We start from the raw sequence: 67,166 nt of genomic DNA on the forward strand, positions 1-67,166 counted from the left end.
TTACATTTCAAAGGCTATCACTGTTTTGCCTTCTTTTCTGTGTCTTTAATAAAAAGTTCAAAGGATTTTTAATGGTGTGTTTGCAATGGGTCTAAGCAGGCCGAGGCCTTTCTATAACTGAGCCCTGGATTTGTTTAACATTCTTTAATGTTGGACAGCGACTGGGTCAGTGTTTCTCAAATGTGGCCACCGTGGCCTCATGTGGCCACAGCCTCCTGGGCTGTGATTGAGGGAGAGAAAAGACTGCAGGGGAAAGCAGTGGCTACTCCCCCTCTCTAGTGCTCCTGGATATACCACCTTGATGTTGGTTTCTCAGGCCGCCAGCAGGGGTTGGGCCCTGCCCCCTCTGGAGACACCTGGGGCACAACACTAGAGGAGCAGCTTGTGAGTTCCCTGCCTTCCCAGGGGCAGTGGGACTCAGGCTTTGGGCTTCAGTCCTGGGGTGGCAGGGCACCAGGGTGCCAGGCTTTGGCTATGGAGCAGCAGGCTCTGACTGTGGGACTTCAGGCTCTAGCCCTGGGCTCTGGCTGCAGGCCCCAGATTCTGGCTGTGTGGCTTCAGGGTCTAGCTCCCCGTTGCCTCCCTGGCTCCTACTACCTCCCCTGACCCTCTATCCAGGGCTTAATTTTTCCCAAAACTTGCCAGGGCTGAGTAAGTCTGCTGTGAAAAGTATCACTTTTCACAGCAGATTTACTAGCTACCAATAAACAAATTACAATGCTTTGAACATGTGTAGGTGCATATTTATTTGTTTTCCCCAAAGTTAATTAAGTATTTTACAAAAAAATTGTCAGAGTGGCCACCAGAAAGAGTTGGTAGCTGCACTCTGAGGTCACCAAATAATTGGTTCTGAGAACCCCTGGGCTGAATTATGTTGACATCCTCCATCTAAATGAATATACGAGACACAGCTTTTCACAGGTTAGCACTTATTGTACTAGTGTGAATAAATAATGTCTCCTGGCATTGTCTCTAGAAGTGCTAGCATTAGGCCAGAGTTAATTTTTGTACTAAAGGTTTCTGACAGCATTTAAAAAATAGTGTTTGGTGGTACAGAGATGCCTTCAAATGAGTATTTGACATGGTATGGCATGAAGAGGCTGTTTGGAAGCCATTATGATTTCTCATATAAATCCATATATAGAAGCTGTTCTGAAATTAAGATGCATATTAAACAAATAAGAGTATTATACAGCATATGTACAAGCAGATCATTTTCCTACATTAATAACCTGGACCATATGATTTTAAAACCTACAAAATATTAATCGTTATGGATTAATATCTTGTAAATTTCTGTTTAAAAGCTTATTTTAGTTTTAGAAGCATGGAAGAACATTCAAAAGTTAGGTAAAGTCTTAAAATAGCATTTATTTTGAAAACTTAGAGCTGCTTTGAGCGGAATTCTTTATCTTAACAACCTGAAATTTTGTGGGTGAGTGGTATGGCGCCAAACCCAGAATTTTGCAGTTGGATCCAATCTCTATAATGAGGCAAACCAAAATTCTAGATCTAAACATTTCCAAGCTTTGTTATGTTAAAAATTCATATGTGGTATGTGCTCATCTTTGTTAGAAATGGATATTTGATTTTCCTAAGAGAAACAACCAGCAAGACCCTAAAGAACCCCTTAAATCAAAAAGGGAAACATTATGTTTATATCTAGTGCAAATTTGTTTGTGCACAAAAATTCCCCCCCAGTCTGTTTCTCTTTCAGAGACTAGCCTACTTATAAACAGTGCCAATTCCAGTGATGGTGGGCCTCTAAGGGTCTATCTTTGCTACAGAGTTAACCTGGGTTATCAAAACCTGGGTCTGAGCAGCTACACTACAAAACTCTCCCCAAGTTATTGGGTCTCCACTGATGCTGCACCCATCTGTGTGTCACTAGAACTTCTGGAGTCACATGCCATGGGTCTTTGTGCTGAGCTACCCCCTAGTTCTTCCCTCGTGAAATGTGGGAGAATTTATCTGCTCTTCTGGGCATATGGGGGAATTGTGGAATGAGGTTAGCACTTCAGTGAGCCTGTGTCCCCGTTGCAAAGTGGGAGTGGTATACCAGCCTAAGTGAAAGCAGAACCTGGGTTCTAACCGCCCCCACTAGACCATGCTGAAAGCACCCTTAACTCAGGTGACAGTTTTTGTGTGTGGATGGGAGATGGATTAGTGGCAACACCCAAGTAAGAGCTTGTGTTAACTCTCCAGCCAACACATACCCTAAATCTGAGTTCCCCTTCTTTGTCAGACTGTCAGCACAATAGTTAATTCCCTTTTCTCTATTACCTTCTTGTAGAATTAGACGTAAGAAAGTTCTCACTCTTCAAGAGGGTAACAATCAGTATTTTCTCAAACAGAACAGACACATTCAGTCCAGATGCGATAAAAGGAAAGCTGTTGTATTTATTTTTAAGTATACCAGTATAACATATGGGAAACTTTAAACATTAAGCACTTTACTCAGAGTCATCTAGAAGTTTGGAAAAAGCTCTACAAAGCAACATACTTTGCCTTTTCCAGCATTAAGTCTGTCTGACATCCTCTGTAGAAAATGTTTCTTGAGTTTATTTGGAGCTTCCTTGTACTTGCAAATTCCCCCACCCTGCCTTCTTTGCTGGTCACTGCTATAATCAATAATACTTAACACAAAGTGTTTAGTATGTAATGTAAGTAGTCTTCATAATACCCCTGTGAGGTAGACAAATGCCCATGTCTTGAATGCAGGAACCCAATGCCACAGATGTTAGTTTTAGGAAAGATGCTAAATGAAGACATTTACTAATATCTGCCCTGGAAAGGCCTCCTTTACTGAGTATTTAGGAGCACCTGGGAGTTATCTGCCGTAGGCAATATTTACAGTATGCAGACAGCCCCCCTACGTATTAGTTTGGGTAAGGTGATTAAGGCCACACTGATTCAGTAATTATGTATAACTTAATTCCCAGGGAATTCAGGATCTTTCCCTCCTGATAGCTGTGGCCATGTCTGATTATACCAGCTGAGTGCAGGAACTAAGAATGGTGCTGCACTGGGTCCTCACTGAGCTCAGAATGTCCACATTACACTTTAAAAAAATGTTTTCAATGAGATTTAGGCTTTGTGGAGTCTACATAACTGTTGGAAATGTGACCTAGCCCTCCTAAGTCACTTGGGCACTTTGAAAATTTTACCTTCCATGTAGTACATGGTCACTGGAGAATATAGAGTTGTTACCTCACAGTGAAATAAACAGAAGGTCCCAACAGTTTCAGGGGGAATAAATAAGATTTATTTGAGTTCTTCTCTATTATCATATGACAGTGTGCTGAGGAAGCTGTAGCTTTAGCTAATGACCTTAGTGTACTAACAGTCATGTTTATATAGAAATCTGTTTCAGAAATAAAAGGTTATAAATGCTATCATTGTTTCACATATAGTAGTGTGACTATGAAAAGAATCATTTTTTTGGGAGTAGTACAACTTTGCCTGTTAGCAATGCTATTTTAAAGAACATAGTTTATAAGAAAGCTGACCCACATATAATTTTGCATTTAATAACCATATGCCACATGTACTTGAGTAGTTTATAACAGAAAAGCATTTGTGGACATATTCTATTCTATATAGTTTCTTATACCACATTCATCACCGTAGTATCTGAGCACCTTCCAGGAGTGCATTAAGTAATATCACTATATAGCTGTTGTGACAGGATCCCCCGGGTAAAACCTGGGACTGGGGACCCACTGTGTCCCTTTTCTCACTATCCTGGGTTGTCTCTCACACTGCCTTACTGGTGGGAAGCAACAAACCCTTCCACGTGCTGTTTCCACTCAGTTCAACTGCATGTGGCGCCCCACACGCAACTAGATTGCTGGAATGCTTCCAGAACGACTCATGAATCACACAGAGAAAGGCACCAGCCAAATTCCCCCCAGCTCCCAGCCTTGTACTCTAGGAATATACCATCTTGAATTGTTCAAGACCCTTTCTTGAGCAATTCAAGTTTATTAATTGGTTCACCACTTAATCAATGGAAAATGGATATACACCAGCCTTTGTAACCGAAGCAGATTTACCAATCACTTCAGTCATACTCACTGGTAAAGATAAACATTAAAATAAGTTCATTGATTACAAAAATATAGATTTTAAGTGATTGACTTTTTGCCTGTGTTAGTTATCAAAAGAAAATAAAACATAAGCACACAGGCTAAACACTCAACTCCATTAGACTGGGCAACATCTAGATTAAGCAGTTCTCACCCCAGTGGATATTGCAGTTCATAATACACAGCTTTCACCCTTGAAACTTGGGTGAGTCTCCTCTGTTGGAGTCTTCAGTCTTCTGAGCATTCTTGTTGCTTGCAGTGGTGGGGAGGGGGAAGGAAAAATCAGGACGGAAGGCAACTTTACAGGGTAATAAAAAGATTTAAAACACAGAGGATTCCCCTCTGGGCTCAGCTTCATAGTACAAAAACAAGAATAAAACTGCCTCTGTAGCATAGAAAAATTCACGAGCCAAAACAAAAGATAACCTAATGCATTTTCTTGCCCTCCTTACAATTTCTGTGGCTTTAGATGGATTATTCCAGGTATATTTTCAGGAGCTATTGTGCCTGCTTTGTTTCTCCCTCTGTCCAGAGAGGGAACAAAAAAAGAGAGCGCACAAATAAAATCTCCCCCCTCCAAGATTTGAAAGTATCTTCTTTCCTCATTGGTCCTTCGGGTCAGATGCCAAATAGGTTATTTGAACTGCTTAACACCTTACAGGTAAGGCAATTTAGTACAGCTGCCAAGGATGGATTTTATGCCACCCTTCTCTATATTTATGATACCCCAAAACTATAATTAGATTTCAGTCCCCTGGGGCATTCCAGTCTATCTTGCCACCCAGTGATAGATGGTTGCTATACACCAAAGATCACCAGATATTCAGGATACTCCCAGCCCCAAAGGACCAGTCACTTACCCTAGGTCAACCTGTATGTTAGATAGCACACCAAAGACAATGTTTGTAGTCAATTCTATAGTAAGGATTTATTAACTAAGAAAAGTTATTACAAGGTTAATGAGTTACAGCCTATGATTTTAAAAGGTGACCGAACTGTAGTAATCTGTCAGTTCTGAATGTCTTTTAGGGCCAATCCAGGCAGACCCTGGGGATCTCGTCTTCTGTTTTGTGTGAGCCCAAACAGCAAAAGAAATGAAAAATTTTCTTGTTGACTATTTTTTATTTCCTTCTTTCAGAATGCATGCTGATGGGATGAGCCCTTTTGCGCTAGGCTCTTCATGGCTGCAAGGGGGCAATTAAAAAAATATTGTATTGTGATGTCCCACAATGGGCCAATTAGTTTTGGTAGGCCTTCTTGATAGGCAGATCCTTCTGACAGGGTACACAGTTTCAGAGCAATTTTTTCCAGTTACAAAGCAAAAATTAAATATTACCTTATAGCAGCTGATAAAGAAATTCTAAGTGAGATTAATGAATGCAGCAATTTACAAGCATTTCATAAAGTCTAAACACTACACTCATTGTTATAAGTCCAGTACCCATCTTACAACTACTAACATGCAGGTGAAGCATTTAATTCCAGCAATGAATTTGTCAGTGGTCAGCTGAGGCCTAATGGTCTGCCAGTATCAATCATACATACCAATACGGTTATGTTAATAATAAATAATGCTGTTTGTGATGGGACATACAGGGCTCATACTGGCAGGGAGGGGGTTAATGAGAGCCTGTGGACTCAATTGGCCCTGCCCTGCCACACCTGTAGCAGATGTCAGATGTGGAGACGGGAGTTAAAAGGAAGAGGCCCAGTTCAGTTTGGGGCTCACCAGACAGCAGATCAGAGCTCTGGTTCTTCCTTGGTGAAGGAAGCCTGTTGTCAGCCAGTGGTGAGAGACAGCTTGCTGCCTGGATGAACTACATGAAGACAAGTCCTAAGTAGGTGCATGGGGTCCTACTGAAGACTTCTCTTAGATGACCCTAATTTTGACTTCATAGTAATTCTTATTTTTGGACTTTAATACCTGGAAAGGGTGTAACTCATGTATAGCTTAGCCAAGGGTCAATGAACATACCTGTAAGCATAAGCTCCATTAAAGATAAAAGGAGTGTGTGAATATGCCCCAGAGGTGAGTATTTTGGGTGGCGTGGCAGACAGAACACAAATAAATTAAGAACAGACAAGAAAGACTGGGTGAGAGACACCCAAAAGGAGCAGATGAAAGCACAGTGACTGACCCCGGAAGAAACCTAGAGAGGTTTATGGATCGGAGTGCAGGCTTGAAAGAAAGGGTGTTCTTGATGCCAGGGGTGGCTCTAGGTATTTTGCTGCCCCAAGCATGGCAGGCAGGCTGCCTTTGACAGCTTGCCTAAGGGAGGTCCCCGGTCCCGTGGATTCGGCGGCATGCCTGTGGGAGGTCCACCCAAGTCGCAGGACCAGTGGACCCTCCACATGCATGCCGCCGAAGGCAACCTGCCTGCCGCCCTCGCAGCGACCAGCAGAGCACCCCCCATGGCTTGCTGCCCCAGGCACGTGTTTGGCATGCTGGTGCTGGGAGCTAAAGAAGCTGTTTCCTGCTATTTGAGTACTTCTGCATTCAGAGATATAGGACTGTGCATTCTTTGTAAATAAGCAAAACTGCATCAAAGAAATACCTGGCTGACACCTATTTCTACTGCCAACTGGAACGTTCACTGGGCCTCAACCCTTGACAAAACTTTGGTCAAAAGGGGCATAAGAGGCAACTTGATCATGGTCTACAAGCACAGGGAGAAGATACTAAAAGGCCTTTTAATCTAGCAGGCAAATACAGAATAAGATTTATTGACTGAAAACTGAAACTGGAAAAATTCAAACTGGAAATAAAATACACTTTTAAAACAATTATAGTAATTTAACAGTTTGCCAAGCAATTTGAGATATTCCTCATCACTTGGAATCTTTCAATGAAGATTGGATGTCTTCCTGAAAGACATGTTCTAGTTCAGCTAGAAGTTATTAAAGTCACTGCAGGAGGAAAGTAGAAACATAGGAACAGCCATACTGGGTCAGAGCCATCTAGTCCAGTTTTTTGTCTCCAAATGACTCACACCAGCTGCATAAAAGGAAGGTGCAAGAAACTCCACAGGAAGCAGATATGGAGTAATCTGAGCCCCATAAAAGTCTCATCCTAATCCCTAATAAATAGAGCAGGAGTGGGCAAACTATGGCCTGTGGGCCAGATCTGGCCTATTAGGGCTTTGAATCCGGCCCGTAGGATTGCCACCTCCGTGGTGTTGAGGGCCCTGCGCCACTCTCAGAAGTGGCTGGCACCATGTCCCTGCGGCCCCTGGAGACGGAAGGGAGGGCAGAGGGTTCCATGCACTGCCCCTGCCTGCAGACACTGCCCCCCACAGCTCTCATTGGCCACAGTTCCCAGTTCCTGGCCAATGGGAGTTTTGGGGGAGGTATCCACAGGCAAGGGCAGCACACAGAGCCCTCTGCCCCTCTTCCCCAGGGGCCAACAGGACATGGTGCCGGCTTCCAGGTGTGGTGCAGGGCCAGGACAGGCAGGCAGGAAGTTTGCCCTGGCCCCGCTGCATGCCGCTGCCACCCTGGAGTTGCTCCAGGTAAATGGTGCCAGGCTGAAGGCCACACCCCAACACCCTCCTGTGCCCCCTCCCCAAGCCCTCTGACACACCCTGCCTGCTCGCCAACCCCCTGCCACACCCCACACCCCAACCCCCTGCCCTGAGCCCCCTGCTGCACCCCACAACCCTCCTGAACCCCAATTCCCTGCCCTGAGCCCCATCCCACACCCCTCGTGCACCTCAATCCCCTTCCCTGAGCCCCCTTGTACACCCTGCACCCCTCCTCTGCCCCAATCCCTTGCCCGGAGCCCCTTCCTGCATACTGCACCCCCACACACACCCTGCATCCCAACCCCCTGCCTCAGCCCTACATTCATAGCCCTGCATGCAGTTTCCCCACCCAGATGTGGCCCTCAGGCCAAAAGGTTTGCCCACCCCTGAGTTAGGATCAACCACTGCTCTTCTCTCCTTCCCCCTCAAAGTTTAGATGCTTATTGTGATCACATTTTAAAAACGAAAATTATTGCATGGAGGAGGAGTGTGTTTGGAATGTCTTTATCAGTGGGGCATGAGGTAAAAACACTCCTCCCTCCCTCAACGCTACCAGCCATGTTCTTTCTTCTCTCCTCCCTTGCCATTCCTTCCTAAACTTCAAAATGAAAAATCAGAACACTTTACAATACAGGGTGTGTTGGTTGAGAGGAATAGTAATTTCCACTCAGTGGCCCTCTACTGTGTTTTCCTAACCCAGGGGTGGCAAACTTTTTGGGCCAAGGGCCATATCTGGGTTAGGAGACTGTATGCAAGTCCAGGGCAGGGGGTTGGGGTGCGGGAGGGAGTGCGGAGTGCAGGAAGGGGCTCAGGGAAAGGGATTGGGGCAGAGGAGGGGTGCATGAGGCAGCTCAGGGAAGGGGGTTGGGGTGCAGGAGAGGTGCAGAGTGCAGGAGGAGGCTCAGGGCAGGGGTGTGGACTATGGGAGGGGGCCCAGGGCAGGAGGTTGGGGTGCAGGAGGGGTGCAAGGTATACAAGGGGGCTCAGGGCAGGGAGTTGGGGTGCAGGAGGGGTGTGAGGTGCAGGCAGGGGACTTAGGGAAGGGAGTTGGGGATGGGGTGCAGGAGGGGTTTGGGCTCCAGCCCAGTGCCGCTTACTTAAAGTGGTTCTGGGATGGCAGCAGTGCGCACCAGGGCCAGGGCAGGCTCCCTGCATGCCTGCCCTGTCCCCAGCCCCATGCCACTCCAAGAAGCACTGTGGCCCCTCAGGGAGTGGGGGGCAGAGGGCTCCGTGTGCGCTGCCCTTGCCACGCCTCCAGGTACCTCCCCCGCAGCTTCCATTGGCCGCAGTTCTCCATTCCCGGCAAATGGAAGCTGCAGGGGGCAGGGTCTGGAGACAAGGGCAATGCCTAGAGCCCTCTTCCCCTCTGCCCAGGGGCCACAGGGATGTGGAGCCGGCTGCTTCTGAGAGTGGCACGGGCAGGGGCAGCTCCAGGCACCAGCACTCCAAGTGCGTGCCTGGGGTGGCAAGCCGCAGGGGGCACTCTGCCGGTCACCACTAGGGTGGCAGGCAGGGTGCCTTCGGCGGCACGCCTGCAGGAGGTCCGCCAAAGCCGCGGGACCAGCGGACCCTCCGTGCTTGGGGCGGCAAAATGTCTAGAGTCACCCCTGGGCACGGGGCCCCACGGCGCCATGGGGGGCAATCCTGTGGGCCGGATCCAAAGCCCTGAGGGGCCGGATCCGGCCCGCAGGTGTAGTTTGTCCACTCCTGTCCTAACTGGACCTTGTAAGCATTGCTCATCATAGCTTTGTGATGTATTTTGCAGAATTATGAGTTGTCTCTTTCAAATATAATCTATTTAGTGCCAAAACCAGAGAAAATAAAACTTGATCTCATCTTCAAACCACCTTTAGGGCAGGACACTATGAATACAGCATAAACAAACCACTCTGCTCTTATGTACTATTGTATTACAATAATGCATGATGGGAGGAAAGCAGGTTGATTTGCCCTAGTAAGTTATTTGACATTTAAGGCTTAATTATTAGACCTATACAAAACAAATCTTTGCTTTCATGAAGCTTAGGACTGTTCTCCTCCTTAGCCTCATATAGTTTCTCAACTTCATTGTAGTCATTGCCATGGGAATGGATTAATTTTGTCATTACCCTATCTCACTTTCCTTCTTTGATCAGGGGGAAAAAAAAAAAAAAGTAAATTATGTGCCAGTTCTCAAGACAGCCGGGCATCAGGATTTTAATTCTTGATATATTGTGAACTGGAAGCAGTTAATTAAGACCTACATATTAGAGAAGAGTTTGTGGTTTTTTGGTCAAGACGTTGTTCTGGGATGTTAAACTGTGAGGGGGAAAAAAAGTCTTTTCCTTTTTTTAACTGCTTAAAGAAAAGTGGTTTCCTGAATTAAAGTCTTGACCATATTTACATTTCTAGGATGTGATCCACATGGTATATTTGAAATGTTGCTGTATGCATCCTGACAGCATCACAAGCTCTTGAGGACAATTTAAGTTGCTGTCATGGGTGGGTGTTAATAAACTCCAGGCCACGAAGGCTGAGACTTCCTTCCTGCTATAAAATGTTTTATTATTTATATTGCAGTAGAGCAGACCTGCACAACTTGTAAAGCGGCGATGGCCACATTACTCCAAAGAAAACAGCTGAGGGCCAAAACCTCCCCGGCCCCATGGAAACACCCTGCCCCAGCACCGCCCAGCCCTGCAGAAACAAACCTTCCTTCCCCAGTGCCGCCCCACCAAAACAGCTGTGCGCCAAAAAAAAAAGGTTGGGGGTGGGGAGATGATGGTTGATTTTAAATCAGCCAGGGGCTCCCAGCTGAAGAGGTGGCTGGGAACCCTCAGGGGCAAATTAAAGGGCCCGGGGCTTCCGCGGCTGGGACAGGGATTTAAAGGGCCCAGAGTTCCTGCCACTGACGGGAGCCCGAGCCCTTTAAATCCCAGCCCATCTGCTGGAGCCGCAGCCGGGATTCAAAGGGCTCTGGGCTGCCCGCAGGGGCGGGGAGCCCTGAGCCCTTTAAATCTCAGCTGCAGCCGGGAATCAAAGGGCTCTGGGGTGCCTGCAGATTCCCTTTGATTCCTGGCTGCGGCTGAGATTTAAAGGGCTCAGGGCTCCCCACAGCTGCGGGCAGCTCAGAGCCCTTTGAATCCCTGCTGTGGCTGAGATTTAAAGGGCTCTGGGCTTCCTGCGACTGCAGGCAGCTCAGAGCCTTTTGAATCCTGGCCGTGGCTGAGATTTAAAGGGCTCAGGGCTCCCTGCTGCTGCGGGCAGCCCAGAGCCCTCTGAATCCCAGCCGCGACTGGCATTCAAAGGGCTCTGAGCTGCCCGTAGAGCGCCATGTGCATGGGATTTAGAATCCCCCTGTGGGCCACACAGTGAGCCTCCACGGGCCACATGCAGCCCGCGGCCTGTATGTTGTGCAGGCCTGCAGTAGAGCCTCACACAACTTAGTCATGGACCAAGGCCTCATTGTGCTAAGCACTGTACAAAAATAGAACATAAAGATGGTCCCTGACCCAGGAACTTACAATCAATAAGTGGATGCAGATAGGCAGAAAGGGGGAGCCCCAGGAAACACTCAGAAAAGGTACTTTTGAAAGTCATTCAGGAGCCATTTTCATGCTTTGTGTGGGTGTTCATACTGTCTTTCTCTAAATGAACTGAGTCTAAATCTGCCTTGCAACCCCAGTGACTTCACTTTCATGGGTGTAACTGAAGGGAGAATTTGCCCTTCAGAATTCAAGTAACCTAAAGTATGCTAATTACAGCAGAATCTGGCCACCTTGCAGACAGACAAAAAAAGCAAAAAAAAAAACCACCCAAAACAAACACACACCATATATCAAACCCCCAAATGATTTAAGTGTTGAAATGTCCTGAGGTGCAGGCAGCTTATGTATCAGTTTGACCCTGTTGGCATTAGACTGATGTCCATGGATGCCTAGCTCCATCCCTAGATATGTCATTTTTTGTTGGTGCATCTGGGCCTTGGCAGGGTTAATGATGAACCCAGTCTCCTGCACCTTCTTTAATACATCAATCAGGACTTTCAAGTTCTCTCTGGTTACTGTGAGTAGTAAAATATCATCCACATAATTTATGATCATTTCTGTTGTTGAAGTGCTCCCACATTCTAGACATGCACTTGTGGCACAACAATGGCATGTTGTGGTACCCCTGGGGTACCCAACTGAACATGAGCTGATGGTTGTTGTAGGTGAATGTGAATTTGTACCAGGCGCTAGAGTGTAGAGGATTTGAAAGGAAAACACTCAACAGCTCAAGAATGGTAAACCATTTTGCACCTGCAGCAATGGCCACCATGATCTCCTGGAACTTTGCCCCTACTGGAGTTAACTTTGATGTAACATGGTTCAGTTCTTGGTCGTCAGCTGTTAGTCTCCAGGTGGTCTTACCTGCCTTCAATACAGGCCAGATAGGCAAGTTACAGGTACTTACTGTTTCAACCGGCACTTCTTGTTCCAGGAGGGAGTTGATGGTATCCCGGATCCCCTCCTCGGCTTCCGAGAATACTGATTCTGTTTCTGTGATTTGGGGTCGGGACCTCAACCATCACCTCCACTTTAATTTTCCCATATTGGAGCTTATTATTGGCAAAAGTACTTGGGTACTGGCTGGTTATCTGTACAACTGCTTCCTCCCATCTAGGTGTTTCCATTCTCTCCAAGGCCTTCAGGGCTGCAACTCTAAGCAAAACATGTACAGCAAAGCCACCTTCTTTACCTTCAGATTTGGTCAGCATTCGGTTAGGTAAGTGGACCACTGAGTCCAATTTCTTTAATATGTCCATTCCGATGATGCCATGTCCATCTAATGCTTGCATCCCAAATGTGGCTTCTGTAATCAGTGTGCCTATTATGCATGAAATAGGCTTCAGAAAGGGGACTGCACTCTCCTTTCCATTCTTCCCCTCCAGTATTCTAACCCCTTGCACAGGAAGTCTTTTAATCTCTGGAGCTGCTTTAGTACATATTAATGACATAGTGACACCTGTGTCCAGTAACATCACTTGTTTAAATTTCTCCAAACTCTCCCTGTTATATCCTTGGGGGCAGCCGGTTTAGGAAGAAATCAATCACTTGAGGCCAGACAGCAGACAGCTAACAAAGCTACCATTTATTTACAGACACGGAGCTCACCTAACCGGCCAGAGCTGGCTAGGCTTTCCCCTAATAATCTAACTCAGTTGCTGTAGGGGACCGCGGAAGACTGTGTTACAGAGGCCTAGCTAGGGTTGTTCTGCTTTCTCGGCAGCCAGTCACTGTAGGACACGACACGCCAGTATAATCCGCTTCTAGCTGGTAAGGACTGCTTTGCATGGCCTTAAGCCAAGGGGCGGACACAGCCTGTGGAAAGCCCCTGGCCGTAGGCCAAGGGGTGGACACCGCCTGTGGAAAGCCCCTATTTGTTTATGTATAAGCTGTTTCTGCATTTTGGTATATATAGCTGCAGAGCTTCGGTCTCACCTTTGGACTCCATACCAGGCCGAGCTGCAGTGCGCTGGTTTCCCCACCTCCGTGACAGCAACGCCAGGAGTCCCCATTGTGGGTGTGTCACTTTACCTTCATTAAAGCCAAATAACTCACAGTGTGTGTGGGCCTCGTTCTTGCAGAGCACCCTGGGTAGGCCCGTAACCTCCCACGAACCATACAGTTGCCATAGGAACAAAAACCATGACAACCAAATACACAACATATTCTTCCCCCCCAATAACATCCCCTAAATAAAACACACACTAGACTAGAGAAGGAGGGTAGACTGCCTCCATTCCCGGCTAAACCCTGGGGATTATTTTGCCCCATAACCGTGGGTTCGCCCTAGCTAAAGATCCAGCCGATGAGGAGGCCTTCTGTCTCTAGATGGATTACGGCGAACTCCTGGTGTTGTTGCACCCGAAAGTACCATGGGCTCAGGGTCCGCAGCACGAACAGGTGAAGAGGTGGTATCAGCTCGTGCTGGGCAAAGAGGTATCTCAGCCGTCGGCAGTAATGGAGGAGAACAGTCAGAAACAGGTGATTCGTGATTCGGTGTCTCATCAGAAGAGGTGAAGTCAGACCACTCAACTGCAGATGTGTCCTGAGGACTGGCATGACCTGGCAACAGCTGATCTACATGTCACTGCCAGGTAAGATTCTCTGCAGTCTGGACTGTTAGGAAACAGGTCCTGTTTGAGTGATGATCGTGGCAGGGACCCATTTAGCCTGGAAGTATAATTCCGAGCAAAACTGGCTGTCCCGGGCTAAAGGTTCGGTCTTTTGCTCTGGGTGCCCGTCTGATGACTTGATATTGCTGCTGATGTTGCACAATTTGTCGGGGTTCAGAAGGTTTCAGCAGATCAAAGCAAGTGCGCAGCTGTCGTCCCATCATTAGAAAGGCCGGGGATGCCTGGGTCGTAGCATGAGGTGTGTTTCTGTAGGAAAGTAAGAAGGTATCCAGACGCTTTTGAATGGAGTGTTGTCCCCTTGCTGATTTCAAAGCGTGTTTCATTGTCTGCACAAATCTTTCAGCTAATCCATTGGTGGATGGATGATGATATGGTGCTGACGTGATGTGGTGTATCCCATTTGCCTTCATAAAATTTTGAAACTCCTGAGAGAGAACTGAACTGCGGTCCGTTGTCGCTCACAAGTTGTTCTGGCAGACCGAAACGACTAAAGAGTCCCGTAGTTTTTGGATAGTACTCTCTGCAGTAGTGGACTGCATTATAGAGACTTCTGGCCATTTAGAATGGGCATCTACTGCCACCAAGAACATGCTTCCTTCAAGGGGGCCAGCGAAGTCAATGTGAATATACGTTGCCACGGGTTTTCAGGCCAGTCCCATGGGTGTAGGGGTGCCCACTGGGGTGCATTCCTCACACCCTGACATGACATACAAGCTTTTGCCTTCTCTTCAATAGCACTGTCCAATCCAGGCCACCAAAAATAGCTTCGTGCAATTTCCTTCATGCGCACTATTCCACAGTGACCGGAATGTAGCTGTTCTAACATCTGTGATCTCAGTGGTGGTGGAATAATGACACGTCTCCCCACAACAAAACAACCAGATTGGACCGATAACTCCGTCCTCCTGGACATGTAGGTAACAAGGTCGGGTGAGACCGGAGAGGTTTGTCGAGATTTTCCATGCATCACCAGGTCCATAACTTGGGACAATACTGGGTCAACGCGAGTTGCCTTCTTTATCTGAGTAGCAGTGATGGGTGTATTCTCTACCTGTTCAAAGTAGAAGATTTCCTTTTGGGCACTATCTTGATGTTTGACCGGCAAAGGCAACCTTGAGAGGCCATCTGCATTGCCGTGCAGAGTGGATTTCCGATATTTGATTTCATATGTGTGTGCTGAAAGTAACAATGCCCAACGTTGCATACGACTAGCAGCTAATGGGGGAATGCCTGTGTAGGGTCCAAAAATTGACGTCAGAGGTCGATGGTCTGTGAGAAGAGTAAACTTTGCCCAAACAGGTACTGATGAAACTTCCGAATTTCAAAAACAATTCCTAACGCCTCACGTTCAATTTGGGCGTAGTTAGTGTCTGCTTTGCTTAGAGTGACTGAAGCAAAAGCAATAGGTCTCTCTTCTCCTGAAGGCATAATGTGTGACATGACTGCTCCCACTCCATAAGGGGAGGCATCGCAGGCCAATTGTAGGGGTAAGAATGGATCAAAGTGTGTTAGAACTTCAGAATTTAGCAATGCATCCTTAGCTTTGTTAAATGCAACATCACAGGCTTCAGTCCACTTCCAGACCTCGTTCTGCTCCAGGAGCTCGTGAAGTGGTTTTAGCAGTGTGGCTAGCTGTGAGATGAACTTTCCATAATAGTTCAGTTGTCCTAGAAATGAGCGCAGCTGGCTTACATTTCGAGGTGGTGGAGCCTCCACAATAGCCTTAACTTTTGCAGGGGCCTTATGAAGACCCGCAACATCAATGATGTGTCTCAGATATTCAACAGAGGGCTGGAAGAATTCACTCTTGTCTTTGCGAACTTGTAGGTCATACCTCTTCCAGTCTTTGTAGGATAGCCTCTAAATTCTTTAAGTGATCCTCTTCATTCCTTCCAGTGACCAGGATATCATCCAGATAGCACTGACAAGCCACAAAAGATCTGGCCCATAGCCCTCTGGAACAGGGCAGGAGCAGATATTATTCCGAAGGGTAGGCGACAATATCGATAAAGCCCCTTATGAGTCACGATAGTCAACAGATCTTGGGACTTTTCATTGACATGCATCTGTAAATATGCTTGACTCAGATCAATCTTACTGAACTTTTGTCCCCCCGTCAGGCCTGCGAAGAAGTCATAGATGCAGGGAAGCGGGTATTGCTCTGCACACAACACTGGGTTGACAGTGACTTTAAAATCACCGCAAATCCGGAGAGAGCCATCTTTCTTCACTATTGGATCAATAGGAGTGGCCCATAGGCTATGGGTAACTGGTATTAGGACTCCATTGGTGACCGGGCGCTCCAGGTCTGCTTCAACTTTTGGTCTGATGGCATATGGCACAGTTTGGGCTTTCAGATATTTTGGTGGACTGTCAGGTTTAATGTTCAATGTCACAGTGATTCCCTTCATAATTCCCAGATCCTCTCCAAAAACAGCAGCATGTTTCCTTAGTATAGGGGTTAGACTGGTTTCTTCTTTAGTTATCTGATGCACTTCTGCCCAGTTCAGCTGAATCTTCTCAAGCCAAGCCTACCCATTAAGGCTGGGTAGTTACCTCTCACCACAAACAGTGGCAATTTAGCAGCCTGTCCATTGAGCTCCACCTTAACATCAATAGTGCCCAACATGGGCACAGTTTCTCCCGTATACGTCTTCAGAACAGTTTTTGTTGCCTTAAGCGGAAGATGCTGTAGCTTTTCTTTATACACAGTCTCGGAGACCAGCGAGACGGCTGCACCGGTGTCCAGTTCCATGCGTATAGGTTTGCCATCCAACAACGGGGTTACCCAGTATTCATGTGAGCCCACTGCCAAAGACAAAACATGCAGTGGCACTTCCGCTTGCGATGAGGTGTCACCTTGATCATCCTGGGTCTGTTCTAGGTTATGCAGCGTTGCTCTTTTTGTCGGCCAGACCACAGGTCTCTTTTTCTTTTGTTTACAGGCACACTCAATGTGTCCCTTTTTGCCATAGTGTCGACACACCAGGTCCTTACACCAGCATTCTGATGCCTGGTGGCCCAGCTTACCACAGCGGTAACATTCCTGACTCTGCACAGTTTTGTGGTTAGGTTCTTGTGACACTTTTTGCTCCCAAGGGGATGCACCGATGTATTGCGCCTCCCTTGTAGCCAGTTCCATGGAGACAGCAATATCAACAGCCTTCTGTAATGTAAGCCGAGCCTCTGTCAGTAGGCGCTTCCATATAGCTTCACTGTACAGGCCACACATTAACCTGTCACGCAGGGCATCATTTAACATCTCTTTAAATTCACAGTGTTCTGCTAGCTTTTTTAAAATTGCTACAAATTGTATAACTGTTTCATCTTCTTTTTGGTCTCTTTTGTGGAACCGATATCTTTCAGCAATTACCAGTGGTTTTGGGGAAAAATGGGATCCCAGGATTTCCACAACGTCACTGTAAGATTTAGTCTCAGGCTTAACAGGGTGTAGTAAGCTGCGTAGCAGGGAGTAGGTTTTAGCCCCTACAACACTTAAGAATATTGGCACCTTCTTCTCTTCTGTAATGTCATTTGCAATAACAAAAAGCTCAAAACGCTCAGTATACACATGCCACTGCACTATATTCTCATCAAAAGGTTCCAGTGGCCTGGTCAGAGTAGCCATGATTTTTAGTTTCACTTTCACAGTCAGTGCAAACAAGCTGTTTGTTTGTTTATTTGTTCTTTACCTTGACTTCTACTTCCTTCTGTTGCTGGGGCAGCACTGGGATCCCATCCTCGTCACCACTTGTTATATCCTTGGGGGCAGCCGGTTTAGGAAGAAATCACTTGAGGCTAGAGAGCAGACAGCTAACAAAGCTACCATTTATTTACACACACAGAGCTCACCTAACCGGCCGAAGCTGGCTGGGCTATCCCCTAATAATCTAACTCAGTTGCCATAGGAACAAAAGCCATGACAACCAAATACACAACATTCCCCTTAGGATGGTTTCAGTTGCTGGCCTCCCCCGTACATCGTTCTCAAAGGGTGCCACAAAGGAGGGAGATGGGAGAGCTTGGCATCCTCAGAACAGGCTCTCTCGTTGCTCTTGCAGCTCTGTCTGTCTCGATGAAGCTGCAGCTGAAGAACTGTCATGTCCACCTTCATATCTAGCCAGCATTCTAATCAGTTCCTCTGTAGGAAGATGATCAGCCTGATCTCTTTTCTTGTATTTGAGCAGTCATTTCCGTAATACTGATCTAAATCCCCTCAGTTCAGCTGCAGTACCATTGTACTCCCAATTCCTTGCTGGCGGGAAAGGCTCCTTTCAGCTGCTGCTGCTTGATTTTTTTGCTTGCAGAGCAGCTTCCTTTTCCCTTCAGCTCACTGGCTTCACACTGTTTGCATACTTCGCAGTAGCAATTTTTTTTCTTGTTCCAGCGGCTTGGAAAAACCTCACACTGCAGCTCAAACGCATCTCGGATCCTGTCCTCCAGCTCTCGAAGTGTGACAGTTTTAGGTCTGACTGACCGCAAGGTGATTTTCAAAGTGCGTGATAGTCCTTGCACAAAAGTTTCTTTAAATTCCTGTGTCCTGCAGGTTGCCATCCCATGGATGGTCAGGGACTCGGGGACATACAGTATAATAGTCTCTTTCTAGCTAAGAACCTGTCAGGCCTTTCTCCTGACCTCTGTCTTTTGGAATAGAATTTTCCCCAAATATTTTCAAGTGGGAAGTAAATCTTAAATATTGCACCATATACCTCTGTCATCTCTCCCATATTGGCTACTCACGCAGCAGACCCCCAAAGTCTTCCCATTCATAGACTCTTAGAAGAGCCAGCATCTCCCTTACTAATCGCAGCCTGCTGCTGATGTTGGCTAGCCAATCCAAGGCCGTCTCTTTATTGAGGGGTGCCAGATTTTTCCTTATTGCCCTGGCCTGGTCAGGCCCACATGGCCTGGTCTTGTACCGTGTCTCTGTCGGCCTATTAGGGCTGAAGTTCACCACGGTTGTGGTGATTGGTGCCACTGGGATGTGTTGCTGTATCCTCTCCTTCCTTACATCGGACCCCACTAACTCTTGAGGAACAGAACGTTGAGTCTGTAGCATTGTGTCTTCTCACAGATTCAAACCATCATCTAATTCTTCTCCTTCAGAATCAGAAACTTTAGACTCATACATCCTTAAGGGGTCCATGTTCAGGGCACTAACCATCCCTTGGACTTTTCGTAGCTTTTCTTGTAAAACATTGATTTTATAATTAACAGAAGAGTGATTCCCAGAATCTTCATTTGTATTTTTAACCCCTTTGACCAGTTCCCTAACAGCAATCTGGAAATCTTCCATTTTCTTTACTAAAATAAAGTTTTATTTATCTCTTTGTTAAATCCATATTGAATTCTTTAATTTGCTGCTCTAATTGATTTATCTGCAGGGACTGGTTTAATACATGGGCTGATAATTTCTCAGTTTCAGCCTCTCTGCTACCCACCCACTCTTTTACTTGGGAAATGGTTTTCTGTTTTGATTTTACATTTTCACTGAGTTCCCTAGAAACCATTACTAGGCCATAGAGGAGAGCGTGCTTTCTCATCTTCTATTTGGGGTAGGCTTAGCTGTCACAAAGTTTTTCCAACTACTGCTCAGTTTTTCCAAAGCATTTTGTCCCTAAAACAAATAATCAGTCCCATAATGGGGCACACTCACATCTTGTGAGCATGACCTTGGCCAAGTGTGTGTGCCTGTAGTCTCTTTCTCAGTTTATTCCTGCTCCGGGATAGGGCAGTGCCCCAGGGCTTCCCCCTCGGAGACAATGTCTTTTCCCTCTTGGGCTTTCTGGCTTCAGCTCTCCAGCCGGGCCACTATAGTTCAGTTTCCCCTCTGGGGTGCCTCAACATCCAGGCCACTTCCCCCCCAGTGCCTAATGGAGGACTGGGAGTGACCCAGACCCACCCATTACTCCTGGTCCCAGCCCAGGGACCCTGTAGATTTCAGCCACCTGCTGTGTCACTTTAACTATGTCACACAGCTTCTCTAATTCTCTGTGCCACTTCCCCACGCCAACTTCACCCTTACCTGAAGGCCTTGTCCTAATGCAGTCCCAGCAAATGGCTCAGGGCTCCTTCTTGCTCTCCCTGGTTTCTGGCATGGCTGCCCTGTCCAGGGTTCTGTAGCTCCATCAGCCAGCCACACACCATCCACACTACTACAGCTCCAGCAAGGAACTGAACTCCCTCTGGCCTTGCAGCTCTTTTTATACTAGGCTGCTGGGCCCTGATTGGCTGTGTCCCACACAGCCACTCTAGGCAGCTTGGAGGACCCTCTCCACTGTCCTTTTTGGGGGCGGGGTGTGGCAGGGCCGAGAGGCCTCCAGTGGGAGGCCTCAGAGGGCCTGGTATACTCCATCATAGGCCCATGGATTTTTGGCTTTACCAAATAAATTCATATGTGTTCCAATGAATTTTTATTGATCTGCTCATCCTAGCCATTGATTCCAAATGTCCTAACAGCCATCTTTTCCTTAAGTTGTAGGTGCCTGGCCCACATAGACACACAACCGCTTTTCAGTACTTGCAGCAGTGCCCACCAGACCTTTTTTTTTTAAAAAGTCGGGACTGACAGTACTCAGCAAGGTGTGCCAGCCTACCTCAGAGCTACTTAAAGTTCCCTTGATCTCAAGCAGCACTCCAATGCCTTCAAAGCCGGAGCCTACTTGCACTTACCAGACAGTCACAGCTGGAGTGCTAATACAGCAGTGCTCAGTGTTAGTGCTGGCCTGCTGTGCCCACCGGGCTTTCCTTGAGACTGGAGTTGACAACACTTACTGGGGCTGCAGGCCCAGAGCTTGCCGATGCTCACTGGTCTGCTAAGCCAGTGTTTTCTGTGCCTACTGTGCCTTTCAGCCGGAGCCAGAACACACAGACACTTCTCCACAGCTCAAGTAGCACACCTCTTTGGTGTCTGCCACTGATCTAGCTTGGGTCCCAGTAGAGAAATCAACTGAACATGGTAGTAAGATGAGGCCCTGAAACATAAACCCTTGGTCACAGAGGCCTGGTATGAGGCCTGAGGCCTGAACTAAAATAATGGTCAAGACTTTGCTAACATAAAGCAAAGTTAAGTTGTGAACCAGAGACAGGCCCTGCTCACAAAAATTGACTAGAAGAAGGCTGCTAATTGGATGTATAAACATATCTAAAGAGTATCAAGCACTAATATGATAAACATGGACCAGGATGGCACCAGAACAGTCTGGTACGAACACATTCCGCAGAGACAATGAGGAACAGGCTGACCCATCTTAAAAGTTAAGGTCAAAAGGATAATACAATGGATAGACTTGTTTGTTCAAACCAACATGTATCAGGAGAGAGACAGCACCCCAACATGCAGAGGGGTTGTACTTTGCTACATAGAGGTGTTGCATCTCAATACGTCAAGAGCGATGTGTAATTTGTTTGTACCTGTGTATAAGAATGTACACCTGAGGAGTTGTCTTTGTCCAGCTGAGGGGGCAGTGGAGTGTCCCGCCACTGACTGAGTTGTGTCCATTGTCAGGAAGCACATATGTACTAGCAGAACTGTAGACATCTGATCTGGGGAGCGAAAGACTGTGTTTCATTTGGCAATAAACCTGGCTGGGTGCCTTCGTATCTTATTGGAGTCTGTGGTCATTGGGGGTTCTCTCGGGGGGTCTACTGTGTCGGCGATCTGAAGAGCTGGGGAAGCACACAGAGGGAACACACACATGCAGCCGACTTATCAACACTGGGTAGAGCAGAGCACCACGTCGGTGGCATCTGACAACAAACACTATCAGTGCTTCCCACCCACAAGGTCAGTGGACCTTTCAACAAACCTTAAACGGAGCAGATAATAAAATCAAAGCAGGAAAGAATACTGCAGCCACCCGGACTCCTGCCGCGGTCGCCACAACTGGTACCAGAAGAAACTAAAGGGAGATGTTCAAAGACCTCTATTTCCAAATCAAGGTAGATTTCCCTAAATTAGGGTCTATCACCTATTAGTTGCAGTAAAGGAAAACTTAAGCTCCTTTAAAGGATACACCAAGAAAGGGTATTAAGGTAAACAGATATAAAACAGCTTGGTAGTTTTACCAAACACAATGAGCAGGAAGCCCAGACCCAGCTAGAATAGATGAGCTAACAAACAAATGATCTTAACATTACAGTTAGATGACCATAAGCTGGATGGACTCAGCTCACTTCTGTCTCTCTTGCAGGCAAAGGGAACTAGGACCAGGGAATTCCGAGGACCATGACACCAGGGATCAGGAACCGCAGAGGTCTGGAGCAGGTAACCATCACCATATGCATTGCAGGTAGGTGGCTGATGTTCTTTCAAAGAACCACTTGACCTGAATGCAGGAACACAGGCTGCTCCTGGGTGGACAGCAATTTGTCAGGTTGTGTCAGTCCCTTATATCAGTAATTCTCAAACTATTGTACTAGTGACCCCTTTCACATAACAAGCCTCTGAGTGCGACCCCCCCATATATTAAAAACAATTGTTTATATATTTAACACCATTATAAATGCTGGAGGCAAAGCAGGGTTTGGGGTGGAGGCTGACAGCTCACAACCCTCCATGTAATAAGCTCCCGACCGCCAGTTTGAGAACCCCTGCCTTATATCATGTCCTGTTACCAGGCAGATTACTTAGGATCATGTGACCCTTTCCCACTCTTTTATTTGAGTTTCCTGCCTTTGCTCAGTTGCTGGGCAGGATTACATAAACATTAATCAATCAAAAATTAGAAACCACAAAAAGAGCGCCAAACCAAACATAAAGACAGTGCACCAAAATGGAGGGGCAAAGACAGTGACAAAACAAAATGGCTAAACCCCCAACAATGTTATACTCTGTTGAACACCACTGACTTCACACTTGTCTGAATACATAATATATGAGTCATTTTGTTCTGAACATCTCTCAAGAGCAGGCTTTTTCAGGAGAATTCCAGTAGCTCTTGCTTTCAGATGGGTTGGAAATATGGAAAAAGCTATGCTCAGGATCTTTCCACTCTCTGACCTAGATGAAACCAGGAAGCTCAGAAGTGCATGAAAATATAGTTTACCAGTGGTTTTGAACCTCAGTAAAAGTTTGGGTTCTGTGTGAATTGTGAATGAAAGTTTTCACTGGTTCTCTTTCATTTGACTCATTCTGCGTAATTCTAATTTCTTGTTATGTATATGGAAAGAGTACAGTATAATATTTTTGAATACATGAAAAATGCTCCAAATTAGAATAAATTTGAGTTTGTTATTAATGGATAAGATCCTGTCAGGCCAGCCTTAAAATATTACTACACATGGCTAGATTCTCCATTCTCTCCGACCCTGATGTAATGACACTCAAGCCACTGGATACCTGGGGTTGAAAACAGTTGTAACAGAATGGAGAAGGAGGCTCAATTTTCATTTTAAACAATGGCCCAAATTTCCAAAAGGATCCATCATTTCTGTGCGCCCAACTTGAGATGCCTCTGCCCTGATTGTAGTGAGCGAGTTTATTTCCCATAATATTAACACCTCTTGCCCTGTTTTCTCTTGGTGTTTTCAAAACCTTTATCTTGTGTCTCTGTTGCACACAGTTGTTTCTGTTCTCCCTGCTTGTCTGTTTTCTTGAACTTTAACCTCTATTCTCCCTGCACTCCCTTCTTCTTTTGCATGTCGGAGCATCTTTCTTCTTTTATTTCATCCATAATTATTGCTTTTAATTCTGCCCCATCACCCGGTCTTGTCTTCTATTTATATATTGATTTCCACTTAAATGTATGCATGGAACATCCTGTCTGTATATTCCACTTGTCCAAAAACCTAAATACATCCCATATGAGCCACTTTTCCAGCTTAGTATTTATCTGTCCTTGAGTATAGTAGTGAGAATATATAAAATGATATTGCCTTTGGAAAAACTCCTCTTGAGCTTGCTGTCTTCTTGCTTCTCAACATACCTGCAGGAGGATTTCAGAATCAGGAATTCTGTGGTTCGCCCTGTGAATCCTGATCACTGATACTTTGCCTGCCCCTGCCACTTTGTATCCTCCCCCACTTTGCTAAAATGGTATTTAATCCAGTGTGTTTAACTTATTCTATTTTTTATACTGGTGTTTTCCTGACTGTGAGGATGAAAGGCCCCCTCCATTCCTCCCTAGCAAATACGGGGCCGGTACAAGGAAATTTTGCTCCCTAGGCAAAACTTCCACCTTGTGCCCCCCCTTCCCCTTTCCCTCCCCTTGGAGCATCGCTTATTATAAACTTTCAAAAATGAATACAGTGGAGTCACATCTTAGGCGGGCGGTAGGTTCTAAGGTCAGCGTGTAGGAATACAATCTCATGTAGTGAAAATTATCATATAGTACAGTACACACTACAACAGGGGTCCTTAACTATGGCATGCGTGCCAAAGATGGCATGCAAGGTGATTTTTTTTTTTTTTAATGGCAGGCTGCGGGTCCCGGCTGCCACTGCTGGCCTGGGGTTCTGTTCACTCAGCTGGCAGCGGGCTGAGCTGGGCCGGCAGTGGGCTGAGTGGAGCCACCGGCCTGCTGCCAGCCAGGGTCCCAGCCACTGGCTCCGCTCAGCCTCCTGCCGGCTGAGTGAATGGAGCCCTAGGCCGGCAGCAGGCTCAGCGGCAGCCAGGACCTGCAGTCTGCCATTAAAAAAAAAAAATCAGCTTGTGTGCCACCTTTGGATGAGTTTGAGGACCTTTGGTTGAGGACCCCTGTTCTAGTGTATATTGTGTGTATTGTACTTTATGATAACTTTCACTATATGCGATTTTACTCTTACGCGGTGACCTTAGAACCTAACCCCCACCTAAGATGTGACTCCACTGTAGTGTAAAAAAAATTTGGGGCACTGCTTTTTGGCACCCCCAAATCTTGGTGCCCTAAGTGGCAGCCTAGCTTGCCTAATGGTTACACTGGCCCTGGCACAATTTCAGCACTGTTCTTTTTGTTTTTTTCCTGCTAAAAATGTCATCACAAGTATTTATTTTACTGTTAAAGGTCCTATGAGAGACTGTGTGTCCAGGCCTTGCAGTTTGAAATGGATGTGGTACTGGCAGAACTGGAAATAGACAACTAATCAATGAGACAACTTCACAAACACTGTAGTCCTCACATTTAGAGAGACAGCCTTTCAGTTAGTTCTGGGTCTGTGATGTGGCAGCAGATATAAAGCTGAGCTACATGGTGTAGTGATTTAAAAAAAAAAATCACCTTTCAGCTCTGTGACCTAGAGATTCAGTATTAGCAGGCATGTTGTGACACTGCTGTGAAAGGAGTTTGCCTCAACTGAAAGCCTCGCAAGTTCATTTCATCCTTATGGGAGATTCTGTCCCCAAACCCTGACTGTCACTGTTCAACCAGTTTGCAAAAATGGACGAAAACATACCAGAAATGCACAGGAACTCAACTGCCACAGCTGATGAACGTGATACATGCCAGTTAGTTTTCATGCATAGGTGGCACACTTACTGACATGTTTATTTGCGGACAGTTGAGGAAGGAGCAAGGTGACAAACTTGATATAGTGGGTTAATTTGGGGTATGGGCAGAGGGTATATGGCAGTTGGGTTACTGTTTTTAATATTAGAATATATATTGAACTATGACCTTGAAATGTATAAAGCACTATGGGTATGAGATTGGCAATATGAAGTCAAAATAAATGAACAAATTCACTGAATAAAATGCCGGATAGAATCATCTGCCTCCAGTAACTAGAAGCCTTTTACCCAGGTAGTGGTGTAGCCCACTGGTGAATGTATGTTACAGGGTCCCCTCTGTGCCCCGTCCCCAGAGGATATGAGTTGTTAGCTTATGCTTTTAGCTCTGGATGTCCCTGGTTCAACTGTCTGCCAGAGGGGTGACCGTCACATGGGTACAAATAATTTGTTCAAATGCTGGAGTGGTTGGATGTCAGTGGTTTCTCATATCTTGGAATCTGTCACTTGAAAAGTGCTTTGATCCAGAATGGAAAACTACTACCAATAAGGCAAACACCCAACTATAAATGGTAAAAAAAAAAAATCAGCATTTTGAGAGGAACAGAAAAAAAAAATAATACAAATCTTGCTTTGTGAGAGTCTGAAAAGTCATCAGGTTTCAATGGTAGCTGTGTTAGTCTGTAACAGCAAAAAATAATAATGAGGAGTCCTTGTGGCACTTCAGAGACTAACAAATTTATTTGGGTATAAGCTTTCGTAGGCTAGAACCCACTTCATCAGATATTGAGCAGCTACAATAATTGTCCCTTTATATGAGTCTAATGGCTAGGGGTTGCATGAGGATGCCACTGCACTGCTAACAAGGGCTGACATTTAGTCCACTTTCCTCTGCAGTTGTTCAGATTCTTACACAAGTTGTTGTTATGTTAAGCCTAAAGAGATCCAGAAAGAAAAATCAGGGCAAGGGTGGGAGAAAATGTGTGCAAGCTGGAAAGAGAAATGCAGAGATAGAGGAAAGACACTGAAACAATGAAATAGAATTCACTTCCAGAATCATTTGCGGTGGCTGCTCTGATATGTCTTCTGAACAATGGCTAAAGCCAGTGCAAAGGCTGCTGGGAATAGCCAAAGCAGTGGTGGGGTGGACGGCATTACATTTTATCTTTAGTTAGCGGGGCAATGCACTTTGGGCCAGCACTGGTTGGCAGAGTGGTGTCTAAGGAACGATGGAGTAAAACAAAGGTTGGAGAAGCAAGAAGCGATTAAAGTCCTGATTTAGCCAGGAACATAAGCACTGCCTAACTTTGAGGATTTTCAGTAGGCCTACTCTTGTTCCTAAAGCTCAGTACATGCTTAACCCCAGTGGGGAAGAAGAGTGGAAAGCAATGAAGGATGGTGAGGAAAAGACTGAAAAAGGCAGGGAAACTAAAAAAAAAAAGAGGGAAACGGATTGAGGGGAGAAAAAAAGAGAGGAAAATGTAGGTGCCTGTTGTGCAGTGCATGAGGATGGAGGAATGGATACTCTTCATGGAAGCAAGGTCAGAAAGTGGAGAGAGGGGAGAAAGTAGGAGATGAGTCAATGAATTGTGGGGAAGGTGGAGAAGGGAAACAGCAAAGAGAAGGGCAGTGGGGCACAGATAAGGCATTTTAAATTAAACTTTTAAAACTGCACATTTAAAACTACTGGAACATTAGAGAGATGAAATACTTACAGAATTAATCTCTAACAAATAGAAATGACATTTAATACATTACACATAACAAACGATCACTGTTTAGTATTATATATGTATGTTAAACAGTCACAGCTAAATGCTATCCAAGTATTACTAAAGCTTTTTAATGCAATGTTTGTGGAGGAGCATTTCATACAAGTTTCAGACCTTATCTAATCAACATAAGTAGACCTGAGTTGGTAGATGCAGGGAGTGAGACTGCGGAATAGAGAACCAACACTTTTCCCTCACACTTCAACTCCTGGTACAACAACTGCTTCAAACCTTTTCACAACTGCTTTCAGGGTATTTTGTTCCAATATTCCAAATGCAACAGCTGGTTTTCAGTGAAAGAACCAGGGAGAGGCTTTTGCATAAATATCTTGGTACTAGATAATGGAGAAATGAACAACAGAAAGTATGCAACAATTGAATGACTATTCAGTTATGTATATGTAACATCTGGCAGTGTGGGACAATCCTTGTCTTTTGGGAGGACATCACTAATCACTACCCTTTGCCTGTCTCAATACTGTGTATTCCTCTGATGTCAGTGGAGATAAAAAACAGGGTAGTAAAGCTGGACTGTGAGCATTGGGTGGCTAAACAACTGATCTGTTCATTTCTATAGGGAAAGGCTAGAGAGAGAAAAGGCCAACTTTTACTTAACTGTACTTACATTGTGCATAATACAGATTGAGGGATATATTTTTCCTGTTTCAGTGTGGATAGAGAGAAGAACATGCCCTCAGAGTATGCTGTGACGCTCTTTTAAAAGCACTATGGCGGGGTGAGGACTCACTAGTGTGGCGCCTCCTGTTGGTCATCCTGGTCAGACCTGCTGCCTTTGCCTATCCCTGGGCTGCCCCTCTGCAGCCCCAGTCCCTTTTCATAGGCCCTTTTCAAGATCTGTAGCCTGGGGTTTTATCAGGCTGGAGCTTCCGAGCTCCCTCTGCCTTTCGCCAGCACTGCTCCACCTCAGGTACCCTTCTGAGCTCCCAGGCAGCCCAATCCTTCTCTCTCAAAAAGCTAGAGAGAGAATATCCTCTCTTCAGGCCCACTGCCCTCTTATAAGGGCCAGCTGGGTCCTGATTAAGCTAGCCACAGCTGTGGCTGCTTTCTCCATCAGCCTACCTTTTCCCTGGTGTGGCTCTCTCCAGGGCTGCTTTAACCCCTTCAGGGCCGGAGTGGGGTGACCACCCCACTACAAGCACCTAATATTTAACAGATACCAAAATATCTCAAGTTTATTGTTGATGTACATGTAACTTTGCTAAGTTATAAAAGATGTGTAAATATAATATGCAGATAGCTAGGTACGTACTGCAGATATGTTCAATAGAGGAAAAATTGGGCATAGATCAAGGGCTTGTATAATCATCTTAAAAGTAATGGCATTTCAGGACACATTGTTCTAAAAATGGGCAAAATTGTACAGAGAAAATTAGAGCTGGCAGAAAGGTAGGTCTTGATCCTGCAAAGTCTTACTCATCTGGAAGTGCTTCGGTGAGTTTGAATTTGCATGAAGATAAGATGCATCCATGTTCAGAATGTCTCCTCCCATCTGGGTAACAAATGTTCAGGTGTGATTCTTCCATCTTGATCCCTCCTGAGATTTTAGCAATCAGGTCATCCAATGATAGTTTATAGCGTAAGAGCAAATCCTGGGGTGGAAAGGAGTTGGTAGGAGACAATACTATATCCCTTCTTAAAAGAGCACAGTAGTTCAATATTTCTGTGAAGAGATTAGAAGAAACAGGGAGGCCTTCTCCATTCCCCACTTAAATACAGTAGAACCTCAGAGTTACAAACACCAGAGTTATGAACTGACTGGTCAACCACACTCGTCATTTGGAATTGGGAGTGCGCAATCAGGCAGCAGAGACAAAAAAAAAAGAGAAAATAATGTTCAGTACAGTACTGCATTAAATGAAAACTGCTAAAAAGTAAAGAAGTTAAATAAAAAGATTTGACAAGACAATGAAACTGTTTCTGTGCTTGTTTCATTTAAATTAAGAGGTTAAAAGCAGCATTTTATTTCTGCATAGTAAAGTTTCAAAGCTGTATCAAGTCAATGTTCAGTTGTAAACTTTTGAAAGAACAACCACAACATTTTGTTCAGAGTTACGAACATTTCAAAAGTTATGAATAACCTCCTTTCCTGAGGTGTTTGTAATTCTGATATTCTACTGTATTTACAATTCAAGCCCTCAATACTCTACAGTCATTATCAACAGGATACAGACCTTTGCTCTAGCTGTTATGAGTGGTTTTGTTATTTTTTTTAATTTTGCAACTGTATGGTAAGAGTCTGTGTCTGCTTCATTTTTCTTTGCCTTCAAGTGTCCAAACTGATGCTTCATTGAAGATACCACAACCTGCCAGTGAATAAACATTTAAAAATCCAGAAGATTGTTTCACTTCTAATATGTTTAAAGGGCTTTGATTTAAAAAGCAATGGAGAAACAAAAAAGCCCTTATCCCCAACCACCCCAGGCACAGTCTGAGGTCAGCAGTTTGGCAAAGCACATGAGACAGACAAGACACAGAGAAGTAAATCCAAGAATGTGCCTCCTTCACAGAGTTCCAAAGCCCCTAAGGACTCCCACCCCCCTCAGCCTCTTTTCACCCTTGAAGTCATGTGCTAAACACGAGGATTTAGGCAGTGCTAATTCTTCTAATGAGGGCTTCTCCCACCCTTTATATAAATCCTTCAAATCTTGGCAAGCACCACAGAGCAAAGGCCTTTTGAACCACATTCATGGCAGTTAGAGTCAAGGATTAAACAAACACCCCAAATGCCAACATCATAAGCAGCGAGGGAAATTATCTCAGTCAGTCAGAGCTCAGTTTGCTGAGAATCTGGGAAAAAGTGCAGTCCTCATCTTGTCCAGAGGCTGTTCATGCAACACTCTCACTCCTGTCATTGATTGCTGGAAGCCAAACCCGGCACAGAGCGTGGTCTCTGCAGCAATGACCTCCCAGCTGCAGTGGGAGAGATGGCTCTGCTCTGCTCTCCTGGGCTACCTGAGCTGCTGCTGCGCTCCGCAGGCTGAGGCGCAGTTCCCCCGTGTCTGCATGACAGTAGAGGCGCTGCTGGCCAAGCGCTGTTGCCCAGCCTTGGGGCAAGAGCCAGGCAATGTGTGTGGCTCCCAGCAGGGCAGGGGATCGTGCAGGGAGGTACAGGTGGATGCCAGGCCGTGGAGCGGCCCATACACCCTCCGCAACGTGGATGACCGGGAACGATGGCCCCTGAAGTTCTTCAATCAGAGCTGCCAGTGCACAGGTGAGAGGAGGAGGAAAGGGACGGACTAACTTTGCTCCAGAGAAGAGCAAATCCCTGATTCTGGAAAAGGGATCAGAAAGGGTGATCCCTCCCAGCTGCACTACAAATATGGCCAAGCCGTACTCTACCGTGAGAGAGGAACATGAGCTGGCCTAGACACCAAACAGGGTTAGAGCATGGCTCCCTCTCATGCTTGAATTTTGTTTTTTCCCTCTGTACTCACAAGTCAGGAACTCCCCACCATTATTACGTGGTTTGGCCATAAGGCTGTTCCATCTCCCCTCTTCCCATATTTAAATCTGTTTTGTTAGGAAGGATAGATAGGGTTTGTGACTATAGAAATGTGTATGGATGAAGCTGTACACCTGTATCAGCACATGTTGAGTTGGGATTAATTACTGCCAGAGTAATATTTTGCCTTGCCTGCCCTGAAAATGTCATGGATGTCAGGGATCCCAACTGGTAAACTTAATCCTGCTTTGCAGTGCTGACAGGACCTAATGTTAAGAATTGTGCTAAAGCCAACAGCACTTAGTAGTGCTTTAATAATAGTGCTAAAATCTGGACACACACCGGGATTTAGTACAATGCTTACAAGATAACTGAGTCCCGTCAGCATTGCAAAATAGAAGAGTGGTTTAACTTTGTGGAGAGAAAACTGCACTGTAGCAGCCTCCAATGCAGTTGAATTTGCAGTGCAGACAGCACCTTAGATAAGCAGTCCCATTGATTTCAAGTCCTGAGTGCACTATATGAACATCAAGCTCTCAATATCCTATAGCACACTGACTTCAATGGGATGATTCACCTGACTAAGGACTGCAGAATTAAGCCTTAATTCTGCAAACACATATGCATGTGTCTAACTAACTGTATGTGCATGCATAAGCTTTTAGAAGATGGGGCATTTGACCGTGAACTCTTCTCTTTTTTCCAGGCTATTATATAGAGCAATGTGTAAAAGATAATGTTAACAGAACACTATTAAGGTTGAAAAGTCAGACACTCGAAAGTTAGGAAAATGCCAGAATTAAGTTTGCCTGTGCAAACTTAATTCCCCCTCCCCCCCCGTGCGTATGCTTTATGATATAGTCTTTAATTACATGGATCACATACTAATTTTTCTGCAGGACTCCTGCATCATTCAGTGCACAGGATAGACAGTGTTCACTGAATGAGCAGCTAGTCAATATGTTGTTATATCCTTGTTTTTCAATGTGTGGTCCTAGACCTTATTTATTATACATTATTCAAACCCTTCACTGAAGACAGAATTATTACTTTCCTCATGGGCCTGTCTATGGCACTCATCACTGTAGTATCTGAGTGCTTCAGAAACATTAATTAAAGTTTCTCCCTAATACCCCTGTGAGGTGTAGGGGTGGTATTATCCCTATTTTACAGATGAGTAATTGAGGCCCAGATCCAAAAAAGTACTTAGGCACCTATGTCTGACTTTTAGGCTTTGCCGTGATCCACAAAACCCTGCTCACTTGTTGACTAAATTTCTACTGTTGAAGTTCCTTAGGTGCCTAAGTTTGTGCTGCTGAGCACATGCACTGCTGCCTCACTTGTATGTGGATGCTTATTTCCCACCTAAGCCCTATTGAAGTCCACAAACTGGGGGAAGATAAGCAGAAGAGAGTGTATCTCACCTGTGGAGCTCAATGGGGTAGGTATGCTCAGAGGCTACGTACTGGATTGGGTTCCATTCAAAATCCAGCCAGTGGAGGAGATGCCCCTCATGTAACTTTTAGCTCACTGGTTAGACTGCTTGCCCAGGATGTGTGAGACCCAGGTTCAATTCCCCCTGTGGCTGATGAGGAGAAAAGTTTTGAAGAGGGGTAACCCACCTCTCAGGAGAGTACTTTAACCACTAAACTATGGGAGATTCTGATGTTTGGGTCTCTCCTTATCTCCTGGTGAAGTTGTTCTACTGTAGAAAAATGATTAACAAGTTATTGGAGCAGGGAGATTGGCCCTAGGTCTCCCTCCTCTTAGGTGAGTACCCTAACCACCAAGCTACAGAGTCATTCCTTCCCTAGCTCCTTTGCTGAGCCAGGCCAGAGAGATTGAGGTTAAAAGTATCCACTAAGTCTGGGTGCCCAGGTTGAAATAATTGAGACCTGATTTTCAGAGTATTTGCATTATGTAGCACTTTATATTTTCAAAGCATAGCTCCCACTGACTTCAGTTAGAGCTGCCAGTGCCCTGTGCTCCTGTAAATCACACATCCAGAAAATGGAATACACAGTTAGTGACCACTTGTGAGCTGTCTGGCTTCTGACTTGCCCAGTATTATCCAGGAACTCTGTGACAGAGGCAGAGATAGACTCCAGTTCTCCAGGACAGCATTCAACTGCCTTAACCATGAACCTGTCCTTCCTCTTTTTTTTGGTTCCCTGCCTCATTCACTGCACACCTTCCACCTTCTGCAACAAATGAGACAGAGGTCCTACAAACAACAGCCTCCTTAACTACACAACCTTGCTTCTTCCCCAGAGCCAGTCCATCCTGAACACTGAATCAGGCAGGGGTACTATGGAAAAAATAGCGTGTGATCATATTTAAAAAATCTGTATCATAATACACATACACAGGCAACCTTAACTCTGGCATTTCCTAACTTTGGAGAGTTTGACTTTGCAACCTTAATAATGTTCTTTTAATGTAGATTTGTGTGTGTAATTTTCTAGGTATTTAAAGCCCCCCTTCCCCCAGCAATTCCATCATGTGGAAACCCACATGGGCCATCAGCAGGAGTAGAACCCTTATATCCACTGCTCAGCCTCTGCTACTTGAGCTAAGAGAGTAATTTACAGCAGTTGTAGCACATCATCCTTTATGAGGGCAGCACTAGCAGGTGATGAGAAGCTCACTAGGCCAGTGGGTTTCACAGATATTTGCTGACAGCAGAGGAATAGTGATACTCTGGAATCTTGGATTCTACTCTAGGCTGTATAGGAGAGTGTTCTCTAGTGGGCACAGACACTTCCACCTGTTCCCCCCAAACTTGACTCCTGCTGCCCAGTCTCCTTGCCCAGCTAGTCCCAGTTCTTCCCTCATAGCTCCTCATCCAACCTCTCTCTCCCCACTCCAAACTAGCTCCCAGTGTCAGTCATGCTCTGGACTTCTCATCCATTCTCACTGTTTACCCCATTTCTTGCTCCAGTCTCTTTGTCCAAGTTCACCCACTGCACCATAACTCTTCCACAAATCTATCTTGTCTCCTCTCTGCATGACCCCATTCAAATTGGAGAATTGATCTGAAACTCACACGATGAAATTCCATAAAGACAAGTGCAAAGTACTACATTGAGAAAGAAAAATTCAAATACACAACTACAAAATGCAGAGCACCTGCTAGGTGGTAGCACTGGTGGAAAGGATCTGGGGTTATAGTGGATCACAAATGGAACATGAACCAACAATATGATGCAGTTGCAAAAAATGCTACTATAATTCTGGGATGTATTAACAGAAGTGTTGTATGTAAGACGTGGGAGATAATAGTCCTGCTCTGCTTGGACTGATGAGGCCTCAGCTTGAGTACAGTATCCAGTTCTGGCTGTCACACTTTAGGAAAGGCACATCCTTGACTTAAAGGCCATTTCCTTGCCAAATTTCAGGTCCCTGCTCCAAAGCATGGGGCTGCTAGAGCTGTCAAAAAAAAAAAAAAAAAAAAAAAAAAAAGGATGGCAGAATTTTTTAACATAAGAAATACAACATTTTCCCCTAGCCTACCCTCATTCTCATTCAAGGCTGAAGCATTTTGTTTGAATATTTAAAAAAAAAAAATTCAGCCTGAGGCAAACATCTGGCATGGAAAATTTGAGTCCAAACAGTTAAAATTTCACAAAGTTATAAGCAACTGAAAACAGGTTCTTGTAATGGGAAGTGTTGAGCAAACTTAATAATTGGTGGCGCTACCAGCCCTGTCTAAAATAATAGAAGGATTATCAGTATAAATCAGTTTTTGTCTCTTGGTCTTTGGCTAGACTGATAATATTAATCCAAGTATTGAGGGCAGCCGTGTTAATCTGTATCCACAAAAACAACAAGGAATCCAGTGGCACCTTAAAGACTAACAGATTTATTTGGGCATAAGCTTTTTTGGGTAAAAAACCTCACTTCTTCAGATGCATATTAATCCAGCATTTCATATTTTCAAAACACTTTACAATAATAATAATATATTACATTACTATCTCTCTTTATTTTGAAAGATCCCCAGAAGCTTAGCAAACTAAATGCAGGTGTCATAGATAGTCATCTGGATCGTGATTCAGGCAAGCACTTGGGCAAGTGTTTGAGTTTAAGCAAGTGCTTAAATACTTTTCTGTACAGGCAGGCTTTCCTGGATCAGGGCCCAGGTGCACAGCATGCTTAATTATATTCAATGTGGCTGGTGCACATGGGCAAATGTGAGAGATTGTGTGTGTGTGTGTGAGAGAGAGAGAGAGAGAGAGAGAGAGAGAATTCTGGCCAAGAATAGCTTTACCAATCTGACTCTTACTGCAGATACCGTGGGATTTTAAATGTGCTTGTAGAACAGAGAGGATCTTGTTTTCTAAGAGCTCATGCAAATTATATAATGATTTATCTGCTCTGGTTAGGAGCTTTGTCTTATATAAGCAATAATATCCCCCTGAAAAAAAAGTCCCGATTGTTCACTCTTGCTATTTGGTCATCCTAGCTGTGGTAGAATATCTAAGTTGACTGAAACCTTTAATTCTAAAGAACGTAAGTATTCAAAACCTGATGCTTTAAAGTTTAAGGAATCAAGTCCCCAGTCTTACTCATATGCTTAACATTATTTGTATGAGAAGCCCCATTGAAGTCAAATCCAATTGATGTTGGACTACTTATGGAAGTAGGGTTACCAGATAGCAGCTGTGAAAAAATGGGACACGGGGGGGCGAGGTAATAGGTGCCATGTAAGAAAAAGTCCCCAAAAATGGGACTGTCCTTTTAAAAATGGGACTTGTGGTCACCCTATATGGAAGTAAAGTTAAGCATATGAGTAAGTGTTTGCAGGTTTGCGTCCTAAGCTAGCTGACTTGAACTTGACATTGTTTAATCCTTTGTTCTTTCTTTGAAGCAGTCATTTTCCTCACATCTTTACATCCAGCTTTTCTCTTTGCCTTCATTACTGCACTGTTTTTCATCTCTTTTATCTTAGATTCCTTTATACTCCTCCTCTTTACAGATTCCATTCTGTAAATATAGCAGTGATCAAACACAAAAACAGGAACATTTGCTACTCAAGAGATGACTTTAAGAGAAGTCGTCTGGACTCTGTTTAGATTCAACCAGATTGATACTGAATGCAGCGGCTCTTCCAGGGGGAATGATAAAAGGTCTGTGCGGACTCAGGAGTCTGATTGGTTTTAATAGTTTCCACATAGTGATTGTTGGTTGCTGTGTGCATGCTTTTCTTTCATTCTGCAAATTGGTCCAGTTGCTGAGTGTCCAAGTTTGAAAATTTTTGGCGGGCAACATTTTGTGTTGTCTTCATCAAGTCTCTTAGGCAGCTAGGGTGTAACTCCACTTGCTATGTATGTATGATTGTATTGGGCTAGAATATGCCCGTTAGGCACAGCACATCATTAGTGGCAATTTGTAAGCAACACTGAAGAAGGATCCTCTAAGAGGCCGTGGCTAAGATTTTCAATGTCTATACAAAGGTCTTGTCTTTAATACACACTAGAGGGGTGTAAATTGTAGAACTCTCTAAAGTATTGTGCTCTAACTGCTCTGTGTAGACCCTACTTCTGACACAGTAAAAGAATCCTAGTATGCAGTAATGTAGTACTGTTTCAAACGGAACTACAGCAATATGCACTAGATACCTTTTAGAGTGCATCTGCAAGATCTATGCTGGGCAATTAGAGTGCAGCACTTTAGATCACTGTACAGTTTACCCCCTCTGGTATGCTTTTCTTCACAGTGTAGACAAGCCCTTATGTATCCAGATAAATTGCTTGATTTTACTACTTGCAGAGTACCCAATGACTCCTATTGTGGTCACTTTTGAAAACTTGGCCACATCTTTTAGTTGCCTGTTAGGGAGTTGAACTCTTTTGAAAGTACACTCTACCTCAATATAACACTGTCCTCAGGAGCCAAAAAATCTTACCGCATTATAGGTGAAACCGCATTATATCGATCTTGCTTTGACCCCTGGAGCACTGCTTTATCGCGTTGTATCCGAGTTTGTGTTATATTGGGTTGTGTTATATTGGAGCACTTTTGAAAAACACTAGTCATTGGTTCTGAGGGGCCCAGGATAAGTAAACTAATAGTTTTCTGAAGTGTGATTGAATTTTTTTCTTGAATCATGCACTTTACTTAATCATATTTTTCGTTCCTTGTTTTAATTCTCAGTAGATATAATGCTTTAGTTCTACTTTGTTCAATGTGATACTAAACTGTGATCAGTGAAACCCAATGCATTTCCCCCTTCTTTCCAAAGAGAATTATGGTCAAAGAATCTATTGAAAAGCTTCTTTCACAACCTTGCTTTCTGTAAAGGATTGACTTAATATGCTGGTAGATGCAAAAATATCAACTCTTTAAAATGGATGTCAAGTACATTTTGGCATAAGTTTAACTGAAAGATAATATATAAACATTAGTTATTTTCAGATGTAAACTTCGAATCAGTTGCATGCTTTTTCCAGTTAATTTAAGTGCACCTACTGTACCTAACGTTCGACTCAACTTTTGCAAATTCTTAAAATGGAAAGGAGTGATTGCAATTCTTGAGACAGTTCCTCCACCAGAGGGGGGAAAGAAGCTCATTCCTATTTGAATAAGCTGTGTGTTTTGAATTAGACAAAGCACTTTGCAAGCATGATTTATGAATGGATGCGTTAGTATGTGGCCCCTGTAAATGGCGATTGACACTAATTACACTTACACTTCAATTCAAATTAGAAGGGTTTTGTATTTGGGCTAGATTCTGATCTTGGCTACGCAAGTGTAAAGCTGAAGTAATTGACAGCAGAATCTGGTATATGATTGTTTACCCACTACAAGGGATTATTGTTAAGCAATCACAGCAATTTCTGGCACAGATCTTGATAGTGGTTGGATAAGGAAGTACTTCAGAATCACTGAAAAGCTGTAAGGAGTTATCAGCATTCATTTCTCTTGCCTCTTTTTTAGTTTTCTAAATTAAATTTCTGTATTTTGAATAGTATCAGAGGGGTAGCCATGTTAGTCTGGATCTGTAAAAGCAGCAAAGAGTCCTGTGGCACCTTATAGACTAGGGGTTGGCAACCTATGGCACACACGCCAACAGGACCGGCGCTAGGGTTTTGAGTGCCCAGGGCGGACGGCAATTTCACCGCCCCACGTGCTGGTCCCACGGCTTCCGTGGAGCTGCTGCTGTGGTGCCTGTGGAGGGTCCGGTGCGGCAGCTCCATCCTAGCCATGGACCAGCAGATCGCCCGCAGGCACCACTGCGGCAGCTCCACAGGAGCTGCCTGCTGCCCCCTCCGGCGGCGCCCTGACCCAGGGGACACCCTGGGCTGCCGGTTGCCGTGGCGGCGCCCTAACCCAGGGTCAGAGCGCCTCCGCAGCAGCTGGCAGCCCGGGGTTTCCCTGGGCCAGGGGACCCCTTGAGCTGCCAGCTGCTGTGGTGGCGCCCTGACCCAGGGGACACCCTGGGCTGCCGGCTCCCACTGGCAGCTCAGACGCCCTCTCTGTCCTAGCAGCAGGGCTGCTCAACCATTTAAAAAAAAATTTGGCGGCACTTTTTGGCGCCCCCAAATCTCGGTGCCCTAGGCAACCGCCTAGTCCGCCTAAATGGTTGCACCGGCCCTGCGTGTCAATTTTTAATGGCACGCTGGAGCCTGCTGGGACTCCAGCATGCCATTAAAAATCCTGCCCAGCCCGGCCTGCTCTCCTCTGCCCTCTGCTTCCCCCATGGGGGAAGGGAGAAGAAGCATAGCTGAGCACACGGGGAGGGCAAATGGCCCCACTCTCCCAGCGCCGCAAGCCGCAGGATCCATGCTCCCGGGATGGAGCACTGGGCTGAGCACAGCAAGCTGCCGTCCCCGCCCCCGCATTCTCCCCTTCCCTCCCCTGGAGCCCTGCTGCCATGCACGCAGAGCTCTGGGGTGTCGGGGCTGCGGGCTCCCTCGGGGCAGCGTTTGGCTCCGTGGGGAGGGAAAGATGCTCCCCGCTCAATTGGAGCTCTGCCGCCATGCGTGCAGTGCTTTTAGAGGCGAGGCTGTGTGCTCCCGCGGGGCAGCGTGTCTGGCTCTGCGTGGAGCCTCATGGTAAGAGGTCCAGGGCCGGAGGGGTTGGATAAGGGGTGGGGGCAGTCAGGGGACAGGGAGCAGGGTGAGTTGGATGGGGAGGTGGGATCCTCGGGGGGGTGGTTGGGGTGAGGGGTCTCTGGAGGAGGCAGTCAGGGAGCAGGGGGTTGGATGGGGCATAGGAGTCCCAGATCTGTTAGGAGGTGAGGGGTGGATAGGGGTCAGGGCAGTCAGGGGACAGGGAGCAAGGAGGATTCGGGGGGCAGTTAGGGTGAAGGGGTCTCTGGAGAGGGTGGTCAGGGGACAAGGACCTGGAGGGTTGGATGAGTCAGGAGTTCTGGGGGTCCTGTCAGGAGGTAGGGGTGTGGAGAGGGGTTGGGGCAGGCAGGGAGCGGGAGGGAGGTTGGATGGATTGGGAGTTCTGGGGGTCCTGTCAGGGGGCAGGGAGTGGTTGGATAGGCATGGGAGTCCCGGGGGTCTGGCTGGGGGCAGGGATGTGGATAAGGGTCGGGGCAGTCAGGGGACAGGTAGCGGGTAGGGTCCAGCCAGGGAACAAGGAACAGCGAGGCTTAGATAGGGGGTGGAGTCCTGGGGGGCAGTTGGGGGCAGGGATCCCAGGAGGGGGTAGTCAGGGGACAAGGAGAAGGGGGGGTGGGAGTTCTTAGGGGGGAAGTCACCCAGCACTCTCCCCTGAGCCCTGATCCCCGACCCCCCCCACACCACGCCCTCTGCCCTGAGTCCTGCACCCTCCCAGGCCCCTGCCCTGAGCCCTGTACCTCCCTCGTACACACCCAGCCCTCTGCTTGACTCCTTCATCCTCCGCCACAACCCTAGCCCTGACTCTGGCACCCCCACACATACCCAGCCCCCCCACTGCCCTGACAGCTGCACCCCCCGCACATCCCCAGACTCCCCACACCCCATGTACCCACCACATCCCCACCCCCACCTGGAGCACCAAACGAGAGCTCCTGCACCCCTCGCATCAAATGGGAGCTGCCCAGGTAACTGCCCCACACCTGAACCTCCTGCCCCAAGCCTGAGCCCCCTCTCTCATTTTAGCTCCTGGCCTGATCCTTCATCCCCAGCCCTGTGCTTAGTGCACTCCCACCCTCAGCTCAGTGGGGAAAGAGGAAGAGAATGACCAGAACCAGGGAGAAGGTAGGTATCCACTGAATGTGGGCAGGGCTGGGACCCCAGACTGGCAGCGGGCTGAGCGGATCCGGCAGCCGGGATCCTGGCTTGCAGGAGCCAGCGGATAGAACCCCTGAGTGGCAGTGGGCTGAGCCGCTCACTCCACTGCCAGTCTGGGGTCCCAGCAGCTGGCCCCGCATAGCCTGCTGCTGGTCTGGGGTTCTGGCTGCTGGACCCTTGCCAGCCGGGGTCCCAGCCGCAGGCCTTGTTCAGCCCACTGCCAGCCTAGGTGAACAGAACCCCAGACCAGCAGTGGGCTGAGCGGGCCGGTGGTGTAAGATCAACATTTTAATTTCATTTTAAATGAAGCTTCTTAAACATCTTGAAAACCTTATTTATTTTACAATACAACACTAGTTTAGTTATATAATATATAGACTTGTAGAGAGAGACCTTCTAAAAAACATTAAAATGTGTTACCAGCACGTGAAACGTTAAATTAGAGTGAATAAATGAAGACTTGGCACACCACTTCTGAAAGGTTGCTGACCCCTGTTATAGACTAACAGACATATAGGAGCATGAGCTTTTGTGGGTAAATACCCACTTCTTCGGACGCACGTCACTTATTTGTATTCACCCACGAAAGCTCATGCTCCTATATATCTGTTAGTCTATAAGGTGCCACAGGACTCTTTGTTGTATTTTGAATGTGTGTTGAACTTCTATCCCCGAGTACAATTTGGTAAAGTTCAATCCAGGTCTCAAATTAGTCACATTATTTTACCATTACAGTTTTCAAAGAAAAGCGGATGGGCTAGTTCATTTGGTGGAAAGAATAATTTTGACATTAACTTGTGGAAGTACAATTGATAATCAGGCTGGGAAAACAGACCAAGATTTATATCGCATTATTTAAGTAATTCTAAAAGTATCTAATAAAAGCTTAGTAATTTATAGGATTGCCCAGTGGCAATCCTAAAAGCCCTTATGAAGTGGTTGTAGAATAAATTTGCACTTTGTTGTTATAAGGTTATTTGGCTCTAGATTATGTGGCAGTGCTAAAACTGAGGCGTTTGGGATTACTGTGCTTCCTTATACCATGTATTCCAGAGCTCTTCATAATACTGTAAAAACCTGAGTAGACAGAAAGTACTAGCAGACCTTAAGGTGGCCAAACTGCAGCAAAAAAACTTCAGGACCAGACTTCAAAGAGAAACTGCTGAGCTTCAGTTCATCTGCAAATTTGACACCATCAGCTCAGGATTAAACAAAGACTGTGAATGGCTTGCCAACTACAAAACCAGTTTCTCCTCCCTTAGTTTTCACACCTCAACTGCTAGAACAGGGCCTCATCCTCCCTGATTGAACTAACCTCGTTATCTCTAGCTTGCTTCTTGCTTGCATATATATACCTGCCCCTGGAAATTTCCACTATATGCATCCGATGAAGTGGGTATTCATCCACGAAAGCTCATGCTCCAAAACGTCTGTTAGTCTATAAGGTGCCACAGGATTCTTTGCTGCTCTTGCCAGAATAGAAATCTCTAGGGAAAAGACAAACTAACAAACTCAAGTCCTTTGCATTTCAGTCTCAGTTTCTTTTGTGTATTGATTAATATAGACACATTTTCCTAACCCCAAACTCTCTCTTAACATAGGAAACTTTGCTGGCTATAACTGTGGTGACTGCAGGTTTGGCTGGACTGGCCCCAGCTGCGATGAAAGGAAGCCACTTCTTGTCCGGAAAAATGTCCATGCCTTGACTGCAGCGGAGAGAGAGCAGTTTTTAGATGCTTTAGACCGTGCAAAGAATACCACTCACCCAGACTATGTGATTGCTACACAGCACTGGCTGAGTCTCCTTGGGCCCAATGGAACTGAACCACAAATTACAAACTGTAGTATTTATAACTACTTTGTGTGGCTTCATTACTACTCAGTCAGAGACACCCTATTAGGTTGGTACTTTTCTTTACTAAGGCATTTAGAATGTAAAGAAGGTGGTAAAAACGTAATCATTGAACAAAGGTAAGTAAGTTGAAAAGTGATCAGTCATGGTGAAAGGAAGGATGGTCCAGTGGTTAGGGTGCTAGGGCTTATCTACACTGGCAAGTTTTGTCACCAAAAACTGGCTTTTGGTGACAAAACAGAGATAGCTTACACACTGCAAGGTCACTTTTTTCGGGGAAAAAAACAACCTCTTAGTTTTGGTGACAAAAAACTTCCACCCCTGCGAGAGACTTTTGTCTTTCCCCTCCCTTTATTGTTGACAAACAGCCAGTTTTTATTTTATTTTATTGGCCTTCAGAAAGTATCCCACAATTCCCATGCTGCTTCTCTGGTCAGCAGTTTGAACTCTGCTGCCCTGCAGCCAACCCACCCCTTCCTCTTGCAAGCCCTGGGAATTTTAAATTTCATTTCTTGTTTGCTGGCTTCCCAGAGGAGCTTCCCGGGTGGCCTCCCAGGTGAGTATGGCTAGCTATCACACCAAAAGTGCTCCTGCTTGGACCACTGCTGAGTTGTTGGATCTGAACAGTATATGGGGAGAGAGTCTGTTAGGTCACAGCTGCGAGTGACCCGTAGGGATTGGGACACATATGGGCAGATTTCTGGAGGCTTGTGTGAAAAGGGCTATGATTGGGACACACATCAGTGCAGAGCAAAGATAAAGGAGCTGAGGCAGGTGTGCCATAAGGCGTGGGAGGTGAACCATCACTCCAGTGGTGCACTTAAGACCTGCTGATTCTATAAGGAGCTGAATGCTATCCTCCTGTTATTGCCCTGTGGATACTTCACATGCAGCAGAAAGAAGGGGTAACATGGAGGCTGAAATTGTGGATGAAGAAGTTGAGCTAGAAAAAGATACTGTGCTCCCAGCGGAGTCGCCCTGTGGGTCAGGCAGCCAGGAACTTTTCTCCACTCCAGAAGTGCTCAATGGGGAACAGGAAGCAGATGTGACTCTGGGTAAGTTGCTGTGGCTTGTGTAGAGAATCAAAAAGTGGAAGGCAGGTAGTGTTTTTTGTGAGCTGGACATTGCCCTGTGTAGCTAATCTGCATGGCCAAGCAGGATGTCGATGGATATCGAGACCTGCAGGGAATCCTCCAGCAAGAGGCTCTGGAAAGTTTCCAAGAGGTACTTGTTAATCCTCTGCCGCAGATTCCAAATGATTGCAGCCTTGTTAGTTCCCCCATTGTGGGAAACTGTACTGTGCCATTTAGCAATCACTGGATCTGGGACCAAAGCAGCACATGTGGGATAATTTTAGTATGAGTTCCCTGCAAAGCTGCCCTGCAAGTCATGACTTTTTTTGTCTATACGGACAACTGCCTTCCCCCCACTCCTGAAACTCACCATTATTGGGGTGCTTGCGGAGCTGTGTGCCTGCTTAGAATCTCAGAGAGAAAATGATTTCTACTAGCAAAATGCCCTTTTTACTAAAATGTTTCAATTGTTTGCTGGAATGTAACAATCCCACTTCTGTTCAGCACAGACCTTGAAGAACACATCATGCACACGTGTGGACCGGCTGTGGCAAATAAGAAAAAAACCTCGGTGCCGCAAAGAAGACATGTTCTGCGAGGTGCTGCAATGCGATGAGAGACAGACCAGGGAATGGAAAGAGTCCTGGGAAGCCGAAAGGCAGGACAGAAAAGAGAATGCTGCTTTTGCTAGGCAAGGAACAGAGCAGATCATAAAAGTTATGGAGGATCATACAGACATACTCAAGTCCTTGATACCGTGCAGACTGAGCAGATCCGATTTCGAGCACCACTGCAGCAGATGCACAATTCTTTGCCAACCCCACCCCCCTCTATGCCCACATATTCCTTTTCACCTCACAGCATTCCTGAGTTTCCCTATCACTCCACCCCCTCTCACAGCTTGCACAATGATAGCTGGAGCTACACACAGTTGTGAGGTTTTACCCTTTATAACAATAAATAAAGGCTAAAGTATTTAATGGTACAGTGTTTTTATTCTGTGTTCTACAAAAGCGTATAGCAATCAATTCACTCTCGGGAACAGGTTTCTAAAGCATTGTGTTGCACGGATCTAGGGCCCCAAAAGGAAGCCAGAGACTTTTGGAGGGGTGGGACACAACCGGTGCGTGATGTTACATTTTGCACATCCCAGGATGTGCAGCTCTCCATTTCTGCATTCCCACAACACCTAGCACTGGATGGTGTCGCCAGGCACTATGGGATACATACCCATAGTCCATTGCTCTCACTGTTGACAAAGGTGCCCCAAATATGGACACAATCTTTTGACATGGGGAGCAAATGTAGACATGCTTTGGCGACTTTGTTTTCGTCAATTTTTCCTTGGTGACATTAGTTTCATTGAAAAAACTTGCCAGTGTAGACAAGCCCCTCGTCTGATATCTGGATTCAAGTCCTTGCTCTGCCATAGATTTCCTGTGTGACCTTGTATAAGTCGTTTAGTTTGAGATCCTCATAGGTATTTAGGCATCTAACTCCCATTGGCTTAATTAATTTCAGTAGGAGTTAGGCATCTAAACATTTTGGAGGCTCTAGGCTTCTGGTAGGCAACCTGCAGCCCATCGGCTGCATGTGGCCCATCAGGGTAATCCTCTGGCGGGCCGCCAGACAGGCTGTTTACATTTGCACAGCCTCCCACAGCTCCCAGTAGCTGAGGTTCACCATTCCTGGCCAATGGGAGCTGCAGGAAGCTGCACTATGTTACCATTGAATAACATAGTGATACCATGTTGTACATACGAGACAATAACTATGATTTATGACACAATGAAGATTAATGAAGGGCTTGCTTTCAGATTATAGCTGGTCAAACACGGGGAAAATGTGCAAAATGTTGTCTAACTGCCTCCCTTTTTTGGAATGTGACATTTTGGTGAACATTTTAATCAATTTCAAAATTTAAAAAATTCCCACCAACCCTTTTAAAATGTTTATATTTCTTGATGGATACCATTCTAGCATGAACTCCTTTTAATGGAGCTTTAAACTCATAAAACTGGTTATGTAAAGTACTCTTTGTCTATTTAACATTAATTGGATACTGTAGTTTTTACTGTGCTTTCCTTTTTGTAGGACCTGGCCGCCCATTCACAGCTATAGATTTCTCCCACCAAGGACCTGCCTTTGTTACTTGGCATAGGTACCATTTGCTGCTGCTGGAAAGAGATCTCCAGGTTAGCAACATGTTCTATCTTGGCACATTCAAAGATGCTTGCATGACTCTTACTATTGTGATTTTCCCATATTATTTTGAATCTCTATTATGTCAACACAGAGTTCCCTGGCATAACTGAATGTCTGGGCTACATTCCCTAGACAATGAAATTTCAGGAATGGTCATTCACTAACCCTGTTTTAAAAGTGAATTTAGCACTGAGGAGGTGCTGATTGGTTTGAAGACTCCAGTCTTCTATCCCCTGTCCCCACACCCCCTTTAAAAAGAAAATAACAGGTATTACAAAAGCAAGTGCAATGTAATTCTTTTACATAGCCAGCATGCCTCACAGTTCATCAGAAGGTGGTTAAGCCTCTACGTTTTTTCAGGTTATTTCTGTCGTCATGCTGGGCCACTCTGTGCCCTTGGTCTCTTTGCTGACTCCCAAGAATGTCAGAATCATGACTTTTTGGGCCATCAGCACTTTCAGTAGGAATCAGAACAAAGAACCACTTAACATACGCGGCCATCAGATGGTACAGTGTTTAGTTAAGGTACCGATTTGAATCAGTGACCTAATAGTCTGAAGGAAATTGAAACAGTATTCTGAAAAAACTGCAGCGTGGTTTCAAATTTTAAAATATAGATGAGCCAGGCATGAGTAACCTCTCTCTCTCTCTTTTTAAAGAATGATTTCTTGCTAATAAGTTTCTTTTCATTATAGAGACTGATTGGCAATGAATCCTTTGCATTGCCCTATTGGAATTTTGCCACAGGTAGAAATGAGTGCGATGTGTGTACAGATCAGCTTTTTGGAGCATCAAGACCAGAAGATCCAAGCCTAATAAGTCAGAATTCAAGGTTCTCACGCTGGGCAATAGTGTGCAATAGGTAATAGAATGTGTAGGGGAAACCAGCATTCTAACTAACGCTTGTTTTCGTTAGCCACTAACAGCATGAACTGCTCTTTCAGCTTGCACGAACTGCAAGAAAAAGAACCTAGATTTCCTTGTAAAAATTGTGAAACTTAGTGGATGGGCTAAAGGTGGGTGTCATTCAAGATTTCCTCAGATATAGTCTGCATTTTTATACTGTTTTTTTTTTTTAATTTGATACAGGACTTTACTTAAAGACAGTAATTTTAAGACTGGCTAAGGTGTTAGAAGTGTTTGCCATACTAGAGACTAATTATTTAGAGGAGCAATGCTAGTATGTTAGCTCACTTTGCCAACCAAGAGCTCTTGAAAATTCTGTCAACAGGTATTTTTGTGTGTGTTTAATAGTGAGCTCATATTAGACTGAAAAATCTCTGCCTCTTCAATTGGACAGGAAATATCAGACATGAGATTCTAGCCCTATTGCAATCAGTGGGAATTTTTGCATTAACTTCAATGTGGCCAGGATGTCACCTCAGATTTAGAAATAGTTTTTTAAAAATGAGATTGAACTGTTTTTTTGCAAAATAATGCTGTGATCTTGCAAATGACTATAGTTAGGCATTTCCTATTTGGAGTCAATGGGGCTTTGTGTGAGTGCAGGGACTCGACTGTGGATTCACATGCAGGATTGGGACCTTAAGATGTACAAGTGGACATTGAGTAAGACAGCAAAATATAATACTCGTGTAGCATTTTTCATCCAAGCCTGGAGTGGCATGAAGGCCTTGGGAGCTGCTCAGCACAGGGGTGAGAGATTCTCCCTAAAAGTGCTGTTGCCACGACGCCCCACCCTGTCTGTGGCCCTACCCCGTCCCCCTTCTCTGGTCCATGAAGCCCTGCCCCATGGCCAAGTTGGAAACCGGAACTAGACTGGGGAGCTGGCGCCCCTCCACCTGCCCATAGCTGTCCGCATGGTCTTACTCAGCTTTGGCTTCTGGCCTGGCCAGGAGGCAGGGCCTTGGAGGCCGAAGAGTCAGCTGGACAGCTGTGAGGAGCTGTGTACCCTCCATCTACCCTAGGCAGCAGACCTGCGGGTGGTGGAGGGGGTGAGGACATGGGCTGGGGACTGATCTCAGCCCCCCCCCCCCCCAGACAGGTGGACAATCCGCAGCTCCCCACAGCTGCCTGGGCTCCCTAGACCACTCTTATCCAGGCCGGGCTTCAGCTTCCAGCCTGGCTGGGGAGCGAGGCTTTAGGGGGAAGAGGAGGGGCAGGGAGCCAGGCCCATGGCAAAAAGTGGAAGGGCTATGGTCCCTTGGCACGCCCTTTTCCGACACCCCTGGGTCAGCATTTTTAGAAATCAAGCCACTTATATGAGTACCTAAATATCTACTCCGAATCCTAACTTTAGGCACTGATTTTTTGGAAATCTTGGCCTTTTCATGTAGCTGCTGCCCTCATCTTGTCAGTAACATGACGAATGGTATGGGGTTTTTCCTTGAATACTGAAATTTCTAAACTCTTCCTTCACCAGTGTTACAGGAAAGCAATTTTTACTCTTTTATTTCAGTAGTCTGTGAATATGCATTTTAATTTTAAATTAAATAGAATCTTCTGGATTCTTTGCAACTGTCATATGAGACTTGTGCTTCACTTCACATCTCCCATGGGGCACAGGTTACTTGCAGGTTTAAACTAGTGTAAATGGTGAATTCTCTATAACTTGAAGTCTTTAAACCATGATTTTAGGACTTCAGTAACTGAGCTAGAGGTTAGGGGTCTATTGCAGGTTCCGTGGCCTGCAATGTGGAGGAGATCAGACTAGATGATCACAATGGTCCCTTCTGACCCTAAAGTCCCTTCACCTCTTCTATCCCTGGTGTTACAGGACTCCTCACACTAATAGATATACAAACAACACATAATGCTAGCGGATAACAGCTTGCCTGATAAAATAGGATGCAATGCTGTTCATATTCCATCTCTCTCCTCCTAAAAAGGGTGAAGTCCGGAACACCAAATAACTGTTTACCCATCAGCCAGTTCCTGCATTTTCACAGCCCACCACCATCCTTACTGCATTGCTCTGGGCCAAGGGCGCAAGTGAGACCGTGTCTACTTTAAGGAAATTTGAGCCAGTGTAAAGATGTAGTTACACTGGTGCAATCCTCTGATGTTTACGTGCTGCACCCGTGCAAAGCAGGGCTTATATCAGTGCATTACCAGCATCAGCATAACCCTCACTTTGCACAGTGCAGTACTTCTGCATTAGGGGTTTGCACTAGTGTAACTACAGTCTATACAGTCAGGCTGCTGTGATATGTCAACCCAAACGATTAAATTTGCAGACGTATCTAAGCAACTGAAAATCAACCATAATGGAAGCCCTGCTGTAACTTCAACTGCCATATAGCAGGTGGAAGACAGAACTTCCTCAGGGCAAGTCTGTGCACTCTGCAAGAGGGGAGAGCCTTGTAAGCTCATCTACCAGAACTTAAAAACGCTGGATTTTCCTTTTAAATTCTTGGGAAGAAAACAAGAAAATCAAAATACAAAAACATATGTACACTTAATGGTAAAGCTATACACTGAAACCTCAAATGACAGGAAATGAGAAAGCTAAGGTTGAACGTGTGACCATAATACTGCCCTGTGTATAATATGGTCTTTAATTACATGATCATACATGTGTCAAAGAATACTATATCATAGACCATCCTCTAAATCTTAACCACATCCATGTGGCAGCTGGTAATATAGTTCTCATTTTTGATGTACATAGACAATTCTTTTGTCATATATTAGCAAAAGACCCAATCCTGCATCTGACTTCATGTGGACAGGCACCTGCCCCTGCCTGGAGTACACTGCAGTTTTATGTTAAGTGTTTGGGGCTTTGTGAAGGTGCAGGTATCCACACACATGGAATCCCGTTGCATTTGAAATGAATGGGAGTTTTGCCATTGACTTCAATGGGAGAAGAATAGTCCCATATCCAATGGCCCGTTGATGGGGCCACCAGTTGGGGTACAGTGTGGGAGAAACAAGCACAAATACTGTCCTAGGCTTGGGCTGAGCAGTGAACAAAGGAAGAAGTGGTGCATAATTTCCTTCCCAACACAAAGTGCTGGACAGCAGCAGTAAAGACTCTGGCTTGTGCTGCAATAACTCTCTCCATCCCTGCCAAATAGCAGGTGGGGAAGTGTAGGAGGGGCTGCTATGACATGGGCCAGCAGTAATTGTTTTTGGTTGGGCAGCTATGCTACATGTCAGCTAAGGAAGCATAATTGCCAGTAAATTAGTGGAACCACTGACATTTAATTAGCCACATTATCCTGTTGAAAGATGTGGCACCCACTTACTAACATCCATATCAATCTCCTTCATGAGATTTTTAAAGTCGGAAATGTGAAAGTTGGAGCCAGTTCAAAGATGATTCATTTACAAGCAGACTTACGATTCCAGCTCAGATTAGCGGTATGACCATTTGCTTTTCTGGTACAAAACTTCTGTAGCCATCTGAGGTTCTGATCCTGCAAACAGTTGCATGTGTGTTTAACATCAGGGACGTGAGCCGTCCCAGTGGTTTTCATGGGGGACTGAGTGTACAGCGTCTATTGACTCTGTCAGAGTGAACCCCCTCCCCTCCAACATCCTATTCTAATTGTTCCATGCAACTTTGATTTTAATCTAAGCTTGGATGATTACAACCGTCTGATTACACTGTGTAATGGGACTAATGAAGGAATTCTATGGAGGAACCCACCAGGGAAGTCTGGTGAGCAGCTGCCAACCATGGAAGATATCCAGAACTGCCTTTCACTTCAAGAGTTTGATAATCCTCCTTTTTTCCGGAATTCTAATTTCAGCTTCAGGTTTGTGCCCCAACTCCTATAACTTGCTCAGCCCAACAGTAGCCTTTTATACATACATTTGGAGGTAGTGGTGGTCAATATGAGGTTGCTTAACTCTTGTCTTATCGTACACACAGGAATGCCCTGGAAGGGTTTGGTAAACCAGATGGAACTTTTGTCTCCCCAGTGGTGAGCCTGCATAACTTGGTTCACACTTTCCTGAATGGAACCAGCGCTTCCCCTCATGCTGCAGCCAATGATCCAATTTTTGTGGTATGTCATTTTCCTAATGTAGTTGCAACTGAATATACCTCTGCTGTGTTAATTTAGATGGACTATATGGGCCAATGGTGTTCACATAACCCAGTCACTGTCCAACATTAAACAGTCTTAAACAAGGCCTGGGGCTTGGCATACAGAGGTCCCATTATACTTTAGCCCATGGCAAATAAACCATTAAAAATCCTTCTAACCTTTTATTAAAGATACAGAAAAGAAGGAAAACAGTGATAACTTTTGAAACGTTATGTATTAAGTAAGCCTCTAATTTTAAAAGCAGCAAAGAGTCCTGTGGCACCTTATTGACTAACAGACGTATTGGAGCATGAGCTTTCGTGGATGAATACCCACTTCATCGGATGCATGTCATCCGACGAAGTGGGTTTTCACCCACGAAAGCTCATGCTCCAATACGTCTGTTAGTCTAAAAGATGCCACAGGACTCTTTGTTGCTTTTACAGATCCAGACTAACACGGCTACCCCTCTGATACTCTAATTTTAACAATGTCCCTTGTTCCTTTGCACTGTTAGCTGGAGTGAGTTTTCAGAAGGAAACCCCACCTGTGCCTGTTAGGTGATATTAAAGATGGTAATAATGGTCTTTTTGGGGAAAAGAGAAGAAGTTAGTTGAAATGGGCTAGAGATGTTATGTTGCTGCTGTTGCTAAAGTCTGATCCAGTTTCATCCCAGATGGTTTTGGGATTTAGCTGGAACCAGAGAGGTGGTAGTGTCATCTGGATCCCCCTCTCTGGCCTGGACATCTCTGAGGATTAGGAGGATGAAGGCTAAGTGCCCCAGAGATGGTGTGGGTGGCAGCCATGATGATGAAGCTTTCTCCAATAGCCAATTTTTCTTCCTAAAGTCAATTTCTTTAAGGACCTATCAAGAGAATGGTGGGTAGAATAACTCATCTCCTCATTACTATGTCTACCAATTAGGTCTAGTTTATGACACACCAATGTTGGTTCATTAATTTTTGGTCCCACACTTTACTTGTTTGCCAAGCATGATCTTAACACCACCCTTAATTAGATCAGGAGGTCATTTTGTTCTGACTAATCTAGTCTTTCTGTCACACTTTTGCAGCTTGTCCCATCAACATTTATTGTTAGAGGTTATGGTGACATCTTATGAACTGATACTCAATTTTTACAGCTGAACTCACAATTAGGGTAAATTTGAAGGCCCAATTGTCACAACACCTCTAAGGCAGTTTTCTCACCAAGAATTTGGAGGATAGAAGTGAGGGCTAAAAATGACTACTTCAAATACAAAATAAAAGTTTCTCCTCTTGTATTTTATATTGCCACATCTACTAGTAGTTAAATAAAGTGGGAAGAATTGTCAAGACAGTTAGTGCAATCCAAAGTCATAGAATCATAGAAGATTAGGGTTGGAAGAGGTTATCTAGTCCAATCCCTTGCTCAAAGCAGGACTAACACAACTAAATCATCCCAGCCAGGGCTTTGTCAAGCCAAGTCTTAAAAACCTCTAAGGATGGAGATTCCACCACCTTCCTAGGTAACCCATTCCAGCGCTTCACCGCTCTCCTAGTGAAATAGTGTTTCCTAATACCCAACCGAGACCTCCCCCACTACAACTTGAGACCATTGCTTCTTGTTCTGTCATCTGCCACTGCTGAGAACAGCCAAGCTCTATCCTCTTTGGAAAACCCCTTCAGGTAGTTGAAGGCTGCTATCAAATTCCCCCTCACTCTTCTCTTCTGCAGACTAAATAACCCCAGTTCCCTCAGCCTCTCCTTGTAAGTCATGTGCCCCAGCCCCCTAATCATTTTTGTTGTCCTCTGCTGGACTCTCTCCAATTTGTCTACATCCTTTCTGTAGTTGGGGGACCAAAACTGGACACAATATTCCAGGTGTGGCCTCACCAGTGCCAAATAGAGGGGAATAATCACTTCCCTTGATCTGCTGGCAGTGCTCCTACTAATACAGCCAAATATACCTTTGGCCTTCTTGGCAACAAGGGCACACTTCTGACTCATATCCAGCTTCTGTCCACTGTTATCCGCAGCTCCTTTTCTGCAGCCCTGCTAAGTCATCTTTTAGGGAAGAACAGCAGCCATTCAAAGTGGAAGAGCTGCTGGTCTGACACAGCTTGAATTTTAATTTTACATTTAGCTCATCTTATTCCTGCCAATATCTCAGCAGAAGGAGATTTTGAGTGTAGGACTGTATATTTTAGGATATGAAGCCCAGATCCTCAGAGGTAGTTACACACCTAACTTTCACTGAAATCAGATTTAACCTGGCTTTGTGTCAGTAGTTTATTTGTTTATTTAAAACTCAGCTCACTGAGATAGGCTGAGGAGCTACATCTCATTTTCGGAGTGTTCTGAGGGATAAAAATCATATAATTTTACTGATACTTCAGTACAACACAGAACTCTAAAAATGAAGCAGACAGCAGTGAGCAAATGTAATTTCAGTTGCAGAGCCTGTTACACATTTCGGTCTTCACATAGCCACTTGCCAAATTAACTGAAAAGCTTTATAACATTACATGTTTCTAGAGCTGGCTGCCTGTGGTAGATGAAGTCATAATTATTGTGTGTAGGTTTTAGCCCAAATGACCATGTAGTAGCTCTCCAATTTATTTCCTTCAGAGTTTTTGTATCCCTCAGTGACATTCACGTCTTACTTCTAAGCCTCTTTTTGAAAACACATTAAGATTTTTAATGAATTAGGGTCAGCAGTGAGCTGTAATTGCTAGTTGAGATACCAGCTGAAATGAGATGCCTGCTGGGTAGCTGTGTTTTAAAATAAAAGAAACACAATTTAAAAAAATTGAAACAGGAAAAATCTTTATTTCATAATATCATTATTTTATACAGTGGCTTACTTTTCATCAGGTGGTTTGGGGCTCAAAGTTTTCTATTAAAGATAATAGTTACACCAGTAATGAATTTGGCCCCCTGTCTTGGTACTGGATAGTTGGCCGAAATGGACTTAGCTACAACTTTTTCTAGCAGGTGCTTTGTAGTACAAACAGCACAATTCTGGAAAACTCTGGACCAAATCCAGGGGTGCTGTGGCATGGTGTAAATGGTCTGTTATCAGGTGGATGGAAAGGAGTTTAATCTGGTGTGGTATGTTGTACACAGTAAGGGGAGTGGAAGAGAATGGTTTATATACAAGAGTTAGACCCTGATCCTGCAATCTCAGGGTGACCTCAGAGGAGCTTCATGTGAGCAAAAGGACCTGCCCTCTCTAATCCACTTGCGAGATCAGAATCTTAAATTCATGAGGAGAGGCAAAATGGAGGTTGGGAGGGGCTCCATCCTATTTTATATGGTATATGACTTAAATAGTGATGAGGGATATTTGTATAAAAATGGTGAACCTTATTATGGTATTTGGATGCTATCTGCACCTTTACGCTGCTTGTAACATTGAAAAGACTAAAGAGCAGCAAGGATATTCTTTTCAGCAGGGATTGTGCTCCTCTCTGTTTGGAAAACACCGAGTACCTTTTGGGCCTTATCACAGTCCAAAAAATATCTTTCTTCAATGTTGTTTTTAAAATTGTCGCACCATCCCAACCCTCTGACCACTTTTTTCAGATATTTAAAATATATAGGTGCCGACTCCCTGGGTACTCTGGGGCTGGAGCAGCAACTGCTCAGCACCCACTGTTAGTGCCATGGGTCAGAGCCTCCCCCTCCCACTCAGCCCTTCTGCCCACAGTGGATCAGCTGTTCTGTGGCATGGAGGAGTTGCTGGGGGAGAGGGGAAGAGCGGGGGCAGGAAGAGGCAGGGGAGGGAGCAGAAAGATGTGGGTAGGGGCAAGGGCAGGAGCAGGGAGCTGGAAGAGGTGGGGTGGGGGCAGGGATGGAGGATTGAAGGAAGGGGTGGAGTGGGGGCCAGGGTTGGGCGGAGTAGGGGTTGAGCTCCTCCTGGCGACTCAGTAAATTGGCGCCTGTGACAAAGTCAATGAACTCCTTCCCACCCCATGTTGCTTAACCCAACCCACCACAGAAGCCTACGATAATAGATGAGACTTGCAGGTTCTTTTGGACCAACAAGAGGAATGAGTTCCAGAATCAAAGAGCTTATTGGAAAATGTGCTGCCATTCCCTATTCTTCTAATCCTGTGAGCTGACTCTAACTGTGGCAGAGAGGATAGAGACTGCATCTCACCCATTTTGGTCCTAAACCACTTAGGGCTTTATAAACCACACCCAGCATCTTACACATCACTGGACAATGGCAAAGAAGCACTAGTGCAACATTCTCTCAGCATGAAGCACAGCTCAGCGAGTGGAGAATCACACTCTGAACTAGTTTAAGGTTTTGAATGATAAAGGGTAGCCCCATATAGATCACAGTACAATAGTTTAACCTTGAGAAGACACAAGCATGGAAAACTGTAGCAAGGTCTTTATCTGTAAGAGAAGGTTACACTCTGCTCACCAGAGACTCGATTCACACAGAAACTTAGGAGTGGTGACACTTAGGTGCCTGGAAAATCACTGAGATTCACAAAGCCTGAGTTTGTCATTGAGGCTCCCTATACAACGAATGGTGTTCGCAGCAGCCAGCATGCTAGGTGTCTCCTCACGTAAGCTAGCCACTGGATGATGGGTGTGTGCTAAGGAGTGTGTGCTAAGCCCTGCCCTCTCTCAGAGATAGGTGCCCACTTCTGGTGTGCCGGAAGGCAGCTCCCTCTGCTAATCATTCTCAGCTGCAAATCCTCTCTTGGCATTAGGCGATGCACCATTTTAGCAAGAAGCAGGGATGGGAGGAGGAGCAGGAGCTCCCTCATAACTTTCAACCCAGTGGTGAGGGTACTCACCTGGGATGTGGGACAGATCCTTGTTGAAATGCCTTCCCCCCCAGTTAAAGTCCCCTCCTCTCCATGTGAGGGGAGAAGGCATTTCAACAAGGATCTGTTACCTCACAGGTGAGTGCACTAGCCACTGGGCTGTGGGATATTCTGATGTAAGCCTTCTCAAGTCTCTCCTGTTGACGCTTTGGATAACTAATTTAAAAAAGTTACTACAGCAAGGGGCTGGAGCCCTTGGGCCTCCCAGGTGAGTGTGCTAATCACCAGACTACAGAGTCATTCTCCCACTTGCTCTTTCTGTCCTAATGTTGAAGCTGTTCCACTGTGGATAAATAATGGAAGAATCATGGAGCCAGCAAGTCAGAGCGAGCGAGCGAGCAAGTGTGAGAAGGACTCTGTTGCCAATTGGCTATAACACTCACCTGGGAGACCCAGGATCCAGGCCTCCTGCTCCCATTGCTCTTTCATGATTTAACCAAAGTAGAGCAGCTTCAAAAGGAGAAGGCTGAGGGAGATTCCCATCGGAATAGCCCATCACTCAGTAGTTACAGCACTTCCTGAGAGGAGGCAAAGGTGAAGTCAAATCCCTGTTCCCCTCAGGCGAAGTGAGGACACCCCAGATTAATACCCTAACAACTGGACTAAAAGTTAAGAGGGAAGGTGTCCTCCTCCACAGGGCCCTGGTCTAGTAGGTGAGTTCTAAGCATGCTTACTTGATTGGGCTCTGCAGGCAAAATAGGTGGATGAATTAATCTGCCCTGGTTGCTGCACCATCTGGGGCTTAGGCAGGCCTTCTCAGAAGTCCAGCGAGGCCCGGGCCACTTCCAGCTTTGAGGCCCCTAGCCACAATAAAAATAAAAAATGACCACACTTGAAAACAAAATAAGGCACCAAAAAAGAGTGAGACATAATTTGAATACTTTTTTATTTAACAAATGCTTTTCTGGTCCAATAGGGATGCACATAAAAACAAGTTGTCAAACTTAACAAATGCCAAAAAATTAACAAGTATCTAAATCTGAGGCCCCCTTTGAGCTTGAGGGCCAGGCCAAATGGCCTTCCTGCCCTCCCCCGATTGGCCCTGGGCTTAGGCGTGCATTAGTGTGGGGTTGCAGTGCATGTGCTCAGAGCCAGAACCATGGTGTTTAAGGAACTTTAATTACAAAAATAGGGGTGCTTGCAGACTTTGGGGGCAGCCGAGTCAGGCCTTTGTGAATTCCAGTGAGGCCTAATCCTGGGACACCTAAGTCCTTTTGTGAATCTAGTCCAAAGAGTCTTGCTACTGTTGCTATCTGAGCAGCCGGAACAGCCAAGGATGAAGTACTTCTCTATAGCTAGCTCAGCTTAAGGAACATGAGAATTGTCATTATGTTGAAAAGGACTGGATGTTGTAAACGTTTCTGTAAACTTTGTTCTAAACCCCTCTACCCTCCCTGCTCTATGTCCATTTTGAGAGTCTCTCTTTCTCTGGAGTGTATGGGCTCCCTCTGGTGGCTAACCAAAAACTTACTTTCTGAAAAAATACTTGCATTTGAAAAGCTGAGCTCAGCCCGTTTTAACCCAAAGTCATAAATTCCTAGGCCAAGCTTTGCAAAAGTGAGTGCCTAGATTTAGGGTTTTTAGGCACCTAAATAAGTGGCCTGATTTTCAAATGTGCTGAGCACCCAGAGAGAAAATTAGTGAGGCGGGAAAACAGGAAAAGCAAATGGAAAACTATGTATTTCAAAAATTGCAGTGTGGAGAAAATAGCTCACATTAAACAATATTGGAAAACGCTTTTCTTCTCTAGCAGCTCCTAAATCTTTTGTACCATAGCTGAAGTGTTTTGAACTTGGCATTATCGATTTGACAGACCACTTTCCAGATCTTCTTCTTGTCCATATACAGAGATTACCTTAGCTCTTTTCCAGGTCATCGGGACCTTCTGTTTCCAGAGAATTTTTTTAAAAGTGCAGAACAATTTGTTTTTGTCTCTTTGCTGCTTTGGAGTTCTGCGAGGGTTAGTAATGCTAATTGGAAGACTGTTTCCTGAAGACTAAAGCCAAAAGAGTGAGGACTCCTATGACCAAATTCAGAAGCCCGTTTAAGTTGAGAAAGAGAATAAGTTGATGTAATTGACACCCTTACTGGCCCCTAAAACGTGTATGTTGCACCCACTTAGACTTCATAGAGACTCTCCTAGACTTGGTTTTTAACTCATATCCATTTACCAAGGTGTAACTGGCACCCTCCACCCTTTACACATTGCCTCGGAATTTGGTCCACTTAGTATGAGTCTCTGCAAGCCTGGGAGTATGTTTACATTTGAGCTGGAAGGTGCGATTCTCAGCATGTGGAGACATATTCATGCTAGCACTACTTGAGCTAGTGCCTAGAAGTAGCAGCGTGGCTGCTGCAACACAGCTGGCAGCTCAGGGTATCTGCCTGACTATGTATGCAGGGGGCCGGATGGGATTATACTTGGAGTGGCCAGGCTGAGCCGCCACCTGTGCCACTGTGGATACATTTTGAAATGCAGAGCTAGCTCGGATATGTCGGCATGAACTGAGAATCACACCTTCCAGATGCACCCTAAGAATGTCCAGTTTGGTGTAATGCAGACTTCCAGGGTCAGAGGGAGCAGTGTAGCAAGAAACACACCTGAGTAGAATAAAACAGCCCCCATTCTACTTCATTTGACATCTTGGTAACACCTTTTACTGGCTCTGTGGCGTGTAAACTAGACCAATGTAGCTTCCCTGCCCTTACCAGTGAAAGGCGAGCCAATGGGCTGGAAAGTCTGGCCCTCATTTCTCTTGATTCTTTGTCTTAGATTAGGGCTTAATTTTAAACTGTTTTATGAGCCCATATAGGGGAATATACATCCCCTACTCAATGCATGGGGTACTTGCATTGCAGGTTACATTATATGGTGCTAACAGTCGCCACCAGGTTGCTACTCTACAGCCAGCACAGGTGGGCAGGGAGTGGGCTGGCATGGTGAGGGAGGCAGCAGAACCAAGGCTCTGCTCCCTCAGTACACTGGTCAACACGGCTGACCCACCACCTTGGGGGAAGTAAGTGCACGAGGAGAAGGAATGGCCAAGCTTCCTTCCCCTATGGGACTGAACTGTGACACTTGGTGAGTCATAGCTTGGGCCTTCCTGGGCTCCCAAGGCAGTGTAGCGAAGTGAAGGGCAGATGACAAGGGGCCAATCCAGCTTCTAGGGAGTTCAGCACTCTTCAGTGCACCAGCATCCACATGCCTAATTTGTAATATCTACTGCTATTTCCTACTTCCAGACTGATCTTGTCCTGGGGATTTTTTTAAAAGCACAAAATGTTGGAAGCTATTGGAACCAGAAAGGTGTTTATATGTGTACGTGTGTGTAATTGAATTGACAGGTCCTTCATTCTTTTACGGATGCCATCTTTGATGAGTGGATGAAACAATTTAACCCCTCTGCCAGTGCTTGGCCTCTGGAGCTGGCCCCTATTGGACACAACAGGATGTTCAACATGGTCCCTTTCTTCCCTCCTGTGACCAACGCTCAACTCTTTCTAGCTGCAGAACAACTTGGCTACAGTTATGCCATTGACCTGCCAGGTAACTAACAGAAGTGCTAAAGAAATTGCAGAGTAAGAGACTAGGCCACTCAACTTTTCACATAAAGATCTTCAGATAACTAAGTATTAAGAGCAACATTTTCATAAGCACCTAAGTCACATTTTTCAGAAAGGGTTTAGGGAACCCAGGTGCCCAAGTCTCACTGAAAGTCAGTGTAGGGAAAAGATGGCAGTAACTGACATCAGGAATACATAGAATAAAATTGTCAGAAATGTGTAAGTGACTTAGAAGCCTAAATCCCCATTTTCAAAAGAGTCGTAGGCACTTAAGGGGCTTACTTTTGAAAATGAGACTTAGGGTATACTGCAAAAAAATCAACCCCCCAAAAACAAGAGCAGCAAGTCTCAGAGCATGGGTCAGGCTCACACTGTAGGGGATAAAACTAGCAGTGTAGCTATTCGGGCTTAGGCTGGAGTCCAGATTCTGAAATGTAGGGAGCTGGGAGGATCTTAGAGGCTGGACTCCAGCCTGAGCCCAAATATCTACACTGCTATTTTCAGTCCTGCAGCAGAGCCCTGCAAAGCTGAGTCAGGTGACTTGGGTTCTGCAACTTGCTGCTGCAGGTCTTTTTCTGCTGTATAGACGTACCCTTCGGCTTCTAAATCACTGAGATGCTTCTGAATATTTTACCCAAAATAATCTTCTGAAAGGGACAGTCAAAAGACCAAGTAAAGATGTTCTGCCATGTTGGGGTGGGATGGACAGATTGATAAGAATATATTGTGTTCTAGCACTTCACACTAGTGAGTACTGCTGAGATCATTCATTTTTCCTTATTTATCTCAAAGCTACCTAAATAAATAAAATCCTGACCCGAAACTTGCCAATTGTGCATTGCGAGGCTTTTTAACTCTGTGCTCCTGTCCTTCTTTCCATTGTCCCTCCTGTCTCATTCCCTTCATTTGTTACACTCCCTTCTTGTATCTAGTCTTCAATTAGATTATAAACGCTGGCAGCAAGGACTGTGTTTTATTGTATGTTTGCATGTTGCCTACACAATGGGGCCCTGGCCCTGACTGTGGCCTTTGGGTGCTATGGCAATACCAGTAATAATAGTCCTACTGTTGTTAAAGCAGAGTCTAGTATTTGCTCCTCCTCCTTTGTGATTTTACAAGCAAAATTATTTCCATTCTATAGCTCAGACGTTGTTTCTGTATTTACAGATTCACTTGAAGAAACACATGCTTGGGCTATTACGGTTGGATCCGCTATTGGAGGAGCACTGATAGCTCTAGTTGTACTAGTTATGCTGCTTGTGCTTTTTCAGCACAGAAGATACAGGAAAGGTTTTGAACCACTGCTGAATGCAAGATTCAGCAAAAAAAATTATACAGAGGAGGCCTAGTGCTGTAGCATTGCGTCATCAGATTTAGGAAACTAACCTGATTAGTTGTTCAACTCTTAGCCAAGTGCTGAACTAACAACTTGACCCACATTCCTTTGCTAGCTAGCTACATTATTCTCACCTCAGTGGCCCTGTACTTTTCCTGTCATTTGGGGTCATCAGTCTCATGTCTTCAAACATTTTGAAACAACATATGAGTTACATGTGCAGCCTAAGACAGGACAGAGTTTTCCTTTTGCCAAAGATTGATTGTAGTTTGTGATGCCCAGGTTTGGGTCACGTCATCTGAGAATCCTGAAGCCCGAAAAAAGAAAAACGAGGACAAATGCAAATCTTTTTCCTAAATGTGTTTCTAAACTAATAGTACTGTGATAGGCAGAATTTCACTGACTATATATCTTTGGATAGTAGATTATATTCAGGGATAAAACAATATTGCAAGTAAGTGATGTTACTTTAAAAAAAGGACTCAAATATTCCATATACGATTCCTCAAATGCTCTTCTGGGGGTGTGGCTAGATGGAATATTGTAAGGAGTATGTGGGGACAGTTTAAGCCACAGAATTGGCCCTTAATTTAAATTGCATAAGAAATAAAATAAACACCAGGAAACTCCCTAATCAAATTCCCCATGTCAAAGTAAGTAATGAGCAGGAATTCATTTCTAACTAAACAGATGCACCAGGGCCCTGTGGCAGAGCCTGAATCCTGTCCCTGCCCTTCTGCACAAGGAAACTTCTCAGACTATGCTGAGAGGAAAGAGGTGAGTTGGGGGGTCAGACACAGCTGAAGTGGTTGAGGATTTCAGGAAATTGTCAGGAGATGGCAGTGTTGTGAGTATCAGAGAAGCAGGGATGAATGTGTGTTTGTGTATGGAGGGCAGAAATTAGATCATAGATATGTAGGACCCCATGTGATCCTTTCCAAATGGCCTCACAAAACCTTTAAGGCTAATCCCAGCAGACAGAGGCAACACCTGGGGGTGAGGATGTGGTGGGGGGGAAGGCAGGATCCCACTCCCACTCCAGATTTGCTGCTTAGCTTTTACTGAGCATGCTCACTAGGGGTGCCAACTTTCTAATTGCACAAAACTGAACACGCCTTTCTCCACCCTGCCCCGTCCTTTCCCTGAGGCCCCACCCCTGCTCCACTCCACCTCCCCCCTGTCTCTCACTCTCCCTCATCCTCACTCACTGGCTCATTTTTACCAGGCTGGAGCAGGAGATTGGGGTGCAGGAAGGGGTGAGGGCTCCAAGTAGGAGTGCGGGCTCTGGGATGGGACCAGAAATGAGTGGTTCAGGGTGTGTGTGTGTGTGTGGGGGGGGGTTCTGAGCTGGGACAGGGGGTTGGTGAGTGGAAGGGGGTTCGGGGTGCGGGCTGTGGGTGGCGCTTATCTCAGGTGGCTCCACGAAAGTGGCGACATGTCTCTCAGCTCCGAGGTGGAGGCAAAGCCAGGTAGCGCTGTGCAGTGCACACTGCTTCTGCCCCACAGGCACCATCCTCCAGCTCTGATTGGCCGTGGTTCCTGGCCAATGGATGCTGTGGAGCCGGTGCTTGGGGTGGGGGCAGCGCACTGAGCCACCCCTGCTGTGCCTCTGCCTAGGAACCAAGGGACATGTCATCACTTCCGAGGAGCTAAGGTAGGGAGCCTGCCTTAGCCCTGCTGCGCCGCCAACCAGACTTTTAACGGTTTGGTCAGCAGTGCTGACCGGAGCCACCATGGTCCCTTTTCAGTCAAAAATCGGACATCTGGCAACCCTAATGCTCACATGGACTGAACATGCTCAGGTTTCAGAGTAGCAGCCGTGTTAGTCTGTATCCGCAAAAAGAACAGGATTTCTTTGTTAGTCTTTACGTTGCCACAAGTACTCCTGTTCTTTTTGAACATGCTTAGTTACACTGCTGAAGCTGGCTGCCCTCACTCTGTCCCCTGCCCCTGTGTCCCCCATTGGCAGACATAGGTCCTTTCTACGGGCAGCAATAGAGAGCAAAAACATTTTCAGTCTTTTGCTGTAGCTACCTCTTACTCAGGGGTGAAAGTAACTTACAGGACTTACCGGTACTGCCGGAATCCTGAGGGGGGCATGGCCTCATCCAGAAGAGATGTGGCCTCTCAAGATTTAAAGGCCCTGGGGAACCAGCTGTGGCTGGGAGACCCAGAGCCTTTAAATCAACCAGGGGCTCCCAGCTGCAGAGGTGACTGGGAGCCCCCTGAGTCTCAGGGGCAAATTAAAGGGCTCGGGGCAGGTAAATTAAAGGGAACCCTGAGCTTTGCAGGGCTGGTGCAGGGATTTAAAGGGCCCAGAGCTCCTGCCACTGCGGGAAGCCCGGAGCCCTTTAAATCCTGGCCCCAGCCAGGCCTCCAGAGCCGCGGCTGGGATTCAAAGGGCTCTGGGCTGTCTGCAGCCACGGGGAGCTCTGAGCCCTTTAAATCCCAGCTGCAGCAGGGATTCAAAGGGCTCTGGGCTGCCCGCAGCGGAGGGGAGCTCTGAGCCCTTTAAATCCCAGCAGTAGGTGGGATTCAGATGGCTCTGGGCTGTCTGCAGCCGTGGGGAGCTCTAAGCCCTTTAAATCCCGGCCCCAATCCAGCCGTCAGAGCCGCGGCTGAGATTGAAAGGGCTCTGGGCTGCCCGCCGTGGCAGCCCAGAGCCCTTTCAATCCCCGCCGTGGAAGTCGATGCGGTCTGGCACGGCGTACTGGCTCTTGCCAGTATGCCATACCGGACTGTACCGGCTTACTTTCACCTCTGCTCTTACTCCAGCTGCTGCTTTTCCCTACCCATGTCACTAGCACTTTATACATTCATTCACATTATGGAATAGCATGTTATTTTACAGCCTCAACAGCTAAATCGTCACACCAGAAAGAATTTAGCTCTAGAAAGTTCTCTGATAGGTTTTCTCTACTGAACAATCTCAGCTAGAGAAGGAGTCTGGTATTTCAAATTTCCCTCTAAATTTTGTAGTCTCTTGTCATTTCAACCTATACAGATTCTCCTACATTAATGACTTGAAAAAATGTTAGTCTGAGTATTGAACAAATTAGTCCTAAAACATTTTTCAAAGTGTGGGATGCAGAAATTCACTTGGAATGTCTGAAATGTTCTTTAGTTTTCCAAGTCTCTGGGTATGGAAGGAAGATTAAAACAGGATTTGGTGTTCCCCACTCTTCCCTCTTGCTTTCTTCACTAATCTGTAAGTAGCTTGGCTTAATATTGCATTTGTATCAGGGTTTTGCCATATGTTCTTGACATCACCTGTGTTCCCAATTTATTAAGTCCTGGCTGGATCTTGTAGGCTTCAGTGGGTAGTACATTATAGTGTTGGAACTACTCATTGCTATTTACCTATGGTATCTTTTATGGTATAATTTACTGTGTTGATTTCTAGAAAAATTAAGCTCTGTTTTAACTATCTGAATAAACATTTAGCATATTAAAGGACGTAGCATTTTGACAATGGTAGTATAAATCTAACTGTAAAGCACATTAGTCAGGAAGATATGTGCAAATCTAGTTATATACTTAGCTTTCTTTGCATACATATGACCCTATTGTCATTTCTGCTAAGTGCAAAATTTATTCCTGAAATACTGACTTTGAGGATACGGAGATGTTGTATATGATACATTAAATATATGTCATTACATGCAATGAGTCATATTTTAAAGTATATCAGCTTTGATTACATAAGTAAAATATCCTAACTCAACATATATCATTCAGTCACAGGATGCACTGTAAATGTGGGGGGTTTTGGCTCTCCAATAGCTCTTTGTGCTCTGACTTACTATTATATTTTTCTTAATCAGTGCATATAGCATTCCAGCTTCCATGGAAAGTTCTAATGTGCTGGAGTGTCTGTAGTAAAAAATACAAAGTTGTTGATAGATTGTTTATTACCTGTCTCTTCATCATTTAATGTGAAGTACAACTAGCCTCACAAACAGGGCAAAGAGAAACCAATGCTGCAATGAGAGCTGAGCCAAAGTAAATTTGTGAACCATTCAGTTGTACTTTCATAGGTTAGACTTAGATTCCATTTCTCTGTAAAGAGCTCTTGCTGATTTGTTTTAAATTCCTGGCATGCTGAGTGGAGTTTAAGTGTTGATGCTACATTGTACAATCATCAGCACCAGCACAGGTCAGTGAGTAACATATTCTAGCCGCTGTGGACTCAAAAAAAGTAGTGAACATAAAACTCCAGCAACCAATTGACCTACTTTTACTGGAAACTAAATACCCAGGAGTGGAGAACATTAAGGGCGACATTTCGTCCACTCCTGGGAAAGGATTTCTTCAGCGGACCACTCTTTTCTCTTTCTTCTTTGCCGTCCAACCCTGGGGCTGAATTCTGCCTGGTGCTGTGCATAAACCTATAGCAAAAAAACCTACCATCAGGAATTCAGGTTGGAGTCTGGCGCCTCTGAAACATGGTGAAGAGACTATCTGCCCTATGACAGGAACTGTGGATGGTCATTCTGAGGCATGGCCTAAATGCCAGTGGGATGGTCAATGTGCTTTATGTACATACACGCCCCGATCTGGCAATGATCTATATACTCAGCCTCTCAGCCAAATTATTCCTATTCTTAATGAGATTTAAGCCCAAACTGGGGAGGTTGATGCCATCGCCCATTCTTCGGGTTTTCTACTGTATGGGGAGCAACTTTAATTGCTGCTGAGTATTTCACAGAAGCCCTGACTTCATAGGAGACTGCTAGAGGGAATGCACTCAATCAGTGTGCTCCCTGGCTACTTTCAATTCTTAGCTAAGGCCACCAGTTCTTGAGCTGTGAGCTTGCTCCCCACAGGCTCCTTGGTCAGGGGAGGTGGCAGTCACTTTATAGCACCACCCTTGTTTCCCACCAGCAGCCTTTTTACTCCCCCAGGCCTCTGTAAGTTCTAGACTGGCCGAATGCTGAGAATGCTGTCCCACGATGGAATGTGCTACCTCCTGCCACCTGTGTGAGATGGAGCGTAAGGTGCATGAACAGCTATCTCACAGTGGTGGTGAGCTGGGAAACTACTTTCAAATTAAAATGTCATTTTCTCTCCTGGACGCAGGCCACCCAGTTTACAAGATAGTGTCTTCCCACCGTGCTAGCCTGGTGGGCTTTCTAATGGCACAAGCTGAAAAAAAAATGCCATAAGCATTCATTCCTATTCTGCTTTTCTTCCTAGCAGCCTGCGCTGGACTGAAGGGCAGTGATAGGATGCAGTCAGGAAAAGGGCTAAAAATGTGACACACTAGAAAAGGTTTTTAGAAGAGACCTTCACTAAGGGCAGGGGAGTAAATCTGGCAAATATCTGTGCTCATTCAGTCCTTGTCTGTTTGCTGAGAGAACCCACTGTGATGGTGTTTTTTTTGATCTGGACTCTAGTATCTCAGGAGTGCTATTAATGCATGAGACTTAAGTTCTGCCCATTAAGTAATAAAAAAAAACCCTTATGCCAAGCAATCCAGTTTCAGTTCCTCTTTGCCTATGTCCTTGGCATCATAGCTGCAGCTTTAAAGCTGCCCTTATTGTCGCAGTTACTCATACTAATAGTGAAAGCATGGCATAATCTGCTGTAGATAAAAGCACTACATGCCCTCTTGTGGCTTACTTGAAAACCACCTGGAGACACTGTAAAGTTCTCTGCCTCATTTTTCTTTAAAGTCGTTTCCCAGTATAGCAGCTGAGGACAGATTGAAAGGCAGTGGCTCTCAACCTTTTCAGACTGCCGTACCCCTTTCAGGCATCTGATTTATCACGCGTATCCCCAAATTACACCTCACTTAAAATCAGACATAAAAATACAAGTGTCACAGCACACTATTACTGAAAAATCGCTTACTTTCTCATTGTTACCATATAATTATCAAATAAATCAATCGGACTATAAATATTGTATTTACATTTCAGTGTATAGTTTATAGAGCTGTATAAACAACTTATTGCCTGTATGAATTTTTAGTTTGTACTTATTTCAGGCTACATAAAAAGCATGAGTGTTGTAAAACTAGGCAATTATTTAGATGAGTTGATGTACCACCTGGAAAACCTCTGCATACCCCAGTTGAGAACCACTGTTGTAAGGAATAACATTGCATTTGGCTCAGGAACAGGGCTGTATTGGGTTAAAAAAATTGACCAGACAAAATTTACATGAAGTTCTTTCAGGAACAAAGCACAATACATATGCAAATAAAAAAGTGATGCAGTGAGTCTGTAACCATTTTGATTTTCATGCATGGTTGAGAGGGTTTAGCTTGATGGCTCGATCAAACTATAAAAAAAGAGAAGAACATTTTATGCCACAGGACCCAAATATTGGCAAATGTCTATAGGTTTTTCTAGTTAATGATGGCATAATTACCTTGCAGCTCCAAGTGGCTAAATCCTTCTGTAGGAAAGTTGATAGTGAAAATGGAAGCTCTGAAAGAATTTGTGAGAACCTGCCTGGTAAATTAAACCCTGACCCACTAGTTGGATAGGAATGGTCAGGGTTCTGTTGGGACCTTCTGGGAAAGCAGCAGCAGCCATGGAACAGCTCCACTTGAGAATGTTAGTTATGACTTTGACTGGAGAAGTTGCAAAACAATTCTTAACCACCTGCTTTCATTAACTTCTGCTGAATTTTCTTTGGGGCAGAGGTTTTCCAGCCACTACAGTCATGGAACCAAATGAGAAGGGAGGGGGAGAGAGAGAGAGAGAGAGAGAGACACACACACACACACACCATTCTTCTCAGTTGACAGGTGATTGTTTAAATGGAAAAATGTGATTAAAATCCATGTAATTATTTTTGCGTTATGCCGGCTGAAAAATACCTTCCTTACTTGAAAAAAAAAGGGGCTATGTTCTTACTATCCATTTATTTTACTGAGTGACACAGCATGCTGGCAATTTTCACCCTGAAGAGCTAAGGCCTTGCAATGAGCTTCACACAGGTAGGCTGCTGAGCCTACATGAAACTCATTGCAGAATCAGGACGACAGAGCTCAATCTTGCAAACAGTTCCTCCTGTGAATACTATTACCAACATGCAGTCATGTTATACCAATGGGAATTCCCAGGGAACCAGCAAACCTTTACTGGACAGCACACAATCAGAGAAGGAGAATGGTGAAAGCAATGGGCTCAAGTGGCGTTATTAAGCAGACATTTTTGTTAGTTTCATGACTGTATGTTGTGAGCACATATATCTACTTCAATAGGCTTTACAGAGACTTGCTATTTCTACAATGCTCTCAACCGCGGTAATGCACAAGTAGAATTAATAAAAGCCAGGAAAACAACTAACTTATCCTTTCCTTTGAGTTTCCCAGAGCATCCTTCTTGTCCCTGCCAATGTCTTTTAGAACTGGGATTTGCAAACTTGTCATCCAGGGAGGGATGGGGGGTGCACATCTAAAGAGAGAAATGTTCTCACAGAGACTGCCCCCGCAATGCGCAAGGACACAGACTATTTCCTTCTCCCAGATGACTGTGTTATATTGCTGTGGCAGTGTCATGGTATTTTTCCCCAATCTGAACCTTAGAGTCCAAAAAATTGGGGTACCAGCATGAATTTCTCTAAGCTTAATTACCAGCTTAGATCTGATAAGCTGCCACCACCCAAAAATATATAGTGTTTTGGGGCACTCTGGTCCCCCC

The 67,166-nt window shown here is 45.2% G+C and overlaps 1 protein-coding gene across 1 annotated transcript; it reads left to right on the top strand.

Annotated features, from left to right (window-relative positions):
- The first annotated feature begins 29,882 nt into the window (after positions 1–29,882).
- Positions 29,883–59,524, top strand: DCT (dopachrome tautomerase). The gene is made up of 8 exons (XM_032785944.1): positions 29,883–30,195; positions 41,258–41,557; positions 44,676–44,776; positions 45,482–45,648; positions 49,331–49,510; positions 49,627–49,762; positions 57,957–58,158; positions 59,343–59,524. Exons 1-8 carry the CDS (start codon positions 29,883–29,885, stop codon positions 59,522–59,524), a joined length of 1,581 nt encoding a protein of 526 aa, XP_032641835.1.
- Positions 59,525–67,166: the final 7,642 nt, after the last annotated feature.

Source organism: Chelonoidis abingdonii, chromosome 1 (assembly GCF_003597395.2).
Source record: "Chelonoidis abingdonii isolate Lonesome George chromosome 1, CheloAbing_2.0, whole genome shotgun sequence".
NCBI lineage: Eukaryota > Metazoa > Chordata > Testudines > Testudinidae > Chelonoidis > Chelonoidis abingdonii.

Coding starts and splice junctions, on each gene's coding strand:
- DCT (XM_032785944.1), top strand. CDS start 29,883: ATGACCTCCCAGCTGCAGTGGGAGAGATGGCTCTGCTCTGCTCTCCTG. Junction 44,777..45,481: donor TGCTGGAAAGAGATCTCCAG/GTTAGCAACATG, acceptor TTTTCATTATAG/AGACTGATTGGCAATGAATC. Junction 45,649..49,330: donor TGGGCAATAGTGTGCAATAG/GTAATAGAATGT, acceptor TTTTAATCTAAG/CTTGGATGATTACAACCGTC.